At 51.4% G+C, this 62,500-nt stretch overlaps 1 protein-coding gene across 2 annotated transcripts; it reads right to left on the bottom strand.

The window, feature by feature from the left end:
- Positions 1 to 3,148: 3,148 nt before the first annotated feature.
- LMO1 (LIM domain only 1) lies at positions 3,149 to 47,319 on the bottom strand. Of its 2 annotated transcripts, XM_056116092.1 has the most exons (5): positions 47,172 to 47,307; positions 42,539 to 42,802; positions 8,757 to 8,970; positions 5,220 to 5,345; positions 3,149 to 3,507 (listed from the first exon to the last, which is right to left on the bottom strand). In XM_056116092.1, the coding sequence occupies exons 2-5, from the start codon at positions 42,561 to 42,563 to the stop codon at positions 3,402 to 3,404; spliced, it is 471 nt and encodes a 156-aa protein (XP_055972067.1). In that variant the 5' UTR covers positions 42,564 to 42,802; positions 47,172 to 47,307; the 3' UTR covers positions 3,149 to 3,401. The 2 variants fall into 2 exon arrangements, with proteins under 2 accessions (XP_055972067.1, XP_055972068.1); XM_056116093.1 differs by lacking the exon at positions 42,539 to 42,802 and having other exon boundaries at positions 47,172 to 47,319.
- Between the last annotated feature and the right edge of the window lie 15,181 nt (positions 47,320 to 62,500).

Here is a 62,500-nt window from a genome sequence, read left to right as displayed (position 1 = left end):
GTTCTCTCCTGGGTGATGCCCCAGGCTGATGCTCAGTGCAACCAGAGGCCCTTCCCCACAGGGCCGCTGGGAATTGCTCTGTGCACTTCAGCGAGGCTGACCAGGGGCTCTCCCATAACTGGAAGCCGCATAGCCATGGTCCATGCAGAGACATCAGCAGTTGTGTCCACGTGGAGAGATTGGCAATAATTTCACCAGTGAAATTTGGCCAGTCACTGGCCCTTGTATGACTCATGACGGGGGCAGGGTTTCTGGGTGGACACTCAGGACAGTGCCTCTGTGAGATCTCCTTAAGTCCCACAGCAGTGGCAAGACTGGCACCAAACTAAACACACTTTATGGCTGCTCTGCTCCGGCTCCGGGCTGGTGAGTGGTGACAAGAACAGGTGCCCTGTTCCAAGGTTCCCAGCCCCTTGTTTGGGTGTCTCTGGCACTGGGCCACCAAGAATGGCAGAAGGAACAGGGTTCCCTAGGTAGAAGGGAATTCTGCACTCCATAGCTCAATGCCTGTCGTAACCCAACCGTCTGCATAGCTCAGGCTGAAGCCTGAGCTGCTGCAACCTTGACTGGCTGGCATGCTTTGTTCCCTGGAACTCCAACTTCCTGTGGAGCTGCGACCTCAGGAGAGCGACTCTAGGACACCTCGTGCCTCTACTTACCACAGCTTTCCCTACACAGGGGCTAGAAGAGGGGCCCACCTTTTCTCTGGGTCACCCGTCGAAGTTGTGAATCCACTCCAGGGGGGTTAACTGCAGCCTCCACCAGCCAGCCAGAGCTACCCTCCATCAGGTACCGCGTTAATGAGAGAGCATGGTCTCCCCTCTGTTCCCCGAGTTCTCCTGTTGCTTGCACGTCCACCGAGCAAAGCCTGTGCAGCCGTGTCCTGTAGTAGCTGGAGGAAGGGGCTCCTACTCGATTTGGCCAGGATGGGGGGGTCCCGGGAGTGTGTATGAGCACAGCCTTCACAGTGGGGTACGTCTGAACCCCAGAAAACAGCTGATTCCCCATCTCTGGACGGCGCCGCTGAGACAGCAACAGCGGCCTGGACCAACATGAGCTGGACCCCGGTGACCCCTCCCTGCCCACTATTCTGGGCAACCATGCTGACAAGGTGAGAGGTCGGTCGAGTGGGGCTGGGGTCCTTCTAGAAGGCCAGCTCTGCTCTTGGGGGCTTTTAAAGCCCGGCTGCTGACTCCGAGTCTATCTCCTTGTGAGAGAATTAATTGTCGTGCAACCTAGAGCGGTGAGACAAGTTAATTACATAATTGCTACAAAATGACATGTTCTTTCACTGCTGCAATATGGCAGCTCTGTTGGAAACAATTGTAATTGCCCAGAAACTGCATTGGAGAGGCTCCCTTCTCTCCCCACAACCACGCAATTAACTTGGGCTACAACTTGATCCACAGAAAACTCTGGGTTTAGAATGTGGGGACGGCAGACCCACCTTGGACCCCTTGGCCAGGATGAGTCTGTCATGGGGTGAAGGGGGGCTGCTGCTGCAATCCAGGAGAAAGTATTTTCTTTTTCAAGTTGAGAAGACACTGGAGATTCTGGACTCCAGCCCTCACACTCACTCAACTCCCCTATGGCGACCCCTGCTTCAGTCCTATCCCCCCTCACGACAATGCGACAATGCAACAATGCACACTGAGGCTGGATCTCCAGCTCTTTGCCCTCTTCTGCCCACAGGAGGTGGAAATCCCAGAGTTTTATATTCTGACTTTCAAGACCCTTGACGTTAGCAGTCCCATGGACCCGATGCCTGAGCCCAGAACCCCAATGTGAAGCCTTACTCAAGTGTGCACAGAGACAGTGAAGGTGGGCCTGGGGCAAGGTGAGGGGAGGTCCCAGCACTGCCCTAAATGGGCAGCTGGTCACCTTAAAGCAGGGGACCAGCTCCATCTGACAGAGACTCTGCCGGGGTCAGGAGAAGACAGTCCCTGGGTGAGGGAGCCAGGTCACACAACCCAGAGGCAGGCTGTCAGGCGCTGACTACAGTCAAGACCAAGATCAGTGGGCTCAGGGCTGGAGTGACAGCACAGCGGGTAGGGCATTTGCCTTGCGTGCGGCCGACCTGGGTTCAATTCCCAGCATCCCATATGCTCCCCTGAGCACCGCCAGGAGTAATTCCTGAGTGTAAAGCCAGGAGTAAGCCCTGTGCATCGCCGGGATTGGCTCAAAATGAAAAAGGGGGGAAAAATAAGATCAGTGGGCTAGGGGAGCCTCCACAGGGGTTGGGGGGTGGAAAACACCCTCCAGTCGGCCTTCTGGCCTGGCACCTCCTACTTCTGCCGTCATGCCTCCTGTGTGCCTATCCCCTGCCTGATGTGTCTGTCTGTTTGTCTGACCCCCAGAGTCCTCACAAGGGGTTCTGGGCCTGTGAGTGGGAGCTAGCCCAGCCCAGGTCTCCTTGCTGTTTCTCTTTTTGGCTTTCTCCTTCCTCGCTGAGAGCTGGATCCGATTCGTGATTCCCCCATCTGCAGCCTGTGGTGCATGGGCGGGCACTGGGCGGGGGGTTGGCATGTGGAGGAATGAACAGGTGCCCACACCTGCAAAGGGTCAGGGGAACTGGACAGAGAGAAGCAGAGTGCTGGGCCCCAGGGAAGGCCCAGGCTGTGGGCAGAGAGAGCAAGGGCAGTTTGTAAGCTCAGAGGGCAGAGGAGACCGGATGGGATGGGACCCCCTGGGAACACTCTCCAGTGGGGCCTTCTGTGGAGGAGATTGAGCTGGCCTAGGGGTGGCGCGAGGGGGTGGGGGCTGCCACACAGAAGTCCAAGGAAGGGAGGTTTTATCTGGGTTCTCTTGGGGGGGGTTCTCAGGTACAATGTATAGGAGGACACCCCAGTTCCCGTGTCTCCCTGGGGGCTGGGAGCTAATCCCTTTCCTTAGTTTTCTTTCACCCTACTGGGTGGTGGGAACTGGGGCTGGGTGTGATTTCCCATCTGAGCCTCCTCTTACCGCCTCCCATGGGAATGGTGTCAGGAGTGTCCTGCAGTAGCACCCCATGGAGTTTGTTCTTGGCTTCTTCTCCCTCCCCCCACCACACTCAGAGGCCGAGGGGAGGACCAGGTTCCATTTCGAAGCAGAGAAAGGCCCCAGGTCTGTCTGTGTCACACACGTGATTAACGCAGAGCAACCTCCCCGGAAACATTCATAAGTTTAATCCACGCCAGTAATAAAATCGCATTACATTTCTCATAAAATAAATGTTCCCATTTATATACAGAAGACAGACTGTACAGGCCCGGCCCCAGGAGGGGGTCACACAGACAGCGGCGGCGAGGGAGGACGCCCCTCCCGTCCAGGACACATGAGTGCGGACACGGCAGGAGCGGCTGGCTGGCCAGGCGGACGGGCGGACAGATGGACACACGGGCCTGGAGGCCAGGCACCGGGCGTTACTGAACCTGGGATTCAAAGGTGCCATTGAGCTGCCCCTCCTCATAGTCCATCTGACACAAGATCATGTTGTTCTTCAGGAAGAATTTGTCTCCCACACAAAACCTGGAAAATCCAAGAGAGGGAGAGGTGGGGGGGGGGGGAGAGAGAGAGAGAGAGAGAGAGAGAGAGAGAGAGAGAGAGAGAGAGAGAGAGAGAGATGGGGAGGGAGGAGAAGGGATCATGGAGAGTTGCAGTGGAGAACAGGGGCTGCAGATAGGCTGAGCCCCGCCCTGAGGGTGGACTGGGGGAGGGTGGTCCTGGGGAGCTCTGTGAACCCCCCAGAGTGCATCCCCCAATGTCCCATGGCAAATGTGGTCAAGCAGCACAGTTGACCCAGCCCCTGCTCAGGCCCTGCCGCGGAGGGACAGGCAGACAGACAAGTCTGGCCATCACACCCAGGCCTCCCGAGACCGGGTGGGGCTGTTGGGGGGGGGCTGTGGGAGTGAAACACCTACTGTAGCCCGGAGAGGAGAGAAGGGAAGGCTGCCCCCCTGTTCTCTCCCGACGTTCAGAGCAGAGCCCCGCCAAGCGCCCTCTTCCTCTGAACTGAACTGGATTTCCTGGGTCTGTCTCAAGGGAGATGACCCCACTACTTTCTGTGTTATCCGAAAAGGGTCCCCCTTTGACCTCTCCCCTGCCTCCTGCTGCCTCTTTCTCCTCAAGTATTGGGGGAATCTGGGGCCGAGAGATAAGATAGCAGGTAGGGCACTTGCCTTGCACGCAGCTGACCCAGGTTCAATCCCCAACACCCCCATATGATTCTCTGAACCTTCCAGGAGCAATCCCTGAGTGCATAACAGGGATAGGCCCTGAGCACGGCCAGGTGTGCCCCCATCCCCCACAAAAAGTATTGGACGAATCAATGTGTTTAATCTCTTTAGTTAATCTCTCCTAAAGCCCTAAGCAGAACTCTGATTCTCAGCCTGGCCACTGCAGAGCCCAGCCTAAACACCAGGTGGCGCTGCAACTTCATCACGCCCTTCTAGCCCGGGGCAGGCACAGCCAAAGGCCACCGCCAGAACTGTTGGCCTGAAAGCTTCCTCTGGCTTTCTCTGCAAAAACTTGTGTTTGTTCCTTCCTGACTGGGGGCTCCTGAGGAAAGGGCTGCCTTCTGATGGTGGGCACCCAGCCGGAAGGGCTCTGCCTCATTAAGTACCTGGGGTCGGATAGGGCCAAGGCCAGAATAGGGGCGGGACTGTTCTCTAAAAGGATTTAGCCTTCCAGGTCTGGGAATCCCTTCCTGTTCCATCACAGGCATGCATGTGTACATGGCACATACATGGAGCACACAGACAAAACCGTTGTACATGAACACACATGTGGACTCCCCATGTGCACATAAATTCTCCCCTCACAGACAAGACACTGAAAATGACTCTTCTGTGTACACACACCGGCATGGGCATAGACAGGGACACATATGCACACACACACACACATGCACACACACACACATGCAAGCTCATATGAACAACACACACACGCACACACACACATGCAAGCTCACATGAACAACACACACACACACACACACATGCACACACATGGATCACATTACCCTAGCTTATCCATCCATCCATCCATGCAGAAAATGCCCACCAACAACACGTACACATGGTACCTATGCACACAAGTGGCATCAGGCTCCCAGCCAACACCCCATATGTTTGGAGATGACCCCAACACACACAGAAAGCCCCAGAACCATGACTACCCGGGCACCTCGACAGTGTTCCCGGCCCTTCTCAGCAGGCCTCGCTGGGCTTGGCACTCACCTCTGGTTGCACAGCTGACAGGCGAAACAGTCGAGGTGGTACACGTTGTCCCGGGCCCGCATCACCATCTCAAAGGCTGGGATCAGCTTGCTGCAAGCTGCGCAGTTTCCTGTGGTCCCGAAGAGTCTGGTGGGGGGGGAGGGGAGAGCGCAGAGGGCTCAGACAGGTCAGGGCACAGGACGGGGCAGGGGAGCTGCTCTGACCCTGGGCCCCTGTCTTGGCCTCTGGGCTTCAGCATCTGGGCCTGGGTAAGCAGGAAGAAGCACAGGAGCACAGGAGAAAGCATCTAGACCTTCCCAAGAGATCAAGTTTCAGAGAAATAGGGACATCTGTCCAGGAGGGGAGGGCAGGGGCCCAGGGGTGGGTTGGCACTGTCCATACCTGAGCTGGGCTGGCAGGGCCTTCTCTTAAGCTCCCTTTGGGGGTCCCTCAGTCCCCTGGGGTCATTAGGAGAGCCCTGGCAGGGACCTGGGCAAGGACTCACAAGCCAGAATGTAAAGGATTTTGGCTATGTGACCTTAGGCATATCACCGAGTCTCTCTGGGCCTTTTTTTAATAATAAAGGGGGATGGAGCATCCTTCAGAGACTTTAGAGAAACTTTTGCTCACTGTCTGTCCACAGCTCATTCAAGGGCACCTGACACACTCTAACTGTTCTAAGAACTTGACAGAGTCCTGGGGCTGGGGCATAGCACTGAGGGTGGAGCAGACACCCTCGATGCATGAGGCTGGATTTGATCCCTGCACAGAACCGCACAGTCTGGCTGAGCATGGCTGAGGGCCTGTGACCTGACCAGGTTCTTCTTCCTTTCCCTGCTCTTCACTTTATCCTCTCTCACTGAGGGGGCCGGCTAGATGGTTCCATTTGGGAGAATTAAACCACACGGCAGCCCAGTGCCCTTCTGACTCCAAAGGCCCTGCTTAGCTGCCGACACACACACACACACACACACACACACACACACACACACACACACACTACCCCTTGGCTGGATGTGGCCTGCTCTGAGCTGCCCGGCCCAGGGCTGGGTGTCAGGGGGCTGGGAGCCGTGGGGAGGCCCCTCTAATCCCCAATTTGTCCCGCTTGGGCTTGGGCACCTGTAGATGAGCTCAGCTCCATTATTCAGCGGCAGAGCTGCCTGGTGGCTCAGATTAAGGCAGACAAAGGCTTGGCCCCTTAGCCTCCTGCTAGGAGGGGCCTTTCTCCCAGGCGGGCCCACAGGGGCTGTGGGCGGGGGGGGGGGGGGGGGGGAGGGGGAGAGGTGGGACTCTAGACCCCGTTCTCTGAGAAGCTCAAGGAAACCCCTCACCATCCAGACCTGCTGGCCTCTGCCAGAGCAAGGAGACACGCCTCTAGGTTGCCAGAACCGCCCAGAAGTTTCCTGGGTGCCATGCTCTGCTTACAAACCCATTTGACCCCAACACCTCTCTCTACCCTCAACTTGGTGGCTCTGGTGACATCCTGAACCTCCACTCTGGGCCTGCCACTGAGGGGTGGGCCTAGGGGCTCCTTCCTGAACCTTCTTCCTGGCCTTCTCGGGACCAGCTGAGCTCTGGGCCACAGACCCTGAGTTCCTGCTCCATTTAGAAAAACTCCCGAGAAAGGCAGCCGTGAGGAGTCAGGGTGCAGACAGGGAAATCAGAAGCTCCTGCATGCTGGGCTGCTAACTCGGCCCCCCAACATGCCGAGACCCGTACAGAGGGAGCCCCACCAAGCCCTTGCCTGCCCAATCTATTAATTACAGTGATGGGCCTTCCTCCTTCCCTCCCCCCGCCCCCAGCAGCCCGCCCGCCTGCCAAATGCGGACGCTGGGCTTCAGCCAAGGCCCCACTCGCTGCTTGCTGGTGGCCTCCTTCCAGCCCCGCTGAGGTCATCCGTGGCCTGAGGAGGGGGAGCAGGACAGGGCCCAGGCTGTGGGGAGGGTGGAGGGTGCTGGCTGAGGAGAGTAGGGGGGGGGTTAGTGTTCCCCCCACTTCTCAGAGGGGAGGACTGAGGCTGGGGGTGGGGTGGGGTTTAAAGTCCAAGGCTGTGAGGGAACACAGCCCAGCTCCTGGGCTTGGGATGTGGCTCAGCGGTAAGTCACGGGCCCGGCATGTGTGGGAGAAGAGTTTGACTTCCGGCTCCACAATAAAGGTCTGAAACCAAAACAAAACCAAAACACCAAACCCCAAAGCCCAGGTTTGAAAATGTATAACATGGGGCGGGAACGATAGTACAGTGGGAAGGGCTTTTGCCTTGCATGTGGCCGACCCAGGTTCAATCCCCAGCGTCCCATATGGTTCCCATATGGTTTTTTTTTTTTTTTGCGTCCACGAAGAGCTTTTATTTGTACGGAACAGTTTTAAAAATACAGAATAAAATAGCTTTATCTCTACTATTATTCACAACATCTGGTCCAAATATTACATATTTTTTTTAAAATACTTAAAACGTTGAATGAAGCCATGTTAGAAAAACAATATGAAAATCCTTTTTTTGTTGTTTTTGTTTTTAAAAACTCCATAAAAGAATTACACATCTCAGGAGAAAAACAAAACAAAACAAAACAAAACCCACCCCCAGATTACCCTTGATATGCGAAATAAACAAATAAACCGCCAGGAGTAATTCCTGAGTGCAGAGCCAGGAGTAACCCCTGTGCATCGCTGGGTGTGACCCAAAAAGCCAAAAGGAGAAGAAAAGAAAATGTGTAAGAGTTGAGTCATTTCCCTGGAATGACTGCCCACTGTGCCCTGGGCCCTGATGTGTGATGGAGATGGCGGGGGAGGGCCCTCCCGGAAAGGGGAAGCCTGGTTCCCTACAGGGGAGAGGCGGGAAGGAGATGTCCCAGGCTGGAGGACCCAGGAGTGTCTTCCCCACTCTTAGAAGCCCCTCCAAGGGTCCTCTCCTGGGCACGGGGGCAACTGGGGAGAAGCACTCGGCAAGGCGGGTGGCAAGCGAGCGGGAGTTGGGAGTCAAAGCAGTCTCTAGGCTGGCGAGCAGAATCCTGGGGGTTATTCTGCCCCGGGAGAAGTGGTAGAGTCCAGACTGCCCACACACACTGCCCGCTGCAGCAGGGGTATTTACAGTGTGTGTGTATGTGTGCAAGCATGTGTGTGTGTATCTGTGTGTGTGTGTGTGTGAGATGGGGCGGGGTCCCACCTCAGGCAGTTCCAATGGTGTGTGTGTGAGTGTATGTATGTGTGAATGTGTGTGTGTGTAGTGTGTGTGTGTGGTGTGTGTGTCTGTGTTGTGAGTGTGTATGTGTGGTGTGTGTCTGTGTTGTGAGTGTGTATGTGGTATGTGTGTGTCTGTGTTGTGTCTGTGTTGTGTGTGTGTGTATGTGATGGGACGGGGTCCCACTTCAGGTAGTTCCAATGGTGTATGTGTGAGTGTATGTATGTGTGAATATGTGTGTGTAGTGTGTGTGTGTGTGGTGTGTGTCTCTGTTGTGAGTGTGTGTCTGTGGTATGTGTGTGTGTCTGTGCTGTGTGTGTTCTGTGTGTCTGTGTTGTGAGTGTGTGTCTGTGTGTGTGTGAGACAGGGTGGGGTCCCACCTCAGGTAGTCCCGGCGGCACAGGATGAGGTTGGCCTTGGTGTAGAGGGTGGAGCCCACCTCGCCCAGGCGGCAGTCGCAGCAGGCGCACTTGAGGCAGTCTTCGTGCCAGTACTTGTCGAGCGCCTTCAGCAGGTAGCGGTCCTTGATCTTGCGGTTGCAACCGGCGCAGCCCTTCTGCTTGCCCTTGGGCTGGACGGAGAGCATGGGCACGCCTGCAGTGGGCACACACAGGGCATCTCTGTGGGGGCCGACCCCACTGCCTCTCCCTGCCGCCCTCCCAGGCGTGGGCTTATGACCCCTCCCTCTTCCCCATCCCTGGCTCCTGCCCTTGGGGTCACATGGCCCTGCCTGTCCCCCAGCCCTGAGAAGGTGCCCCTGGACACCACGGGCAGCATGCAGGAGCCAGTTCCTCTGTGGGGCACACACCCAGGTCCCCACCCCCCTGAGCTGATCCACTTCACCTGACTGTTCCCCACCTAGTACCCCACTGCAGCAAGTCAACCTGGAGGTCTCACATGGTTGCCATCCCTCCGGTTCCTTCTGCAGCCCTCAGGACAAAATCTCATAATGTGCTTGAGGCCCACTAGGACTTCTGACCTCTCATCCATTCCAACTCCCCAGCCCTGTCTGCATATCACCCTTGAACGTGAAGTGGTAGGGGCTGGAATGATAGCACAGCGGGTAGAGCATTTGCCTTGCACGCAGCCGACCCGGGTTCGATTCCCAGAATCCCATCTGGTCCCCCGAGCACTGCCAGGAGTAATTCCTGAGTGCAGAGCCAGGAGTAACCCCTGAGCATTGCCAGGTGTGACCCGAAAAGAAAATAAATAAATAAATAAAACCTGAAGTGTTCAGCTCAAGTAAGTACCTCACAGAGATAGAGATGAGAGTCCAAAGTAAGGCACTCCCAGAGCAGCGGGGAGGAGCTGGCCCGGTTGAGGAGGCCTTACCTGGGGTGACCCACGACCCCGAGCACTGCCAGGGAGTCACCCCCATCCTGGAGTCGGGAGTAGTTCCTAAGCCCCACTGGGGCCCCAAAACAAACACAAGCACAAAGAATCCCTGACTCTCCAGCCTTCCCCCGGGATCCTGATGACTCCTGTCACCGAGCATAGGACAGGGAGCTCAGGACCATGTCGCCCCCACCCGTCCCTGCACCCATGTGGCCTGGGGTACAGACTGGGACCCACAAACTGGGACTTGCGGGGGTGAGGGCAGGTGCGGTGCCCCCCCACCCCCAGCAGGGCCTGAGTGAGGAGCCCTGAGGTTAGATGGTGAAGGAGTGGCATGGAGATTGTGCAAAGTGGAGGTGTCTGGGGGCTCCCGAAGCCCTCTCAGGAAAGGTTGGGGGCAGGGCTGCTCCTTGCATGACAGGCTCAGTGAGGGGGCTGGGTCCCTTTGGGGACCCAGAAGGAGCCTTCCAAGGAGCCTTCAACTCTCACAGGCCAGCTCAGCTCTAGGCCCGGCTTTTCCTGCCCTCGGCCTCCACACCATGCACCAAGGCCGTTTCCTTTTCTTACCCCCCTTCATCTAGGTGCCAGCCTTCCTCAGGCTTTAGGGAGGAACCAGCTGTGTGTGGGGGGTCTCTCTCTCAGAACACAGAGATGTCAGGTGGCAAAGGCCCTGGGTGCTTCCTGGCAGGTCATGCTGGGGATAGGGAAACTGAGGGCCCCTCCGGAGAGCAGTCCAGGGGCCAGTGGCATAGTGGAGGCCCTGAAGCCTCTCTGTCCTCCCTGCCGGTCCTCCCTCCTGGGGCCTGCAGGCCCTTCTGCAGAGCCACCACAGCCGCCTCATTTCCTCAGCACGGCTCGAAAGGTCAATTGGTCTGAGAGAGCGACGGGTGCAGCCTGACTGTGTCCTCGGGCCTGGCTGAGTCCGAGATAGCACGATCTGGTCACAAAGCTCTCAGGAGCTGGAGGAGGCAGTTGGGGGAGCAGGCATCCCTTAAAACGGGGGTGGGGAGGCTCTCAGGAAGCAGCTTCCCAGGCCTGCCTTAGGGGAGAGACCAGACGTGGGTGAACATTTGTGGGGAGGCCCAGGCCCCTTAGCTATGTTCACAAATACCAGCCGCGCAGGCCAGGCCTCTGTCCAGCCCCTCACCGGGCTTCTCCGGACCCACAAGGAGATCCTCAGGCGTGGTTCTGTTTACACGCCGCTCTCCCAGGCTGGGGTGGGAGTGGGTGGGAGCGACTGGAATCCCTCCTCAGGGATACACCCGAGCCCCCTCCAGTGTACCTCAAGAGGTGGAGGCCTTAGCACCAGGAGAGTCTGTTCTGCTCTGTCTCCGTCACGGGCCACAACGCCAGCACCAGAGGGAACCCCAGGCATGCCCTGAAGGCTCCACCACAGCAGCCTGGACACCCCCCATGCCTGTCCCTGTACCTGGGTGGGCTGACTCCCACCCGAATCCACAAGGCAGCATCCCACCTCAAGTCCTGAAAGCTGCTCTTAGGTCCCAGAACACTGCTGCCCACAGAGTCCCAGGACACCAGAGCCAGCCTGGAAGGAGTCCCAAGCACCATGGGGCCTGAGGTCTCCCTGGAAAGGCGGGGCAGAAGTCTGACCCATCCCTCTCCTCTTCTCTGGGGAGCATCCCACTGTGTCAGCTCTCAGGTGGTGAGTCCCAGAGCCTAGAAACCCTCTTGCAGGGCCCAAGTGATAGCACAGTGGGAAAAGTGGGTAAGGCAATGCCTTGCTTGTGGCGGACACTGGCTTGACCCCTGGCACCACAGGCATATGGCCACCTGCTAGGAATGATCCTCGACATCGAATCAGGAGGAAGCTAAATACAGATGGGTGTGCATCCCCCACCCCCCACCAAAAAATAATATGTAAAAGCCAAACTCTCTCTAAATGAGGTTTTGGAAGAATATGACCCCCCAGACAGAGAGAGAGAGACAGTTTAAAGAGAGTCTGGCGTTCTCCCTCACTGCCCTGCCTCCCTAGCCCCAGCCAGTCCTGCAGACACCTCTCCCCCCACCTCCACTCTCCCCCCCTGCCCCCCCCACCCCGCACCCCGCCTTCTCTCCCTGCCCGGCTGGGGGAGCTGAGCCTCGGGCCATGCACTTTCCATTAAGGAGATAGCATCCCTTGCTGAAGTCCATTTGGGACCCATTTTAACGTTATCTAAAAATCAAATCTACATGGTAATCCTTTTAATGTACTTCTGACTTTAGGAAAACACACACACACACACACACACACACACACACACACACACATACACATGCACGCACACACACAGACTTTGTGCTCCTCCAGAAAAGGTTTTAAAACATTACCCAGTAATGACTACTCACCCATGAAAACAGATATTTGACAGTGGAGGAGACACACACCTGCACACACGCGCAGGCACGCGCCCAACCGCGCACCTGGACCCGCAAAGCAGAGCAGTTCACTGAGCCGGGAGTGTGCCGTTCCCCGAAATCTCAGGGTGCTGCGAGGCAATACTGGAGGGGGGTGCAGGCCACCTCCCAGCCTGGTCTCCCCTGGGCAGGCTGGCCGTGGCAGGAGGCAGCCGCCCAGGCTGACTCATCCGGTGGCCAGACTTTCCCTCAGCTCTTTAATCTGGGGACAAGCCAGACAACAGGAACGGGGAGGGACTGCCAGAGGTCACCCAGAGAGTCCCGCACCCTCCCTTCTCATCCACAGGGGTAGGTACCCCCCCCTCCCCCACCTACCAGAGCGGGCTGCCAGACTCTACCACCCCCCAGGCTGCTTCTGTTCGGGATTTCTCCAAACTTCCCAAGTTCCTGGTGCTGCTCCTTAGTTAGCTGGTAAAGACTAACTGCAGAGTCCTCCCCACCTGCCTGTTAACTCCTCCAAGGCCCCAGTGCTCACTCCATCCAGCCCCAGCTCTCCCCAGCAAACCTGTGGCCCCGGTGACCACCACTGGCAACTCCACCTGGTGTTTGAGGCCCCTCCCACATGCCAGAATATCTTGCTTTGCACTGAACCGGTCAGGTCCCCTCTGAATTCTGGAAAAACGCCCCTTTCCATCCTGCAAGTGGATCATTACTTTGTCCCAGCACCATCCTGCCCAGTACAATGTGCCTGGTCCATCCCTGTTCCCCAACCCCAGGCACAATAGTCTGGATCCACAGTCAGTTTCAAGCTAAGAGCAGGGTCAGTCCTAAAACTCAGAACTTGCTTTCCAGTCTGGGAACTGCCCCAAGTAGCGGGAAGGGCTGCAGCAAATCCCTTCACCTTTCCGACTTGCATGTGCCAAGCAGGGGTATCAGGGGTCTGACTGTGGAGAGGAATGGCCAAGGTTATGATGCGCGTCAGGCTTGACCCAGGACAGGATCTGGTAGGAAGAATCACAATATACACCCCAGCACTCTGCACTGCTGACACGCGTGTTTTCTTTTTCTTTTGTTTTCCTTTTGACAAAATTTCCGACTTTTTGACAAGTTGCCAGAAAGGAAAGGATTTCTGTATACTCTCATTCAGAGTCTCACAACCAGCACTACGCCAGGAAATTAACATTGATAGCAATGCTATTCCCTAATCTATAGACCCCATCCAACGTCCAGGTCCCCCAACACATTTTCCAGTGACACCAAATTCTGAATTGTGCATTGCATCCAGTTGTCAAGTTGATTCTACTCAATTCTAGACTTTCTTGCATGCTGAGATATTTGTTCTTTTGGGCTCTGAAGCAAATATAAACAAGTATTTGCTTGGCATGGGGAAACTCTGGGTTTGATCTCCAGTATCACCTGGTCCCCTGAGCACTACCAGGAATGACTCCAAAAAAAAAAAAAAAAGAAAACGAGACATTGGTACTTTTGAAGACTAGCAGGTTCTTAAAAAGCACCAATTTTGAAAATCGTGTGTAGTAGCTCATTATTTTACAGAAGACATTGTTTTATGGAAGAACTTTCAGCTTGGCTTAGTTGACACCTTGAAATTGATTGTTTTATTTTATTACTCGAGCGATAGCATAGCGGGTAGGGCGTCCGCCTTACAAGCTGCCAACATGGCCGATCCGAGTTCGATTCCTCCGCCCCTCTCGGAGAGCCCGGCAAGCTACCGAGAGTATCTCGCCCGCACGGCAGAGCCTGGCAAGCTCCCCGTCACGTATTTGATATGCCAGACACAGTAACAACAAAGTCTCCAATGAAGACGTTACTGGGCCCGCTCGAGCAAATCGACGATCAACGGGAGGGCCTTTACCTTTACCATTTCATCACCATGTGATGATAAGGTTATTCATGATTGGGTTTTAGGCATACAACATTCAACCTTGGTCCCTTCCCCAGCATCCACTCCTCTCCGCCAAAACCCCCTAAATCCCTGTGGCCTACCACCCACCAGTTGGCTTCTGCAAGAAGCTTTTTAAAAATTACATGAAATATATTTTGGGCTGGAGTGGAAGCACAGTGGGAAGGGCATTTGCCTTGTATGCGGCCGACCCAGGTTCGATTCCTCTGTCCCTCTCGGTGACCCTGGCAAGCTACCAAGAGTATCCCTACCGCAAGGCAGAGCCTGGCAAGTTCCCCATGGCGTATTCCAATACGCCAAAAACAGTAGCAAGTCTCAAAATGGAGACGTTACTGGTGCCTGCTGGAGCAAATCGATGAACAATGGGAGGACAGTGCAACAGTGTTACATGAAATATATTTTAAATATATGTAAGTTTTTGCCTGTGATTTACAGTGCTGTTGCCAATAGGGTTTTATACAAAACCTTTGGCCACCTTTCAGCAGCACTCCCCCACCCCCTCCCAGTTCAATGCTTCCCTGCACCATAGATGTTGCTCTCTCCCTATCCTACCCCCCGCCAATACTCTCAAGTGGCATGTGTGATGTCTAGCTCCTTTGTGACTCAGTTTCCCTAGTTATAAAATGGGCATAAAAATAGTACTCCTGCCAGATCAGGAAGACAGTAACAGGGATTAGGCGCTCACCTTGTGTGTGTCCGACCCTCGTTCAAATGGTCTCCAGAGCACCACTAGGAGGAGTGATCCCTGAGCACAGAGCCAGGAGGAAATCTTTTTTATTTTTTTTCTTTTTGGGTCACACCCGGCGATGCTCAGGGGTTGATCCTGGCTCATACACTCAGGAGTTACTTCTGGTGGTACTTGGAGAACCATATGGGATGCCACGGATTGAACCCCGGGTCAGCTGTGTGCAAGGCAAACGCCCTACCTGCTGTGCTATCACTCTGGCCCCAACAGGAGCAAATCTTGAGTGAAGCCAAGTGTGGCTGAAATTCCTCCCCATTCCCCAACAATAGCACTGTAGTCCTGTCCTCCTGATGTTCATCAATTTGCTCGAGCAGGCACCAGTAACATCTCACAACAAATTGTAAGACTTGTCACTGTTTTTGGCATATTGAATAAGTCATGGGGAGCTTGCCAGGCTTTGTTGTGTGGGCGAGATACTCTAGGTAGCTTGCCGGGCACATGGCCGACATGGCTGACCTGGGTTCAATTCCTCCACCGCTCTCAGAGAGCCCCCGATAATAAAGAAAAGAAAATAGAGCTTGTGCCCTAGAACCATCACGTGGAGTAAAGGAGCTGGACAACGTGAAGCTGAACTCTGTACAAGTGTTTAGCACTGAGAGGACTCAGCCAAGTTAGGCCTGATGAGGGTCGACCCCATCCAGCTCATGGGAGAGGGGTTCCTACTCCATCCCAAATCTCTACCAGAGTGACGGGCATTTATTCTGAGGACAGACAGACATGAACGTGCCACTGTGGTTAGAGTCACACAGCCACTGGCCAGAGTCCATCTGCCAAAGGACAGTGCAGTGGTGGTGGCCCATGAGAGCCACTCGACTGTCACTCTGTCCCATAGGCTGCCTCCAGGACCCACCAGATCCTGGAGGGGGAACAGCCCAGCTATTCTAACAGCATCCAGATGCCCCCTTAATGTTTCCATCACTCCCACACCAGCACCCACACAGCACCACGCCCCCACACGGCTGTTCTGTGGCTTCCCTCCTGCACTGGAGCCGTCTGTCTCCTCCACTGGGTCAGGCGGGGAGCCTGGCCTGGCCTTTCCCAGGGCGAGCAGCATTGAGTGGGAGATAAAGCTGACTGAGCACTCAGCAGTGCTCACCCAGGCCTTAGGAGGTGAGGGAGGGACTGCCAGCATTGCCATGTGAAAAACGGGAAACTGAGGTGCAAGAAAGGGCCTGAGCAGCCTGGGCGTGTCTGCAGGGTGGGGTGCTGGAGTCACCTGTGGCACAGCCAGGCCACACGCCAGCATCCTTGCAGGTGAGTGGGAGAACAGCAGCGTGCAACAGAACGCAGGAGCCTGGCCTGGGCCAGCACACACTGGCACACACCAGAGTCACATGCGGGTACACCAGGTGCTGGTGAGGCAGCCGGACTGTGTCCCTGCTCCCTGCAACGGCTCAGTTGATCTCCCAACCCAAAACACACACAGTCTGACAGTGCTCAGTAAGCTGCATGTAAAGACACACCCTCACACCTGAGCACACACCTGCGTGAGTAATCACACATGTTTGCTGTTTCTTTAAAAAAAAAAAATCATGTCCTTGGCACTGGAGCTATAGTACAGAAGTTAAGGTGCTGGTCTTGCGTCTCCAGCACCACATATGGCCTCCTGATGTCAATCCTGAGCACAGAGCCAGGAAAAGCCCCTGAGCATTGCTGGGTAGAGCTCAAAAAGAAAAACAAACAATAAAATAAAATAAAAATGATGCCCTAGGTTTGGCCTCTGGCACCATATGGTCCACTGAGCACAACTAGGAAAAATCCTAGAATGCAGAGCCAGAAATAGCTCCTAGCTACCACCTCCCCACCCACCACACACAACACACATACACACACACACACACACACACACACCACACAATTTCCAAAATGGGTCCTAGCTTCAAATCAAGTTTGAATATGGACAAAATCCCTGAAGAAGCGGTTCCTGCTCTGCTCTCAATACTGTACATTTCCTTGGGGCCAGAAGGGAGCGGCAGTACAGTGAGCAGATTGTTTGCTTGCAAACAATCAACTGGGGTTCAGACCCTGGCATCCCTAAAGGCCCTTAATCCCACCAGGAGTGATCCCTGAGCTCAGAGTCAGGAGTAAGCCCTGAGCAAAACTAGATGTAGCCCCTGGCCAAATTCCTGTTCATTTTCCAGGGAATGGAGAAGTGTCCCACACAGACCCTATAGTCATTCCCACCCACTTGCACTGCTGTGGTGGCGGTGGTGGTGGTAGCGGGGGGGGGGGGGGGTGTGTGTATGTGACCTCCCGGGGTTCCTGCCCCCTGAGAGGTCCAGAACCCGGCTGAGACCCGCAGAGAAGCCCAGGCAGCTTCAGTGGCTGGCGGCCCCACCTGGGCATCAATTCCATTTAATAGGGAAATTTGAAAGTGTAATCTAATTCTGCAGAATCTCTTGCAATCTCGTTTTCTCAGAAGTAACTTCATTTCGCACGGACACATCCAGCCTTGTGAGAAGGCCTCCATTTCACACCAGTTTTATCTCCACAATTTCTCGTCTCACTGCACTCCTATCCCAGGGCCTTGCCATGCAGCCGGCGAGGTCTGAACTAATAGCATTTCCTACTCATTTGGAATCAAAAGCCAATGAGAACAACTGTTGAAACGCGTGGTTAAGGCCACCTCGAGCGCACTCATTATGGTCCCCTTGGCACCCCCATTGCAGGTGGCCAGTTTATGGGGTGAGATGAAGGGGCAGGGGGCATCCAGTGGTCTCCAGCTCTCCTGGGTGGGACAGGCAGAAAGAGGGAGGCCGAGCTGGCCCTCAGGAACTCAGGGATGGAAGCTTTGAGCCTGCAGACAGGCAGCCCCAGTTCTGCCTCCAGCTACTCACCTGCTAAATGTGGAAAGCGTGATGGATGATTCTGAGGATTGAATGACATAGGATGTGAAATACCATTAACAGTGTGGGACAGTAATTAAGCAAATCGGAACAGGACCTTCTTTTGTGATTATCAATCCCACATGGGTTGAGGACAACAGATTTTTCCTTCCAGCCCTTTGACCCTCCCTTGAAAGTCCCTAGATCAAATAGTTTGATCCTCTCGTAGATCAGCATGGGAGATGTTTGTGTATTTTATGATCCAAACATTCAATTCCTAGTTAGATGTTCAAATTAGAAATAGGAGCTTGAGTTCATGAAGGAAGGTTTGCAGGGAGATTCACAGCCATTTTCTTCAAAATAGCTCCCACATGGCCCGAGAGAGAGTACAGCAGATGGTACGTGCAAGGCACTTACTTACCTTGCATGGGTCAGGAGTACGTCCTGAGCGCCACTAGGTGTGACCCCAAAGCAACAAAATAGCTCCCACAATGCCAAGCTCATTCGCAGTAAGATGAACCAGAAATTCTAGCCTTTTCACACAATGGAATAATACAGAGCAAGGAAAATGAAGGTATTATTGCTATGTACAACACAGCAATAGCAAAGAGCATGATGCTAAATATAACTAGCCAGGCACCAAAAGGCACACAGGATACCATTCTATTTGTATGTCCCTCCAGCCAGGCATGACTGACAGGTGGCAAAACTATCAGGAGAACAGGGTGCACTGTGAATAGCAGGAAGTCAAGGCAGGACTGCATCTCTGGGTGGAGTTTGTTTAGAGACACTGACATATAAAGATTCATTGAACTTGGACTGAAGGCTAGGGTCAAAGTGTGTGCCCCAATACCACGTGGCTCCCTGAGCACTGTGGGGGTGACCTGGCATTGCAGAGTCCTCTCGTTAGCACATCCTCAAACCCTTGCACTGAACCCCTGGCTTTGATTGCCCAAGCAGCACTGGGAGGAGCCCACCTTGCAAGCTCTCCCCGCTGCACCCCAAATTCCCTGAGCTGAACATTTGAGATTCACACATCACCGCCCTACATGTATGATTTCAAAGCAAATTCAGATTGCCACCCTCTGCAACCCCCACCCGCCAAATCTGGACTTTGTCACCACTGACCCCGCACTCCATGGGTGCTTCTGGAGAATGGAAGATTCTCGGGTACTATGTGTCCCCCATTTAACAGGTGAGGCAATGGACCCTGAGAGGCTCAGCCCTCCCCCCTGCACCCAGCAGTGGTGGGCAGGGCAGGGTGAAATCTCCAGCCTGACCCCATCGGCATTTCCTGATCAAGGCTCACTGGGCATGTGGCTTCTCTGGGGTCATCAGATACTAGATGCCCACTTGCTACTGGGGTGCTGGACTGCTGGGGAACCAGATGTTTCTGCTCGCCTGTTGGTCATTCAAAGGCAGCAGCTGCTCAGGGATCTTGAAAGGGCTTGTAGGTGGGCCCCAAGATGGTGGACTCAGGGGGCATGAGGCAGGGGGTGGGGGGAGGGGAACAGAAGCCTCGCAGAGCAGAGCAGAGCAGAGCAGAGCAGAGAGGTTTGCCTTGTAACCTGGAGCACAAGGGGCAAAGAATCCTTGAACTGGCACAGGCCCTTCGAAGGGGAGTTGAGGGGGCAGGTGGACATTTCAGACATAGGCACAATAGTGTGCAGGGGAGCCTCACAAATAGCCTGGGCCCCTGTGTGTAGGAGGGGGCCATGGTAGAGGGCCAGCTCAGAGCAAGGGTTGGCAGGTGGTTCAGCCATACCTTCCTTCCCCAAAGCCCCAATTCTCCTGGTCTCCACCGTCCACCATGGCAGAGGAGGGCTAGGCCAAGGCCAGATGCGCTGCCCAGCTGTGGCCCCTCGTGATGTCACCCTTGCTGAAGGCCTCGCGTCCACTCTCATTCTCATCACAGCCCTGAGGCGGGGGCATGCAGGGGGCTGGGGGAGAGCCGACAGGCGCATGAGACATTGGAGCAGGTGCAAAGGGAACCACACACGAGTTTGAGGGGTTCTGGGGCAGACATGGGAACAGTTGAGACTGTGTGAGCCACACGCAACTGTCCTGGAAAATCCTAGTGAACTGTGGTGAGCTGAGGTGTGTCTCCACGATACAGGTCTCCTCCGAGGCTCAGAATCCCTGGGTACCACTGGTCCAGAATAGGAGCCCAGATCTTCACCCAAAGCCAGCCCCTGTATTCCAGCCGAGTTTTCCCCATGGTGTAGATACCAGCACCCATCAGGCACTCAGCGGTACCCTCACACTTTCCGTCACCCTCACCTCCTCTCCCTGGCTGATTCCTGCTTCCAGGCCTTCTGCTTCTGTTTCCGAAGCCTCCGCCACGTCTCACCACCCTATCAGCATCACATCCCACCAGCTTTCTCTGGTATCTCCAAACCCCTCTCATGCCACTGCTGGGAAAATCTTTCCAAACAAAGTAGGTGAGGTGCTTGCCCTGTTGAAAATGCACCTCTAATTCCCAGCAGACAGTGGAGAACATCTACGCTCTTTACCAAGTCTGCAACACCCTCTCAGACCCTGAGCCTTGCAGTTCCTCCCACCTTGCTGTCTCAGGGCCTTTGCACAGTCTGCCCCTGCTTCCAGAATACCCTTCCCTGCCCCTTCAAGTGTCAGGCTCTTTCTTGCCCCTCTTTCAGTTGAAATGTCATGGTCTTCCTATACTGCCATATGTTTGGACTGAAAAGACTCTGGTCATTTCCTTCTGAGTTTTTCATCATTGCTTTACTTCTTAACAATACAACTGGTCTCTCCCACAAATATTAACCCCAAGTAGACTCAATGGGGGCCTATCTAATTCACACTGGTGTCCTCAGCTTTGAACCCCATGGCAGGCACTTTTTAACCAGTTAATGAAGGAAGAGATGGGATCTACCCAGATATCACAGGGAAGAACAAGCGTGCACAGGCAACTTCCCCCAAGAGGTGCTGCCCCAGGCCAGGAGCTCCTCCACCCCCAGAGAGTGGCCCCCCGCTGCACAGCTCTGAGTTGCCCTGAAACAGTGGGGGCTTTTTGTTTGAGTGGGGGGACTGGAGTCACACCCAGGAGTGCTCAGAGCTTACTCGTGGCAGTGCTTAGGGGACCATACATGGTGCTGGGGATTGAACCTGGACCAACCGCATGCAGGTATGCTATCTAGTCCCTGCGTGATCTCTTGAGCCCCCACAATGGGATTTTATGAGAACCCTCCAGGGCTGCCAAGAAGAAAGGAGAGCTCTTGTGCAAATATGAGCCCTTTGAGCCTTAAAGAGGTAGCAATCCTATCCTTTAGCTCCTGCAGACCTGGGAGGATGAAACCTCCCTTGCATAGAAATACCCGACCCCACACCTCAGGGAGCAGAAGGAGGGCCCCAGAGTCCAGGCCTCTGCTTAATCCCAGTGGCTCCATCTTGCCCTGTGAAGCTATGGTCTGTGCAACCCTCCCCACCCCCAGCACGACACAGCCCCCCTCCCCCCCACAACTGCCCACCAGAGAATCCTCTTGGATGACAGCCATGGGCATCCTTGCCCTTGCAACCTCTGCTTGCTCTGAGCCTCTGGGGATCAATGTATGTATGAGGGATGGGGTGGGGAGGGGAATCAATGCCCTTGGAGTTTGCCATAGGAAACCCCCAGAACCTCAAGTCTCTCTCTCTCTCTCTCTCTCTCTCTCTCTCTCTCTCTCTCTCTCTCCATCAAGCTGGGCTAGTGAAGCTTGGCTGTGGAAACTACTGAAGAAGTATCTGGAAGTTGCATTCCCCAGACAGCAACTTGGCTGCTCCCTGGGTCTCCACAAAGCCATGTCACCCATTGTCACCCATTGAAGGCAACAGGGGTTCCCTAGAGGCCTACAATCTCCACAGCAGAGGAAGAGGAGGAGGAGGAGGAGGAGGAGGAGGAGGAGGAGGAGGAGGAGGAGGTCACCCACTCCCAGACGAGTCTCAATTTCACAGCATCAGGAACGTGAGCACCAACGCGCTGAACCAGAAAACGAGAGTCTGGCAGGAGCGGCAGACGCGCCGTGAGCGCCGGGGGATCGGAGATTAGGGCCCTTCAAAATCAATTTTGAATTCAAACTTTTAAATGTGTTCTCCAGACGCAAGGAGGGGACCCTCCAGGCAGGCGCAGCGGTAGCCAGCCCTGGGCTGGGCACCCTCCTTGAAGCTGCCAGAGGCAATCTGCAAGCCCCTGGGCTGCATGAGGGAAGGGAGGGCCACTCCTGCACCCTGTCCCCAGAGCAGCAGGAACAGGCGCTTTTCTGCCACCTGATGACACAGACACGTCCACAGCTGCCAGTGGTGGCTGTCCCAAGGCTTCCTGTTGAGGCCTTGGGGGCTGCCCCAGCTCCCCTTTGAACACCTGGCAGACAGATACTGAAGGAAGCACCAGGCTGTCCACTTGGGGCTCCTTCTCACCCCAAAATCTCGCCAAAGAGGCTCCTAAGATATCAGTAAAGTAAAAGTAAAGTAAAGGCCCTCCCATTGATCATCGATTTGCTCGAGCGGGCCCAGTAATGTCTCCATTGGAGACTTTGTTGTTACTGTGTCTGGCATATCGAATACTCTCAGTAGCTTGCCGGGCTCTCCAAGAGGGGCAGAGGAATCGAACTCGGGTCGGCCATGTTGGCTGCGTGCAAGGCAGACACCCTACCCGCTGTGCTATCACTCCAGCCCAGTGGGTGCAGCTAATTAGAACCGGAGCTTGAGCCCGGGTGTGGCTCAAACAGCAGGTCGGCTTGTGCAGAGTAAGATCCATCCCGGTCAGGTGCTGTGATGGGGCCAGAGATGCAGAGGACAGCGGGTTGCATCTGAGCACAGAGCCTCAGCCAAGCCTCAGAGGAAGCTGAGACTGGAGCTGTCACAGAGAGCTGGGGGCAGCTCCCCAACTGCCCCCAGCAACCCCCACCTCTGCTGCCCTGCTCAGCCATAATGATTCCTCTACCCCAGCAAACATCCAGCCCAGCCTGAATTCTTGATTTTCCTTGGGGGTTGAGTGGGTGGGGTTCATGACACCCACAGTGCATGCCAAGGCAAGTGTGTAACACCAGCAGGGCACTCTCGCTAGCCCCAGCTGTGAACCATTCTTAAGCTGAGAGGAAACAGAAGGGGTGTTTGAGGCCAGAGTCAAGAAGCCTCTTCTGGAAGGAAGGGTGGGGGTGACCCAGCCACAGAGGGGCCAGGGCTGCCCCAAGCTTCCCGGACCCTCACTGGGGAGTGGGCCGCCGGCTCAGCAAGGAAATTACAACCCGGGCCTGGGTAATGCTCCTTTTAGTTACAGCATAAACTGCAGCAATAAAGCGTACCTGGGGAATGTTTAGAGAAAGCACTAATGATTTCTTCCCCAGTGGTTAATAAATTCACTTCCAGATCAATTTGTTCGCGATAGAGCCCGGCGAGCGGAACCCGCGTGGCGGGCACAGCCGAGTGTGTCTTTTTCAGTATAAATGATTTATTACGATGATTAGCGGCACATAAACAATTTAAAATACAACGCTAATTAGTTTGGGGAAGAGAGGAGGGGAAAAGCCAGCCTGCCTCTCTCCCCGTTATGTTCTACTTCCCTAAGTGTGTACTTTTTAATTAAATCCAAATGTCACAATAAATTCAAAGTGTTTTATTACCACTCGGGCTAACTAAGGCAGTCATGCAAGCCCCCCTCTCAGGCATCTGCTGGCTGGGTTGGGGGTGAGGGTGGAAGCAGGGAGGGAGCACCAGCAGGGCCTGTCCACAAGACCGCCTGGAGATGGGGGATCCCTGGAAACAGATCCCAAATTCTGGCACCCTGGCTGGAGAACACAGAGATGGTCCAGGAGAGGGCCCTGATTCTGCCTTTCTGGCCAGCCCAAGTCCAAGCTTCTCCATCAAACTGGCCCTGACTAACCCCTTTCCTCGGGATCACCACACACCTCCCTCCTCTTATCTACCTGCCATTATCCTTGGTACTTCCTGTACATCTTAGCAAATTCTGATTCTGGGACTATGAAGAATTTACCATTTTATGGATGGGGAAATTGAGGCACGGAGAGACAGAATGACTTAATCCAGAGTCACACGGCAAAATGTGAAGTCCTTATTCTGCAGCACTATTTTGTCTCAAAGCCACCTCTGGTTATGTCCAGATCCTGATTCCAAGCATGCAGGGCGGGCATAGAGCATCACAGCTCTTCTGGATAGAAACCCCGTCTTGTCCAGAGGTATGTTTGAGGCCAGAACTTCGGTCAGGGGTCTGGACTCGGTTGAGTCTGGATTCAAGTTTAGACCCTGTCACTGGCCTGAAAGGTAAAGTCAGTTGCGCCTTTCAGCCTTCTGGATGTTAGCTTCCCCATCAGCAAAACTGGATTGCTGACACTCACCTCGTGGGACTATGTTGCTCACGCAGTTAACCTGGCAGCTTCCTTTGCTCTCCTTGGCATGTGCCCGTGCAAGTTACTAACAAAGGCTGGTGAAAAGAGCCTGGACCTCTAACTCCTCATGTCATGGAATGGAAAACCAAAGCAAAGAGCCAGAGAGACAATACAGTGGGTTGGGCGCTTGCCTTGCTTGTGGTCAACCCAGATTCAATCCCTAATGCCCCATACAATGCAAGAGTGATTTCTGAGCACTGCCAGCTTTGGGAAAGAGAGAGAGACACACACAGAGAGAGAGAGAGACAGAGAAAGAGAGAAAAAGAAAGAGAAAGGGAAAGAGAGAAGAGAGGAGTTGGAGGAAGGAAGGGAGGGAACGAAGGAAGATAGAAAGAGAAATCGAGAGAGAGGAAGGAGGGAAGAAGGAAAGAAAAAAAGGAAAGAAAGGAAAAAGCAAAGAAAGGAAATACAGAACCAAACCCAGTAAGGGCAAGGACTTACCTAAGGTGCCACCAATCCTCAGGAGCCTGACAGAGACCTCACTACAAGCAGTCTCCTTCCCCAGAGCTCAGACAATCAAGGACAGTTCTCTCCTAAATGCTCTTAAATGTTTACTTGATAATAAAAATGAACAGACCTAAGCAGAAATACTAACTAGACCACTGATTGCACTCCAAAGTATATACTCAAGAAAAACAGAAATTCCAGTCACATGAAAACTCCTAGATATGATTGTGAATGACACCATTCTTATGGGCTAAAAAGCAGAAATAATCTCAAAACCCATTAACTAACAAATGGATAAAGAAAATGAACAGGGCACAGGTATACAATGGAATATTATTTGGCCATAAAAAGGAGCAAAGTACTGATATTTTCAAAGAGGATAAACCTAGCAAACACCGTGCTAGGGAAGAAACCGCCAAAAACCACAAATCACATGACTCCACTTATGAAATATCCAGAAGAGCAAATCCATAGAGACAGCAAGTAAATTAGTGGTTGCCAGGGAGGGAGGAAAGGGGAGGGCTGCTAATGGGGAAGGAGTTCTTCGTAGCGTGATAAAAATGTTCTGCATTAGATAATGGGGATAGTGGCACCACTCTGCGAATACATGAAAACCCATCAAATCGTACATTATTAAAAGGTTAATTTTGTGGCTGAGAAATTATATCTCAATAAAGCTGTTACAGAACAGAGCAAAACAAACAAGAAGAACAAAACCACTATTCCTTGGAGAACAGGAGAAATGAGTTCCTGGAGTTAAGTCCTGGGGCTGCATGAGGGGGCGCGGTGTAGCCAGCCTGGAGGGGTCCACGCCCTGCTCACCCTGTCTCCTCCCACGGGCTCTGGGGTGGGGTTCTTGAACAGCGATTTTCAACCCACTTGCAGACCTGCACCAGTCTGCAAGCCAGAGGACCAAAACTACCAGTTCAGGGAGGTGTTTCTCACTGGGGGGCTATAAGACCTCCCAGTGCACCCCAAGATATCCCAAGGCCACAGGTAAAATTTGGATAAATTGGGGGTCCATGAATTGAGACTAGGGGTCTGAGCAGTAGGAAAGGGGGAGCCCAGGAAGAAAAACCAGGTTGGAGGAGAGACCTGTCAGAAAGGGGTGATACACACGGGTCTAGATCACCCTTCCCTGTCCCTCCCGGGAAGCCTCAGCCAGTCTGCCCAATTCCTCAGGAAACTGTTGAGTCTTCTGCCCCCTTCAAGGTCTACATTCTCCCTGCAGTGCTGCCCCTGCAAGCCGGACATGCATGTGGAGGAAGATCCTCTCAACCAGAGCCTGAGCATGTCCTACCCCAGGAACAAGACACAATCTGTGCACAGTGAGCAGGATCAGAGTGAGACTCTCCAGGATACACACACACACACACACACACACACACACACACACCACAATATATACACTCACACATGCATTCATACACACATTCAGGCACATACTCACATACACTCCCATGCACTCACATACATGCACCATACTCACACATGCACACACACTCACACTTGGTCCGTGAAGGAGGCTGCCCTTCCCCAGGCCTGTAAACACCCCAAGAATAGAAGCGTGCCAGCTCACAGCAGCCCCGAACAGCCAGGAAGGAAGGCACAGTGACTCCCTTTGGTTGAAATGAGAACTGAAAGGGGAGCCCAGAGCCCCGGGTGCGGGTAGGGACAGCTCCCCATCCTTGTGATGGCGCCTCCTGTTGATCTCAGCAGACAGCCTTGCCCCTTTTGTCCCACCTTCCACCAGTGGGGGAAGATGGTCACTTGAGGGGGTATCTGGACTTTGGGCAAGTGGACAGATGTCCTCTTTCTATGTGAGTGGCTCTGAGTCTTCATGGTCTTAGCCTGGCACACAGCCTCAGCCAGCTTCCCCTTAGGGATCCAGTCCTGCACCTCCTCCAAATTTCCCTTGCAAAGTCTTCTTGGGCCTGGGGCTGAGAGGACCCCCACAGGGGTAAGGGGTGGCAGGGCTCTGCGGACCTCACATCCTCACCAACAATTCCCCCCAGTGGCCCAGCCAACTGAACACACAAAAACACATTTCCCTCAATGGAGTTCTCTGCAGAGGATGGGCAAGAATGCAGGGTCTCATGTATGTCTAAGAAAACAGGCTCAGAGAGGCCAAGCGGTTTGCTCAGAACCACACAGCAGTGGGTGGTGGAGTCAGATTGGCCGAGGACTAGGGTGCAGGACTCAGCCCACAGTCCATCCTCCTTCCCTCCAGCTCAGAACAAAGCTGCCTCTGCAGTCAGCTGTCAGCCTCTCCTGGCATAGCTATTTCTGTGAAAGAACTTCAAAGATTTCCCATCTTCCTGTATGGTGTGATGCTTGTGGGGTTTCTCTGCTCCAGAGGGCTGGAGGCCAAAGAGCCCTCTTCGAGAAGGGAAGGTTGAGCTTGGAGAGATCAGGGCAAAGGGAGCAGAGTGTGGAACCCTGACACAGGGTGGAGCGGGCTGGGGTGGAGGTAGGGGTTCTGGCCCCTAGGGGGTTAGCAGAGGGCCTGGGGTTGGGGGGGGGGGGGCGTGACTTCAGACATAAGCCCAGCTCTTGTCTAGGCTGACTGTCTTTCTATACCATCAGAGGTGGGTGGTGTTAGATGGAGATAGACCGAGGAGACTTATTCTGGGAAAGAGCCGAGTCTCCTTCCCAGAAGTGAGAGCTTTCAAAGAAGCCAGTCTGAGGAGGAAAGCTCGCCCCGAGGTGGGAGGGCTGGGACACGTGGTTCAGGCAGACACAGCCGGAGCAGCGGAGGTGCAGGAGGCCCCATGTGGTGGGCTGGCTAAGCTGTCTGCCGGTCTGCCCGGGGGGACTCTGGCGGGTCGCAGATCCCTAGGCCCTACTCAGGGCCAGAATTTGGTCCAGTCATGAAGTGACAACAGCAGAGGAAGAGGAAGGAAGGGCAGGGGAACCTGAGGCCAATGCTGGGTTGGGCTGGCATGCAGGGCCCTTGGGACGGAAGTGAGCAAGGCAGGCTGGCAGCCAGGGACTCAGGGAGCTGGAAGGATTTCCATCTCTGAGGTGGCCACAAACGAGCCCCCACATTGCCAGGGCCACAACGCCAGTCATGCCCTTTGCTATCCTGTTCCTGGATGCCAACTGTTTCCTCTCAGATCATTCAGACCCTAAGGCAGACACCTCCTACCACCGAGCTAGAGAGTGAGCCCCAAAGGAAATGAAGAAAGAAAGAAAGAAAGAAAGAAAGAAAGAAAGAAAGAAAGAAGGAGGGAGGGAGGCAGGCAAACTGGAGGGAGGGGCAAAGTGGCCATTCTTTACGTAAAGCTCAAGAGGAAGATCCTTCCCCACGACATTCTACACCCATTCTACCTCTAGTTTTGTACCTACCATTAATTCTCCCAGAGTAACTGGGTTATAAAATAATATTTGGTTGGGGTCAGGGCGATAGTACAGTGGGGAGGGCATTTGCCTTGTACACGGCTGACCCGGGTTTGATCCCCGGCATCCCATATGGTCCCCCAAGCACCACCACGAGTAATTCCTGAGTGCAGAACCAGGAGTAACCCCTGGACATCACTGGGTCTGGCCCAAAAAGCAAAAAACAAAACAAACAAACAAAACATATTTAGTTTTTGTCTCCATTTTTCTAGCATGGGCCACTAAAACCTTGGAGTTTCCAGAGCGAGAGCAATGCCTCAGTCACTTCTCACAAGCACTTTTGAGCACAGCAGAGCTTTTATTAACAGGTGACTCCAGATAGAGTCTCAAGACTGGCTGGGGTCTGTGATGGGACCCTCTTGGACCCCACTCTGGATCCCTCTCCCTCTCTATCCGGCTCTTTATTTGATCCTTCAGGCTGTTCTGTACGGTAACCCAGTGCATGCCACTAGTCAGGAAAGCTTTCCCTAAGCTTTGTGAGACAGTCTAGCAAATGAACCAACCCACAGAGAGATGGTGGGAACGCTGATGAGACCATAAGGTAAGTACAAGGGACAGCCTCGTCTTGGGGCTGGCCTGTAAAGTCAGGGCATCTTGGCTAAGCGCTGAACCCATGGGGTCTGATGCTATCAGGTAGACAGTGGCAGAACTGAGTTAAATCGCCAGTCACGCAGGTGGAGACCTCTGAAATGTAGATAAATGGTGTGTGTGTGGGGGGGAGAGGTGGGGGGTAACATTCAAAAGAAGCCTGGATGCTCCTAATATAGTCTAAATGTGTCCTTATTCTGGGACAAAGAAATTGTGATTCTTCCCACCAATGAACTCATTCATTCATTCATTCTGCAATCAACAAACATTAAGCATCTACGACTTGTGCCTAGCTCCAAACACCTGTAATTCATTAGGAATTATACTGACATTGAGGATTTTTTCATCAGGTAAGTAACTCTTAATGAACTTGGGTAAGTCAACTTGATTCTTTGATAATTTTTTTTCACTCATTGGTGTCCAACTGTTTCTTCCTCATTTATATGTTTTTAATTTAAATTTTTTGTTTTGGGGCCATACCCAGCAGTGCTCAGAGATTAATCCTGGCTCTGCACTCAGAAATCACTTCTGATCGTGCTCAAGGGACCATATGGGATGCTGGGGATCGAACCCGAGTTGAGCATGTGCTATGCAAGCATCCAACCCTTTGTACTCTCTCTCCAAAAGGTTCTGTCTTTATTTTTTAAAAAAATAAGGAAGACAGAACCTCATTTCTCATACACGTGAGGTTTGATCTCTGACTGAGTCACATCCTGCCCTCCACCACTCACATTAAATTGTGCTGAATTCTGGAAGAAACCTGAATGCCCAAGAACAAATGACTGGTTAAAGAAACTTTGGTACATCTACACAATGGAGTACTATGTAGCTGTTAGAAAAGATGAAGTCATAAAATTTACATACAAGTGGTACAACATGAAAGTATCATGCTAAGCGAAATGAGTCAGAAAGAGAGGGATAGACATAGAAAGATTGCGTTCATCTGGGGGATATAAAGTAACAAAACATGAGATTAATACCCAAGAATAGCTGAGATCAGCACCAGGAGGATTACTCTATAGCTTAGAGGCCAGCCGGGCATTCTAGGGGAAAGGGCAGCTCAGATAGAGAAGGGAGCACCAAATAAAGGGTGTTTGGAGGATCCTCCCAGGAGGGGAGATGCATGTCGAAAGTGGACTATGGACTGAACATGTTTGCCACTCATTGCCTCTTTTGCAGACCACAACACCCAAAAGGAGAGAGAGTACACAGGGGATTGCCCTGCCACAGAGGCAGGGGGGGATGGGGGATGGGGGTGGGAGGGATATTATCCATGGTGGTGGAAAATGGGCACTGGTGGAGGGATGGGTATTTGATCATTGTATAATCGAAACCCAAGCACAAAAAATTGTAAATCTACAACTGTACCTCATGGTGTTTCACTAATAATAATTAAAAAAATGTGCTGAATTCTTTTCATCAGGAGCCATTTAAATTATTTTGTTAATGTTACTTGGTTCATGATCACATCAAGTCCTACAAATCAGAGCTTTTGCCACTGTTGGGATTCCTTGTGTGGCAATTATTTCTACCAGGAAATATTCCCTGAGCCAATTTCTGCAGATCTAAATTTTATCAGGAAAGATTTGTTTCTTCTGTCAATTTTTAGTCAATCGCATATCTTACCAGGTGCAGCTGTAACTGTTGCCAGTTTTACTTTGTGTTAATTATTTCAACCAATTAAGTGTTTTTCCTAGATCTTGTTCCCCCTACATTTTCAATAACACTAATGAGATGTTATTCTCCAGTTTAAGGCATATTTTCATACTGATCTGATAGAGCGTTCTGAGGATCAAAGAGTAACTATGAAAACAACCCAGGGGCAAAAAGGCAGGTCAAAACCTACCGCTATGCAATTGGGCTGAGCACCAGGTTGGAAGCTGGTGCCTGAGGGAGCCCAGCATTCTGCCTCCTGTTCCCCAGAACCCAAGCTCCTCCCAAGAATAGGCTGTGGGAGCCAGCTTCCGAGGCTGGGGTGGGAGCCATTGCCTGAAGAGACGGCCTCTGATCGACAGGCAGAGTCGGGTGCTACCCTACCCTGCTATCCCTGCCTGGCTCAAGGAGTCAGTGTTGGGTCCTGGGATTGTGTCTGCAAACAGTATCTCAGAAACACTCAGCTGAGAGAAGTAGTGCTCAGAAAAGAAGAAGAAAGCTTAGTATTCCAGGAGGCAACTGACAGGTTCTTGGACTGACATTACCCATTGCAGGACACACCACCTGCCACCCCAACCCCACTGTAGACCTGTTTCTGGGTCCCCTCTGACTCTTGATTAAAGCTTTAACTGGGAGCTTCAGGGCACCAAATGTCCCCTGGGAACTCCATCCCAGAGAGCAGTGGGATGGCCCAGAGTGACAGTAAAGTGGGTCAGGCGCTTGCCTTGTATGCAGTCAACCTGGATTTCATCCCAGCACCCCATAGGGTCTCCCGAGACTTCCAGGAGTGACTCCTAAGTACAGAGCCAAAGGAACCCCTGAGTGCCACCAGATGTAACCCCCCAAAACAAAACAAAACTAAAAAAGAGACCAGCAGAAGACACAGAATTCTCGAGGGAGCATCATAGGGTGATGCTATCTCCTGGCCTCATTCTCCCCACCTGCATCAATCTTGCCTCCAGCTCAGTGCCAAGTGAGCCACACAGCCAGCACCTCAGGAGACATCAATGAGAGCCAGTCTCAGGGGGCTTTTGAGGGGAATCTGCCCAGGTGCCTACTGAGCTGCTGGCGCAGCCAGGCTGCAGTGCAGTTCAAGCTCCCAGCTGTGCACTCCCGCCCATGGGGGAGCCCCGGCAGCCCCCTGCAGCTCTGCTCCCACCGGAGCACCAGTCTGTGTGCACATACAGCCCGTGAAACTAGCTTTACTCATTGATGGGGAGCAGTTGGGGTCCTCAGTGCCACAGCTGCAGGGCAGCAGGCACTGGGAGGGGTCCCCCTCACCTTTGCAGAGAGACAGTCGTTACAGAGAGAGGAGAGAGGCCCAGGGGTAACGGACAGCTGCTTAGCAGGTTCTCCTGATCTCAGCAAACTCACCATGTGTGAAAAAAAGAAATCCAACCAATCCATGCCAGCACCCGTGTGTGTGTGTGTGTGTGTGTTCGCAATTAGTGCCATCCTCCCTCACCACCTGTATGTACGTACACATGTGCACATGCATGTGCATGTGTGTTTACAGTGCCATCCTTTCTCACCACCTGTGTGCATGTGTGTGTATGTATGTACATGTGCACGGAAGGGCTTATGCATGTGTATTTACAGTCAATGCCATCTGCTCTCACAACTGAGGCCAGTGAGGGCCTGGGGAGTCTCTCCTCCATGCCCCAGGCCTTTGGCAGGCAGAGGCCTGCCTCTTACCCAAACTTGGCCAGATTCCAGGTAAGTAAGTATTTTTCTCTCCCTGGATACAACCTACTCCTCTACAAAAAAATATATGGGGCTGATATTTGAACCTTCAACCTGCAAAGACTGCTATGGTAGTGAACTAAAATATTTTGAAATAGCTGTGACCTTCCTGGGTGAGAGGGAACCCGTGGAGCAGATATTCAGGCTTTCTGGGGTAAGGACTGTGGGTGGGGGCAGTTAAGCTATTGGATGCCTGGGATCCAAGGTACTATAAAGAGGCTGGGTTCCCTCACTTGGCTGGTTGCTCAGACGGTCACCAATGTTCAATGCCCCATGGACTCTTTCCACTTTGTTGAGTGTGAGCTGGGCCCAGTGACGTTTCTCAAGAAAGGAAATAGAGCAAACGTGATGAAATGGCACATTTATGAGCAGAAGTGTCACATCTACTCTGGCTCTCTGATACCCAACAGAGGCTCCTCTCTGATGGCCTTCAGGACACTGAGGCAGTCTATGATCAACAGCATGAGGAGTGGAGACCATCGGTTCACAATTCAGGCTGAACCAAGTCCTAAAAATGCCCAAATAAGTGGCCTTGATTCCCACTTGATTCCCCAGATCTGTCTCCATTTGAGACCGTGCTTTCAGCCCACACCTTAATTGTAGTCTGTACAAACCCTGGGCAGAGGATCTGATCAAGAAGGCTGGACCAGTTCCCAGACTACCATGGAATCTTCTACGAAAGGCCAGAGAGATAGTTGAGCATATAAGACACCTTGCACATGTCTGACCTAGGTTGATGTTTGGCATCTCATATGGTCCCCTGAGCACCACCAGGAGTAATTCCTGAGTGTAGACCCATGGGCATAATCCCTGTGCATTTCCAGGTGTGGCCCCCAAACAAATGACAAAGCAAAACAAAAGAAAAAGCTGCCATATGCAGTAGGTATTGCTTCTAGCTGCTAAGTGGAAGTGGTTTGTGACAAAGTGATGGGAAATAGATAAGTACTCTGCAGGAGGGAACAAAGGGACTGTTCCTTGGGTCATGGAAAGGAGCTGACAGCTCCATTTCAGCATAGGCTGCCAGGTTTCCTTCTGAGGCCCAGTCCTTGCCGTGGCTATTCTTTTTGGGGGAGGCAGTGGACAGAGCCCTCTCTTGCCCGCCCAGGACCCAGCTCTGCATGGGGCAGGTCAGGAAAATGGGCAGATTTGTTCCATCTCTGCAGGAAGCCAGAGTCCTGGGTCTTTTATAAGAGTTATCTTCCCAGGACCCCAAACCCAGGCATGGTTGGAGCAAGAATAGATGTGCCCAGCAGCCCGACTCTGCCTTCTCCCATCCCACATGGAGACCTTATGAATGCCAGGGAAGTCACCCCAACCATCTGCAAGGATGTAGCCGACTTGGCCCATCATAGGTTCCATGACCCTAAAAGGTGGGAATGATCAGACTCATTTTACTAACTGGAATGATGAGGACAGCTCACCATTTCAGATGACTAATGGGAAGAGGCGGAATTTGAACATTGTCTCACTCCAAGCCCAAGCCAGTTTCTCTGTCTCATAAACCTGAGTCGGAGAGTTCAAGCCTTCTACTGGTATCCCCAGGCAGCCTACAAATACTCTTTCCTGGACAATCAGTCAGCGGGGATCAGGAACGGTTCTTTGTAAAGCTTCAGGGGGGAGGGCAGGCAGGATGGGTGGGTACTGGCTGTGGGCTCTGAGTCGAAGCCTGGGCCTGAGCTGTTCCCACTTATCTGGGAAGAACAGGTCTCCCTCCCACCCCCCTCCCCCTATCGAGTCATCACGCCAACTGGCAAAGTTGAATTATTAAAAGTCCCTTCTGGGGTACCACACAGGTTCTTCTCCACTGAGACTCCAAGCAGAGGGGCGGCTGGTCCCGCCACACAATATTAAAATGTCAGGAGTTTAAGGCCTGTGTTGGTTGAGTCATAAGTTATCAGTACCCAGTGAGGGCCGACAGAATGCCTCCCTTAAATTATTAAGCAGAAAGCGTCAGACTGTAATATTTTGCTAAACCAAAGTACAGACACAGACAAAGATGTCATTTCAATATTTGAAACCAGCAAGTTTAATTTAAAATAAGAGCAAACCAATAAGCTCAGAACATAGCGGCGTATGAGAGGAAAATTATACTGTGAGAGGAAAAAAAGTGGAAGGACTTAAGAAATTTATAAAAGTAATCTCCAAGTGGAAATTAGAAATCAAGGCCTAGAAACAGAATAACACAAAAGAAATATTACTGTCCACTTTCTAAATCAATATAACACTGCTCCACGCCGGAATTACCATGGTAACTCAAGTAAAAAGAATCAAGCAATTCTTATTATTTCAAAATAAAATCACAGCCTGAAGCCTGGGTTTTATTACAACCACTGATAGATCGCTGGCTTGTATTTATCTGAAATATTGCTTTTCAATCAGCTGGTTTATGAATGTACACAGGCCTCTCACCAGCCCACTTACCACCCCATTTTTGAGGCGAGGGTCTAACCAATGAATTGAGACCTGCCTGGCTGCATCTACATAGAGGCCCAAGTGGAAATCAGCTCAGAGAACCTCAGAAGCTCACCCCCTTTCAACTCTCCTACGGCCTTGCAGGACAGAGAGGAGAAGTTGCAGGAGCCGTGGATTCCTTACATCATTGTGGCCCCCTCAACTAATTCATGGAGGAATAGCCAATCCTCCTTCCACACACACACACACACACCAACTAACTATCCATCAGCAAATTATCCAACAGCCCGAAGTCTTCCTCACAGCCCTCCCAGTCCCCACCCTCCCTCCATGCCCTTCTCCCTCACCCACCACCCGCAAGTCTGCCAGCTGAAAAAGGAAAGAGGCAGAACACGGAGACACCAGCCCTCAGCCAGATGGCCTGGATTCACAGCCCAAGGCTGGCACTAGGGTGCTGTGGGACCTGCCACCAGTGGCATAGTCTCTTGGACAGCACTGACCTTTATAAAATGAGGGATTAGATAAGATCAGACACAGAAGATGCTTTGGCTCATTGAGTCCACATATGGCCCACTTCTACCTGCTTCCTGGTCCCCAACACCTCTACAATGTCCTATTTCACCTGCTCCTTTCAAGAGGAGCATGTTTGCCCAACCCTTGAAAGTGGGGTGGTTTTGTGATACTTTGGCTGATAAGTCCAGCCTAGGTTCTAGAAGGCTTTTTGGCTTCAGCTCTCTCCTTGACCTGGAACTCCTGAGTCCAGCCAGAACTAGAAACACAACTTGGCCAAATATCTATTTAGTTCTCCCATCCATGTGGAGTACTAAATAGGTTTTTTTTTCCTTTTTGGGTCACACCCAGCGATGCTCAGGGGTTACTCCTGGCTCTGCACTCAAGAATTACTCCTGGCAGTGCTTGGGGGACCATATGGGACACCAGGGATTGAACTCGGGTTGGCCGCATGTAAGACAAATGTCTTACCCACTGTACTATCGCTCCGGCCCTAAACGGTTATTTTGATGGGAGAACTAAATAGATGTTCATTGCTTTGAGCTGATACATTTTGGGGTGGTTGGTTAAGCAGCAGTAACTAATTGATACACATGCATAGCATAGTGCCTGACTTTTAAACATAGGTTCAGAAAAACAACAACTAATTGGTTTGACTGTCCTTTAAAGAACCCAAGAGCTCCTGGGTCTCTGTGCATAGAGCAACATCACTTCACACAGGCAGGAGACTTCCTGGCTTACCAAGAGCATGCATGGACATGAGATTGGACTTAAGTGTTGTTTCCATTGCAGAGAGGTGAAAATAGGGGCCGGTATGTTGCCTCAAGTCACACAGCAGTCATCTGGGATTCAAATCTATGTCTCCTGAATCATGCCAACAAGCTGTACCTTAAGACAGTGAGCCACTCAAGAGAGTCCTGCTGGGAAAAGACAGGAGGAGGAAGCCAGTGGCCACATGTGACTCAGGCCTGCACTCTGGGGCCCATATCTCTGCAGCCTCTACCTGCTTGCTCCACCATCTGCTTTTAATTTGTCCCCAGTTGTGTCACCTCTGTGGGCTTCCATCTTTGAGCAGGAGATAAAAGCACTTGAACCAACAAAGAGACAAGCTTGTCATTAAGTTGGATGGGTGTGACCCTCCGCATGGCCTGGAATGGTCTATATGAGAATCCCATTCATTAGGCCAGAGAAGAGGAACAGGGCATGCCGAGTAAGAACAACTTGAGCAAGGGATAGAGGCTGGGTCTGCATGAAACATGAAGCCCATCCATCAGACCTGCAGCAGGGCAGCAGGTGTCCAGCAACAGTCAGCATGGCAGGGGAGTGAGGTTCTTTATCTCGTGATGATGCATACTGGGAGAAAGACCATAGGTGGGATGAGAATATGGTGGTGGTAGAACAGAAAGGGGTGAGTCTGTGGGCCAGACAGATACCACAGGTATTAAGGACCTTGCCTTGCATGCAATCAACTCTGGTTCAATTCTAGCACCACATATGGTCCCCTCAACACTGCTAGGTAAGACTCCCAAACTAGCACTGGTGGAGGATGGGTATTTGATCATTGTATAATTGAAACCCAAGCACAAAAATTTGTAAGTCTACAACTGTACCTCATGATGTCTCACTAATAAAAATAAAAAATAAAAAAAGACTCCCAAACTAAAACTAAAAAAGAAAAGACGTTTAAAAGGAATGAATCAGAAGGAAGGAAGGGAGGAAAGAGAAGGGAAGGAAGGGATGAAGGAGTAGGGAGTGGGGGTGAAGAGGAAGGAGAGAAAGAAAAGGTGAATCCATTGTCCTGACCCATTTTCCCAGATGAATATGATCCTGTGGTATGCTAATAAGTATGCACTTATCAGCTCTTAGGGGAAACACACTGATTGTCAGTGTTGGCTAATTTCCATGGGGTTGATACTTCTACCAGAATTGAATTCAAGCCACCAAAGCGATGTCACTGAACTGAGGTGGGAAGAGATGTGTGCAGTCTGTGAGCAGCACAGTTGACTCCAGTGGTGTCACCCCATGCTGAGCTCTTCAGAAGAAGTCACCCTAGAGCACCATGCAGTGTTGACCTGAGGCTGGAAGTTTCCCACATGCCTCAGTGTTCATACTATAGATCAGGAAGGCAGGCAGGAAGGACTATTGGCACCTGGGGAGTCTCCAGTGCATAGAGGCCCAAGAGCAAGTGCTAGCATGACCAACACCTGAGGACAGACCCAGTCCCTTGGGCTATCAAGAGTCCAAAGAGGAACATGATGGGGAGACTCAGGGACCAGGAGCCAGTCCAGCTGATGCTTCTCATCTTTCTCTAGTGCAGCCTTATTGTTCCATGTTGGGGGCGTACTATAAGAGTCCAGAGAGATGCCGGGTCTCTGGGCTGAAACTCCCTGCCACTTCAGGCAACTTTCTTACCCTTTGAGCCTCCACCAGCTCCTGATAAATGGAGGGGTAAGCAAAGCGTCATCTGTGCACTTCTGGTCCCAGTGGCGCCCTCCACAGGAGAAGGGTGAGGCCAGTCTGCTCCCTGGGTGGCCGGGCTCAAAGGCCATGATGGGTCAACAAGAAGAAGGAGCAGGACACAGTGATGAACAGGGCACAGGGCACCCAACTCTTCAGATCATGCTGTGGCTAAGCAGAAAGCAATGTCACCTCTCATGGGCACAAGGTTTTCTGGGTTAGCAAGTGTGTGTATGAACCTGAGCTCATTTAATCATGTTCACAATCCAGCCAGTGAGGTGTGATTATTCTCACAGTACAGATTAGAGGAGATTGAAGCAAGCTTAGGTGGGCATGGATCCCGAAAACACAGTGGGCACACTGGACTTGGCACCTAAGCAGAGTGCATTAACGAGGATAGCAGAGCGGTGGTAATAAGCACCTCACTGGTACTCACGCACTTTTCTCTAGTTCCATCCTCTATTCCTTCCAAACTTCCTAACACTCCTCATCAGCAGTTCCAGCGAGACCCTCTTGGTCCTGGAGATAGATTGGAACACAACCTCTGTCTGTTAGCCACATGGGGGTGGCCCTGCCCTGTGAGGTATGTAACTCTGTGTGGGGGTGAGAGGGTCATCTGTGAGGACCCCAGTCTGGCTTAGTGACTTCTTCATTACCACCTCTAGCTTCTGTGTCTCTTCTGCTCAAGGAACACCCAGCCTGTCCAAGCAGGGCCAACGACAGCGCAGCAACCCCCGCTGCGCTAACGCTCAACCCGTCTCCTCCGCCCTGACCATGGAGGGTTGGCTGCCAGAGCGCCCTGCCAATCACCCTCTGTTCCAAGGGGGAAAGACCGAAATAGACTTCCTCTTGGTCCTGCTCACAAATGGGGACCTGCTGAGAGGCTCTTTAAATGGAAGCGGGAAGGGGTGGGGGCGCTTACCCCGGCTGAGTGTGGGACACGGGATAGGGTGAGGGATCAGTTCTCAGGAGAGATGAGAAGCAGGTCTCAGGCCCAGAAAACGCACATTTCCATGTCTAAAAGCATCTCTGTGGGACACGCGCAGAGACAGAGATGGTAAGAAAAAGGCAAGTCCCGAGGCCCTAGAGACTGAGTGTCCACGCCTGTGCCGAGCCCCCGGCACGCAAAGGGTGAAGCTTTTAGGCGAGCAGCGACCAGTGATCTCAGCTTCCCCCAGTCCTAATGCTCCTGAAAGGCTCTCTTCCACTCCCTGTAATTGGGCATCAGTAGTTAATGCAGTATTGACTGCATTACACGCTCCCGTGCCTCCCCTCACTAATGCCAATTGCATCACCTTGTACAGTCACCGGCTTGCTTAGCCAATAGCCGTTAAAAGCAATCCAAATCATGAATCATATGGGAAACTTTTAGCAAGACACCGCCATCCAAGGAGACAATTTACAGTTGAGTTAATCTGGGTACATTAGCGAGACATGGATTCCGGACGACAGACCAATTTATGTTGTTTCCCTGTCCCCACCCCCTCCCTCCCCCTCAGTGCTCCATGTGGGTAAATGAATGGAAGAGCAGGGGACTGAGAGAAGCACCTGCTTCCTTACCCTGGGCTCCGGGAGGGTGGGGGCGCGGGGAGCCCCGGCTTTACAGATGCTCTGCCTGGCTGAATTTGGGCAGGAAGGGGAAGCAGCTGTACGAGCTGCTCAAGATCTGGGAGGTTTCATTCTCAGCAGCGAGGAGGTGGCTGCCGGCCGCCATGGAGGCGCAGAGAGGCCTGGATGCAGGCCTGGCCCCCACCCTGCCCGCCTTGTGGGCTATTCACTGATCCTTGGCAGGAATGGGCTCCTGAGAGGGAGTGTCAGAGCCGATGTCCCCCCCTTCACTGGCGGGGGGGTTTCTTGTGCACACCAGCAGGTGAGGTCCGTGGGCCTTCTGCACCCGAATAGCTAGGAGAGCCCAGGAGTTTCTTCTGGGTGGAGCAGGGGCTGTAACCCAGTAGCCCAGCCCAGCCCTGAGCCTGCCCATGGGCCCGCTGAGGCAGCTGCAGAAGCCGTGCATATGGAGGTCATTAACAATTGAAGACGCGCTGTCTGGGCCTCCTCAGTCCAACTCCACTCTCCTTGGGCACTTTTATTTATTAAAAATGCTCTAGGATTCATGTCTGGTGCATTCCTCAGCCTGCCTGCCACTTCCTAGGGTCACCCCAGTTTTCCTGTTGGCTCTTAGAAGAGGTGGCTGACACAGAGACCTGGTCTTCACCAGCTTGTCCTCCAGGGGGATTTAGCACGCCTACTCGGATTTTCTCCACGTCCTCTCGAGGTCAACAATTATGACTTCCTCATGCTTGGGCACAGGGCACCTCTGGGGTCTGTCCCTACTCCAGGACCTCTTCTCCACCAACCTGAGGGCTAACTGGACTCTCTGGGCTCAGGGCCATCTCCCTGGGAAGCCCACGGCCTGGAGGCCAGCCCGGCCCCAGTCACAGGAGGTGCAGGAGAGCCGTTTCTCGTGGAAAGTTGAAGCTGGAGTTTCTTTCATTGACAGACAAGGCCTGGCGGCATTGAGCAAGCCTGAACCCTGAGTTCCAGTAACGTGCGGACGGTGAGGCCAAGAGCAAGCATCCAAATGAAAGCAATTAATCTTAAAACCCGAAGTTTAACCATTTGCAAAACAGATCTTCCCTCTGTGGTGGCCCTTCGCTGCTCGACCTAATGGATTACTTTATTAATAATGCACTGTGCTTAAAAGCAAAAAAAAAAATTTTTTTCTGACGATTCAATACTTCAGAAAGTCTCTTAAACCCGTTGCTACGGTAAAGCGATTGATATTTTATTATCTTTCAGAAGTGCAACATGAAAGCCCCGCAATCCAGCAGAGCGAGAGCTTTGGTCCTCGGCAGCTGGCGGGCCTGACTTCAACCAGAGGAGGCTCAGCCTCTCCCAACAAGATGCTGCCAGGAGGAGAAAAGACCTTGGGGTGGTTAATAGGAGCCCCATAGGCCCAGCACAGCCAGACAAAGGGTGCTACATGGCAGCACCAAGGAACACACTTGTTGGGGTCTCTGGGGACCCGTGGCTGCCACCAATCCCAAAGAGCCACTAGCCAGGAGGGGTCTAAGTGCTGGGAAGAAACTAAAGATGTCTCCTTCAGGGGATTCTGGAAGCTAGTGCGGGCCAGACTCCAAGGGACAGCAGGATGGAGGGTATTAATGAGCAAAAAGGCTGCTTTTAGTGGCCAGTTCTGGACTGGGCAAAACCAGAATGAACATGGAACAGCAGCTCAGACCAAACCATCCACCTCCCTTTGCTTACTGGAGGCTGGAGCTCTACTGTGTGAGGGGGGTGCACAGCATCTTGTTTAGCCTGGACAGGGCAGAGGATGCAGAGGGAAGGGACCTCCTCCACAGGTCTAGCCTGGGGGGATTGACGGGCACTGCAGTCTGGAGGCAGATTTTCAGATTTCCAACAATCTGTGTCCATTCACTCAGGGTTCCTCTGAGAAACAGAGTATTGCAGGACAGGGGCATATGGACAGAGTGAGGGGTCAGGGGTATAATGAGCTCAGCTCATGCCCACTAGTGCTATCTCCTATCTGATGCTTCCCATGCAGAAGACCCAGGTCTTCTGGATTTTTGTGACAGGCGCACGGAGCCAAGCATGCCAAATAACCTCTGCAAAAGGCTGGGGCTGATTTCCATGTGCCCGTAGAATGAGGGGTCCCTTTGGTGGGGACGCCAGACCTCTGCCCTGCCTTCTCCAAGCCTTTCATTTTGTCAAGATGGAAAGTCAAGTCAGAATGGGCATGGCCTGGCTAGGTAGCTGGGAATTACTGACCAGAGGGGCTAAGTCCTGGTCTGGCTGAACCCCTGATGCTGTCTTGCTTCATCTCTGCACACTGACCCAGGTGTGCCCACCCAGGCCACATCCATGGAGAGAGAAGAACATCCTGAAGCTCTGGCCACTCTGAGCCCAGTGCTGACCGGTTTGTTCCTTTGGCCAAAAGCATTTAGTTGCCCCTTTCATCTTACAACAGGCGGGCAACAATATGGTCTCCCCATTTTGTCGCACCTTCCTTGCTGGTGCTTGCTGGAGGCCTCAGAAGGTGACCTGGAGGTGAGGGCCAGCAAGTGAACATCCGGTGTGACTGCAAGCAAGTCACTTAACTTCAAATGTTCACCAAGTGACCAAGGCAATAAACCACGGACCCCGTGGGAAAAGGGCACAGGAAGGGAGAATAGAGACCCTTCTAGAAGGTCAGAAGATAGTCACCACAGTCACCCCAAAGCCAAGTTCCTCTCCACAATGCCCCCACCTTGCAGTTCCTCCATCTGAAAGGTTGCCTACCCTTACCCACACATATGTCTATATTTCCACCAAACCAGGCAACCCTCCCAAAAGGCAGAAGGACCTGGACCTGTCGGCCAGTGGTCACTTATAACTCGGCCAGCAAACCTGGGGAGGGGTCACAATTTTCAGTTTTTACATGCCCCTATGGGGCTGGTTCCCCACCCAACGTCTCCTGAGCAGCTCAGGTCACTCCCAATGGGGAGGACTTTTGGGTATGGTGGGGCCACCTTCTAGTGGTGTCCAGCACTCACCGGCCCTCTCTGTTCGGACCACCCACAGTACTGAGGTGCTTGCCCACGGGTGCTTGTCCCCGGTTCTTCTGCACAAGAACTACAGGAAGGCCCCTGGCAGGACACTTTCTCTCTGCTGACCGAACTCGCGCCTCCGCACCGGAGACAGGATGACCGTGGGCCACCCGGGCGGCGGGCGGGCGGTGATGATCCACTCTCACCGAGTCCTGTTCCGCGGGGGGCGGGGGGGACAGCGATTCTCCCGGGCCGTCCAGCCGGCCTGGCCCTCGCCTTAGCCGGGCACCCCACCACCACCACCAAACCGCCTCCCACCGGGGATCTCCAGCCCCGCGCGCGCCCTGGGGGGTGCAGACTCGGCAGCCCGATTCTCTCCGAGCTTTCCCGGGCGCCCGTCGCCTCTCGGGTTACGCGGCCCGGCGCGAGGGTGATGGAAAAGCTGGAGCAAAGCGCCGCGGCGCGGGGATCCGAGTGGAGGGAGCCTCCACGCGGCTCCGCAGAGCATCGCACGGCCGGCGCGCAGCCCGCCGGCTCCGGCGTGGGCCCCGGGGCACGCAGCCCCCCGCTCCCGCACACACACACACACAGACACGCACACGCACAGACATACACACGCACACACTCACACACACACACGCACACGCATCCCGCGTTCCGTCCCACCCGGGGCTCCCCGCGCCCGTCCGCCTCCCACCCCCACCCCACCCCCCGTCCCAGCCCCCCAGCACAGCCCGGCGTGTGCGTTCCCGCGCGCAGCGGCTGGAGGCGAGGGGGAGCCGGACCCAGGGATCCCCCCCACCCCCACCCCGCCCGCCACCTACCGTCCTCCTTGTCCAGCACCATCATCTCGGGCGCTCCGTGTCCAGCCGCAGCTGGGCTCGGCCGGGAGAAGGGCGCCGGCTCCGGGGCGCGCTTCGGCGGGGCGGCCGGTCCTCGGGCTAAGCGAGCGGGCTCTAAATGACCCGCTTGTCCGGCTCTTAACCTAGATTGCACTCAGCTAGAATTACATTCAGGAGTGAAGCACTTCGCAGATACAAAAGCAGTCTCACCTACTTTTGTGCCTCAGAATTGCAAGGAACTACGAACTGCAATTTAGAGAGGGAGAGAGAAGGGGGAAGAGAGGATCAGAGCCGTTTCTTTGATTCTCACCTTCTAAATGGCTCAATTTGCCCAGTATAATCTGTCTTAATGTAATTGCATTTGATAGCTCATAACCCTGGCTCTGGCAACGACACAGCTTTCAGCCTCATAAAGTGTTTTCCCCTTGGATTTAATCTGAATCTCAATCTAAAATTATATTCAAAGAGATGGGGGAATCTCGGCGGCCGTCTCCCGCTGCCTTTCTCCCTCAATGTATGAGGTTTGCACTCCTGCAACTGAATAAATGCACACATTTCCCGAGGCCCCCCTCCCTGCCGGGTTAATGGGGAGTGGAGACGCGCGGCTGCCCGGCTCCGCAGCGCCACCTGGAGGCTGCGAGGCCCCAGCTCGGCTCGCGGCTCCGCTCAGGACACAGTCTTCCTTTCTGGTATTTGTCCAGTGGACCACGCTCCTATGTGATACCCTTGCCCCTCCGCCACGATTTCTCCCCACTCCCACAAGGAGATCTTTCTCTGACATCCTGGTCTGCAAGGGTTTAATGGCTGCTTCCAGGATTGTTTGGCCAAGTTAACCCCAATGGAGCATAAGTGGACACTCTGAGCCTCATGGTATCACGCCTAACCCAAACAGCAGCAGCCCCCTCCAGCCCAAGCTGCCCCTCAGCATTATGCGTCCATAGACAGTGGAATCAGGTCTCATCTCCTCTACAAGCAAACACAGTAGTGCCATGGAGGCATTTCTCAGCCCACAACTATTTATTGAGCATGTATTATGTACTCAGTTTTGTGTATTGGGACTACAGTTGTGAACAAAACAAAGATTCCTACAATGACAGAGTTGACAATTCTTGCTCCCTAACTGAAGGAGGAAGGCAGACAGTGTCCACTTCCTTTTCTCCTAGTTGGGGCTGCTCTCCACAGCCCTGGAGCTGATAGCCAGGATGTCTGTTCTAGGAAGGACACTACTCAGTGTGTGTGTGCGTGTGTGTGTTTGTGTGTGTGTGTATGTACAGAGACCTAGGAGGAGTGCAAATCTGTGTGAGTGTGTGTGTGTGTATGCATGTGTGCGCATGCACAGAGACCAAGAATGGGGTGGAACTCTTGATGGTTTTTCTCTGTGCTAGGAAGGCTCCAGACAGATGGATGTCAAAGGCTCCTCCCCAACAGCCACTTCTGACAACTAGTTCCCAGCAAGCAGATGGAAACTGATGTCCCTGAAGGGGCGAGGGAGCCATTCCATCTCCACCCATTACCAACTGTGGATCTTGGCAAAGTCTCCTTCTTTCTCTGGGCCTCAGTTTCTCTGTGTGTAAAGTGGGGGACCTACTCGGTTATTTCTATGTTTGTTGTGGGGATCAGATAATGGGGGAGGGGTGGCGCCTCTGATCATGGAGGCAGGAATGTTTGGGTATGGAGGAGGCCTTGGGCCAGGCTGTGCCCTTAGGATCATGGAGGCCCAGTGCAGGGTGCACTTGGCAGGGGTGGGGAAGAGAGAGAGCCACTCTGTGGCCCCTCTTCCTCTCTCCTGGGGCGAGGGGGGAGAGCAGGCTTGGAGCTACTAGGCAAGTGGCCGTTTCTAGTGACACATCTCATCCACGCTCAGAGGGTTTCCTTTCTCCTTCATCTTCGCTACTTAATCTGAATAGACCTTGAGTATATTTGATGTGAAATCTAGCACTTCGCTCAGACTCAGGGTCCCTGGAGACCTCGGGCTTGCTCTCGCCCCTGCCTCTGTAGCGGGAGTCCTCCCTGGAAGGTGCCCGAAGGCTACACATCGTCGCTGCCTGCACATTCTATGCTGGCCCCTCTCCACAGCCTGGGCTGGGTGCTGTGGAGGCACCCGGGAGCATTCACTCTGCGATGTCATTAGCTCTCCCGCCCCACTCCAGGGGCTCTGCCCCCACTCTCAGGCTCTTGGGGTTTGGCCCTGACCCACAAACCAAAGATCCCAGTAGCAGGAGCCCTATCTCACTCTCTTGTCCCTAAGCTGTGCTGGGACTCTGCTTCCAGGTCCCACACAGTTGGCAGCCCAAGGAGTAGTTAGGGCCTATGACCCAATCGGGGATGGGAACAGATGGGGCTGGGGGGTTGTAGAGGAAGGGGCTGCAGAAGCAGGCAGGGTGCAAGCGCAGGGAGGGGGGATGGTCACAGGCAGCGCTCCCACGGAGCTCCCACACAAACTTGGAGAAGGTCCCTGTAGAGGCCTCTGGGGCTACAGTGAGCCCCAACAAGCATTGGCAGGTTGGGTGGCTCGAGCTCAGAGCCAGGAAGGGGCCTGCTGAGTCGACAGCACACCCCAGCCTCCCTCTCAGCTCAGGGATAATTGCAGGGCCCCCCAGCTCACGCCTGAGCCCCCAGCTCAGCCTCACCCCAGCAGGCCCAGGGCCGTATCCACAGCACCAGGTGGAATCCTCACACCCCGGGGCCAGGGAGGCTGTCTACACCCGGCATATTCCACAGGTGACAGCCTGCACTCTCCCGCCATTCTGGCACACACTCTCCCGAGAGTCCTGGAAATGCCTCTAGGGACAGCAGAGGGAGGTCCCTGAGCAGACCCTATTCATAGCGTAGAGAAAGGGGTGCTAGCGGCAGCCTTGCAAAGTTGGAGGCAGGTCCTAGCAGTCTGTCTCTGCACCTGGCAGGCAAGTGAGGAGAAAGGGCTCCGGCATGGGGGTGGAGTGTAGTGTGTGTGTGTGTGTGTGTGTGTGTGTGTGTGTGTGTAGGGTTGTGTGTGGGGTGTGTGTGTGGGGGGGGGGGGGCGGGTGGAACCTGGTGCCTAAAGGCCCGAGCAGACCAGATCTTCCAGAACATCTTTACTGTGGCTCTGTCAGATGTGCCTTGGCCTGAGGGTCTTGCTCCTAACACAGAGCAGCTGTCTCCAAGGCCTGGTTATGAGCTGGCCTTCCAGGGGCCGCTGGGAGAGGTACTTGGAGTGACAGGGGACACCCCCCTCCTGATGGACAGTTGCGCCTTTGACATGGTAGGGGCAACCTACTGACTCTGCAGCTCTATCAGGATGCCCACTAGTCAAGTGCCCAGCCCGCCTCCCACACACACAAAAGCAGCTGGGCTGCAAGGCATTTGTGACCAGCCTGAGTGGAGAAGCACACAGTTGGCAAACTTTTCCTCTCTGGGTTTCTAGAGGGCCCTGGAACGGCCTTCTAGGAAGCTGCAACCCGAAAGATTTAGGCCTAGAGAGGCCCCAGCCAAATCTGCATCCTAGGAAATAAGTCTCCTTTGCCCCCACCCCACCCCTCTTGTCCCCCACATAAGCCCCCACAAGGTGGTGGGTGTCAGCTGACCACTGTTCAGACTTGTCCTGGGGCTGGACAGCCTCCTAGAAAGCAGGACTTTCTGTGGGAACTCTGAAGGGTGCTGGGCAAAGCAGGGCAGTTACTCCCTGGAACAGATGACAGGGTAGTACAAGGGACCAGTAGGCAGCTAGACAGACTAACCCCTAGGAGGAGCAGAAGTTCCCCCCTCCACTGCATCGCTGGCCCTCACTGCCCAGGCACTCACCACTGCCCTAGCCCCTAGGCCCATCCAGGGGCATGGACTGTGAATTTGCCCCAGCGACTAGCAGATGGGTCTGGGAGAGTGTGTCCAACCCAGGGATGAACTCCGAGTTTGTGAGAGCCAAGTTTACTTCTGTAGTTGCCCGGCGAGGGGTAGGGGATGAGAAATGGCACACAAGGGTATTAACTTCTACAACACTACCACACCCAAGCCCTGAGACTCCAGCACCGTCAGCGTCAAGGTCAGCCTGGCCCCCAGAGACCTACTATTTGGGATGACGTGGCGCAGCCGCTTCCCAGACCTCATCTCAACCCTTTCCTCAGTGATACAAAGTTCCAGATCCGAGGGACCACAGGGCCATGCCGATTTGACTACACCCTTCTTCCCCTGTACCCCCCTCCACATCTCCCCATTCCCTGGGCGGGAGTCCCCCTGGAGGAGCCGGTCTCGGCCCATTGCAGAGAGGGGTCGTGCAGACACCCAGCGAGGCCAGGGGGCTGGGGAGCAGGGGACACGGCCCGCAGGGAAGTCATCAGCGCGGACCGGGAGGCGCTCCTGCAGCCCGCGAGGCGGCGAGAAAGTTCCGGGCCCGAGCGTGCGGCTCTGGCGGGCTCGGGGGTGGGGGTAGAGGGTCCGCGCGGCTCCCGGGACCCGCCGTGGGACGCGGGGACGGTCCCCAGCAACGCACCCCACCAGCCACCGCGCTTCCGGGAAACGGGCCGGGGCTGCAGGGCTGGGCGCCGGGAGGCGCTGCGGCCAGCAAGGGGTGGCCGGGACGGCGCCCCGCACTCCCACCCCGCGCATCTCGGAGCTCGGGCACCGCGCGCCGGGCACCTACCCTGGTCCTCCTGGTCCAGCACCATGGTCACCCCCCAGCCGGCCGATCCAGCCGGGCCGGGGCCGACGACGCGCGCCGGGGACTGGCCGCCGCTGGCCCGCGCCGCTCGCTCGGCCCCGCGCTCGGAGAGCGGCGGCCGCAGCTCCAGCCCGCGGGCGGGCAGCGTCGGGGAAGCGGGCACGGCCGCGGGGCCGGGGTCGCTGGGGCCGCCCGAGCCGCGCCGAGCGACGCTTGCCCGGGCCCGAGCCGCCGCCGGAGCCGCGCGCCGGAGCTCTGCCCGCGCCCGCCGCGCTCGCCGCCCAGCGAAGGCTGCGTTTCCCAGGGCCCTCAGATTCCCCTGTTAATTAAATCAATTCATTATGCTCAGATCTGATTAGCGGCCCTTCCCCCCTTTGAATCAATTATTCAATACACAAACATAATTGCTTGGGCCAGAGGTGCCCGCCATTAGCTTATTTAACTCCAAGGACACTAATTACCCGCAGGGCACGGGAACTTTTCTCATTAATTCTGACAAAACACAAAAGCACAGCCAGAGTGTGTGCGTGTGAGGGGCTGTGCATGCGAGTGTGTGTGCGTGCGTGCGTGTGTGTGTGTGTGTGTGTGCGTGTGTGCACGCACGCCAGTCTGAGGGCCCAGCGGAATAGGGAGCCACTGTGTGAACTTAAGGTGAGACTGGAGGTGAGGGGGTGGCAGGTGTGCGGTTGCAGCTGAGGGTGGGCGTTCAGGTGTGGTTTTGACCCCCGTGACCGTGTCTCTGTGGGACTCTGCCTGCATGAGTGTGACTGTGAGAGTCTGTGTTGAGTGCGACAGGCTGGAAGCTGCTCTGGGTCTGGGTTTCAGACCAGGCCCAGGAATGTGGAGGAAACAGGGGGTGCTTGTGTGTGACTGTGACTTTGTGGCTATGACCTAGGACTGCTGTCGTGGGTACCCCCACCTCCATTTCTTCTTCCCTAATTGCCCCAGTCTTGCTCTGCTGCATGCTCAAAACCACCTCCCCCCCTCAAAAGTACCAGAATTCCGGAGTGAGGGGAGAACAGGGTAGAATGTTACACCCCCTGTTTGTGTACTGATTACTTTGTCCCCCTCTCTCGGTATTAACTCCCAGGTTCCCAGCCTCACCCTTATTGGTTCAGCTCGATACCTGCCCTTTTATCCCGTAGACCCACGGTCCTCTGCCACAATTTCCGAAAACGCCTGAGAGCCAGGCTCACCGTGCCAATTCTTCTCAGCCTCCAGCTCCTTCCTCTCCTGCTGCAGGGCTGGGGTGCCTATGGTTGACCAACTTCTCCACATTTTACCTCCCAGGAAATCGCTATTGAGAGAGCCCACAGAGGCAGGGACACAGAGGGTAATTGATTCCCCCAAATTAGGTTTCTGCTTTCTAAAGACCCGTATTGTTCCTGTTCTCAATGTGCACAGAGGTATTGAAGATTTCCTTTTTGTTTCCTCAGGCAATGAATGAGCTTAATCCATTTGGCTTTATAAATCAGGAAACTAATATTCGCTCCTTCCTTAGCAGCTTAAAAAAATTTTTTTTAATTGGTGGGGGAAGTGCAGTTTGTCACCCTGATGCTGTAACCCCAAGTCCCCTTGTATCAAAAATGTATCCCGATTGAGAGGTGAAGAGAAAGCGGGGGACAAGGGGGGGCCCATCCAGATTCTTCCTGACCTCTTCCATCCTTGCACTTAGACCCACACTGGTGAGAGAAAGTTGGTGAAACTATTGAATGAGCTATATTTAATTGAGGGAAGGAAGGGGAGGTGTTCAGAGATGCTCTTCAGAATAGTCTTCCAAATCTGGGCTCTCCCTCTCCCACTAGCCCTGGGAGGAGCTAAGCCACAATCCTCCCACTTGTAATTGAGGGTTGGCCAACCACCCCCCACCACCTTCCTTATTCCCTCCTCCCACACATTCTGCTACAGTCATGCACCCAGTGCCTGGATCTGACCCTGCTGTTCTCCTGATCCTCCCGATCCACAAGACAAAGCCTGAACCTTGTATCCAATCATTGCAGGCTCTTCAAGAGATCCAGAGAAACCTTTGTAATCACCAGTACCCTTCGTTACAGTTGAACTGATATCTATTGATCTTCAACAGCAATATTACACTCTCGCCCCTCTGGACTGCTTTACTATAACTGAACATACCCTGTAGGCTCCTATTTCAATGGCTTCCCCCCTTCGCCCCCCGGGCATTCTCTGCTTCCCACCTCTCCAAGTCCTCTGCAGAGAGAGTGCTCACATGTTTTAAATGGCTATGTGGCTGGGAAGGCTGGGTTGTGAGGAGGGGTGTGGACTATTCCATGGAGACCTGGGCCTTAAGCTCTGTCCCCAAGGTCAGGGTTTCCTCCCTCTCCTGGAGGGAAGACTGATACGGTATCTGGAGAAAATGGGAGCTGCAGTGGTCAGGGAAAGCTCTTCTGGAATTTAGATCCAGAGACTCAGAGACACCTTTGGGCACCAGTCCTTTCCCCCCTTTCCTCCTTCAGAATCTCAGATGTCATAGAGCCAGAATCCAGACTGATGCTCCTTCGGAGGCCCAATTTTGGATCTCCCTGTTGGTTAGCTGTAGAGTTAGCGATAGCCACTGCCTAGGCCAGTACAGGCTATTCCCTGCACCAGGGCATCTGGCCACTGGAGCAAGAGGTGGTTGAAAGTTTGCCTTCTTTCTGCTTTCTAGGCCCTGGGTCTGGCATGGCATGGAGTGCTTCCACCCAAAGTGAGGCACTGTTTATTCATTTGCACTAAGGCACCACGGGGCAATCACTGCCCTGCCATCGGACACCTTTGTCAGGCTAGGGTCCACATGTGGAGAGCCCAGTTTGAGGAGGGAGCACCCAAGGCTGTGCTCCTCCCACCCTTGCTCTTGACAAGGGTTTCTCGCAGACCATCCTCCTGCAGGGATCCTGACACATATACCCAGCTCCATCTCTGGATTCCCAGGGGCCCTGGACCCTGGTAAGCATCACTAAGTAGAGATTGAGCCCTGGATAAACGTGCCACTGGATCTCCAGTAAAGGTGATAATGAAGGAGACACAGTGAGGTTCCCAGGGAGAGGTGCAGGAAGATTAGCCTGAGCACCAAGGCCTGGTGCTGATGGGACAATGGCTCCAAAGAGAAAACAAAGCTCGACCTGACCCCTCTCAGCAGCACCCCTATGATATGGCCATGGGGCACATGAGGAATTCAGTGACTCAGGGCAGAGAGCTTTGTTGTAGGAGCCCTCTCGGGAAGAATTGGTCCCTAGGAACAAAAGTTTTCTCCTTGCTGGGTCTAGAAGGACAAGATCAGTTTAACGGCTTGGTGGGATTTGCAGCAGCACATACATGGGATGGGGGCCAAAATGGTAAAAGCAGTGGGCAGCAGCTTTACCCTGAGCACATCTGTCCCCTTACAGCCCATCCACCTGCCTCATGGGATGGTCAGAGAAAAATGACTTCACTTAGAACTCCAAGTGCAGTAGGTTTGGAGAGAACTGGGTTTGCCAGGAATGTGGCAGATCTCAGCACCTTGCAGACAGGGGGATGCTAGGGAGCAGCAGCTGGACCCTTGGAACCGGGCACTGATTACTGTCAAGTGTGATGTGTGATATTTGGTGTTAGTATGGCCTTAATGCTTCAGCTCGTCTTGACTCTGGTGTGGGGAAAGAGACGGACTGGAAGAAGATTGTGGCATAGCCACCAGGACCACTCTGCCTGGTGGCAGTGGCACTCAGCAGGTGATGCAGAGAGTCATAATGTCAGGCTGACCAAAGGCACCTGTCCCCTCTGTCCCTCCGCACCCGGAGCCATGCTTGCTCTTCCATGTGCTAACCTTCTCTTTCATCTCTCCTCTCCTTTCTCCTACCATCTGCTGGACCTCGACTCTGCAGATGTCCCACCTCCTCTATTGAGATGGGAGAAGGTGTTGGACAGGAAGTCCCTACTGCGGTCTCCAGGTCTCCAGGTGTTCCTCCTTCCTTTATTTCCACAATCTGCAACAGGCCCCCGCTGGCATCTTTCCCTCCTCCTGTAGCACTGGAGCTCATGGCCTTCCCATAGAATGCCTGCCCGACCCCCTTGCCACCAGCCCTAATTCCAGGGGCTCTTCCCTTCAGCTCAGCTCTTTGTATTGGCTCAATCATCAGGATAGGTAAACAAACTCTGATGCCCCACCCATGACCTACTAATGCAAATGCCTCCGGAACTGTGCTGAGCTGCTTTGTTGCTGACTTTCTCACCTTGCTTACCTCATCTGCCTCATCTTCAGCCTCTGCCAGGGCTTGCCAAGATCACCAGTAACTTTTGTCACCAAAGGGTTTTTTGGGGGACTTGGCTCACCTGACCTCTTGCCATGTAAAACACTTAAGTCCTTCCCTTTTGAATAAGTTTCTTTCCTAGACTTCCCCACCTACCTCCAGGGGATATCTATTGTTAATAATAATAATAATAATAATAATATCATTATTATTACTATTGTCGGGCGTTTGCCTTGCACGCAGCCAGCCCGGCCAACCGGGGTTCAATTCCTCCACCCCTCTCGGAGAGCCCGGCAAGCTACTGAGAGTATCTCGTTCACACGGCAAAGCCTGGCAAGCTATCCATGACATATTTGATATGCCAAACACAGTAACAACAAGTCTCACAATGGAGACATTACTGGATCCGCTCAAGCAAATTGATGAACAATGGGAGGATAGTGCTACAGTGCATTATTCACAGAGGGTAGGGCATTTGCCTTACGCGGACAACCCAGGTTTGATTCCTTTGCCCGTCTCAGAGAGGCTGGCAAGCTACCAAGAGTATCTCGCCCATACAGCAAATCCTGGCAAGCTAGCGGTGACGTATTCGATATGCCAAAAACAGTAACAAGTCTCAGAACTTGTTGTGAGATGTTACCGGTGCCTGCTTGAGCAAATAGATGAACAATGGGAGGACAGTGCTACAGTGCTCTTATTATTATTATTATTATTATTATTATTATTATTTTGCAATGCTCAGGGACTGCCTCTGAGTTAATGCTCTGGAGTGACCCCTGGAGGTGCTGGGGACACCATATTCAGTGCCAGGGAATTCAAACAGGATGCAAGACCAATGCCTTACCAGATATGTTTTCTCTCAGGCCCCAGATACCCACATACTAAATTCTGGTTGCCAATATCTCCTTGTTTATCCCTCTATTAACTCTTGGTTTTCCATAGGACTAAGTTCTGGGCGTTAGGAACCTCCCCCTGGACACCATCCATGGTGTTTGTGTGATGCTCACCCAGGAGCCTTCCTGGGAGGGCTACTCCGAGGTTTCTAAATGTCCATTTGACCTCGCCACTTGGAAGTCTTGAGGGAATCTTAAGTTTTAAAATCTAAATGGAGCTTTTGATCCCCTTACTCCTAATCTTTTTTCATCTTCTTTTAGTAAGTCAGTTCCTCAGTTCTCTAATACCAACAATCTAGAAGTAAAGCGAAATTTCAACCAAGTCAGTGAAAGTTAAAAGAAAAAAGAAAAAGAAACCATAAATAAAAAGTCATATGTATCAGTATATTAATTACACTAAATGTAAAACGACCGAATTTCTCTACCAAAGAAAACAGATTGTCTGAATATGTTTTTTTAAAAAATACAGCCAAATGCTGTTTACAAGAAATACTCCCCAAACAAGGTAACAAAGAAGACCGAAAATAAAGCAATAGGCAAAGCTATAGCAAGGAAATGCAAGCGGAAAGGATAGGAGCCGTGATGTCAACCAAAGCTAACTTCAAAGCCGCAAGCATAAAGGGCTGTAAGATACAGTCTGGTAAGTGACCAGTGAAACAAAAATAAGATCAAAAACTGAAATTGCAGATCATTTAATAATGGAAACAAGAATATAGTGTATGTGACATAAACTTATGGGTCACAGCTGTATGCAGAGGAGAGAATAAAACCTACAGGCTTTCAATTTTTTTTTAAAGGCAAATCAAATGCACTAGTTATTTAATCTAAAAAAAAAAGAAAAAGGGACAAAGTCAAAAGGACATCAAAAGGAGATAGAAGGAAATAAATAAAATTAAAATCAGAAATAAAAAATAAAAAAGAATGGAAAAGAGAATAAAAAGAAAAAAAATCAAGCCCAAATTAGATTCTTCAAAAAGACTAACAGAATAGATGAATCATACCAGAAAAAAACAGGTTAAGAAAAAATATATAATATTAAGTGTAAGGAATATATATATGTATATCTCATACATACATGCATGCATACAAAGACAGACACATACATTGCAGGTTTGTAAAGGTTGAATAATTTATGAATAAGCTTATAAAATGAATATGAAAACAAAAGGAAATAGATATTTCTAAAAAAATGGAAAATCATCAAAGTTAAGTATATCTACTGAGGGGCTAAAGTGACAGTACAGTGGGTAGGGCATTTGCCTTGCACGCGGTTGAACGGGGTTCGATTCCCAGCATCCCATATGGTCCCCTGAGCACCGCCAGGAGTAATTCATGATTGTAAAGCCAGGAATAACCCCTGTGCATTGCTGGATGTGACCCAAAAAGAAAAAGAAAAGTATATCTACTGAAATTCTTAATAGGCCAAAAACCATAAGATGTTTAAAAAGAATAGTACAGCAGATAGTATGCTTGCTTGATCCCCTGAGAACCCTCACCCACTCCAGGAGTGATCCCTAAGGGCAGAGCCAGGAGGAAGCCCTGAGCCCTGCTGGGTGTGGTTCACAAGCTGAGAGTAAATTAATAAATAACAAAAAGGAAATAAAAAGAATTGAAGGTCTGGAGAGATAGCACAAGGGAAAAGAGTTTGTCTTGCATCCCACCAACTCTGATTCTATTCCTAGCACCAAGTATCTTCCCCTGAGCACTGCCAGTAACTCCCGACCATTTCCTGATACGATCTTGTAAATATCACTGTCACTGTCCTCCCGTTGTTCATCGCTTTACTTGAGTGGGCCCAGTAACGTCTCCATTGTGACAATTGTTACTGTATTTGGCACATTGAATACGTCACAGGTAGCTTGCCAGGCTCTGCCATGTGGGCGAGATACTCTCAGTAACTTGCTGGGCTCTCCGAGAGGGATGGAGGAATCGAACTTGGGTTGGCGAAAGTTGGCTGCGTGCAAGGCAAACACCCTACCACTGTGCTATCGCTCCAGCCCCTGTAAATATAAAAAATAAAATAAAATAAAAAGATATGAAAATTATGTTATTAAAATATAAGATAGCATGTGGTCCTGAAATTCTTCTGGGTATGTGTCCTAAAGAATTGAAACTAGGACTTGAGGAATTATTTGTACATATGGATTGATGGCAGCATTTTTCATAGTGGTCATAAGGTGGAAACAACTCAAATGTCCATCAATAGATAAGTGAATAAATAAATGTAGCATATGCCTATGATTAAATATTATTCAGCCCCCCAAAGGAGATTCTGATGTATGCAACAATATAAATGACTGTCAAGGCCATTATGCTAAGTGAAGTAAGCAAGTCACAAAAAGACAAATACTTTATGAAGCCACTTACTCTAGGTAGTCAAATTCATTGAAAGTAAGCAGAAAGTAAGAATGGAGGTGGCCAAAGATGGAGATTAAGAAAGGAGGAAATACAGAGCTTGGCCTACAGACAGTTTTAGTTTTGCAAGATGGAAAAAGTTGTTTGTAGGTAGTATGAATGTATTTACCACTGTAGAACTGTACACTTAAGAGTGGTTGAGATAGTGAGTTTTTATGTGGATTTTGACCATAATTAAGAATGAAATTTAAAAAAATTTCAAGCTACATACTATATTGAAAGTGTAAAGGTTTTGATGGGGCTGGGAATTTGGGTCACATTCCTGTGGTGCTCAGGGTTTACTCCTGTCTCTGTGCTCAGGGATCACTCCTTGGCAGTACTCAATAATACAGTGCTGAGAAGGGGATCTGGGTTGGCTGCCTGCAAGGCAAATACCCTACCCATGGTTCTATCTCTCTGGCCCCAGGATGGATTATCTTGAGGTGATTAGTTCAGTGAAATAACTGAGGAAGTGAAAAACAATTATCAAGTGGTTTGACTATTATGAGGATTATGAGTAAAAAGCTGAAATGGCAGAAAACAAACAAAAATTATCAATAACAACAATAAAATCAACTCCTAGACTCAGTGAAAACTGGTGATAACCAAAGAGAATTAAGCAGTAGGATTGGGGAATGAGGAGAGGGGTCTCTTTCGGTAGTAGGGAACACTAGAATTTTGATGGTGGAGTGGGGAGAATTATGAAAACATAGAGGTGTGAAAGAAAACTCTGGAAATGCCATAATATTATAAAACAATGATAAATAAAAAATATTTCTATATTGCAATCTTATGTGAAGTTTAATAACCTTCTATAAAATGAATAGTCTGTTGTAAAGGGAACATAATTTATTGAAAGGAAAAACATCAAGCTAAGAACCATGTGTTCTAATCCCAGTACTATCACTAAAGCTGCTTATCGTCTTCAGCATCGTTTCTCTCAGAGGAAAGTTGGTTTTCACATTTGTAAGACTGACAGAAAGACATTTACTCTGAGTACTTACCAAACAGTAAGATTTAAGATTTAAATCTTAAATCTCTCTCTCTTTCTCTCTCTCTCTCTCTCTGACCCACACAAACACACACACATACACACACATGTGATTTTTAATGTTAATTAGAACACTTCAGAGAAGAAAAAATGTTGAAAAACCTCCTAGTCTGTATTTATAAATAATCATTTTCTTAATCCTAAATCTTTAGGATTGAATTAAAAATTAAAGAAAGCAATGACAGACCAGTTTGAAAAACAGCTACTTGAAAATAAGATATTAACTTCCTGGATATAGGAAGACTATCAAAAAAACTTTCTGTACAAAGAAGGAATTGTTTTTAAGACCACAAATATGACCAAAAATATTTCACTCTAAGTCAAGAAATCTTTCACTATAAGTCAGTATACCAACAAATAAAGGAAACTAAAATATGATTATGGTAATAGATGGCAAAAAATCAGTTGATAAAATTCAGCAAATATTTCTAATAAAATATTAAACAAGGCAGAAATAGTAGAAAAGTACTTTAGCTTAATAAAGAGAGTTTATCAAAACGGAATAGTGTGAATAATGATGTTAGAAAATTGGGAATAAAATAGGATATTCGTTGAATCACTATTGTTCAACTTTTTTTGTGGATATTTTAACTAATACAATAAGAAAAATGTAGTACTGAAAAAACAGCTGTTGAGGCCAGAGTGATAGTACAGTGGGTAGTACATTTGCCTTGCACATGGTCAACCTGGGTTACATTCCCAGCATTCCATATGGTCTCTCAAACCACCAGGAGAGATCCCTGGGTACAGAGCCAGGAGTAAGCCCTGAGAAGCACTGGGTGTGCCCCCCATTCCCCAAAATATAAATATCTATTGACAAAAGAGTAAAAAATCCCCAAAATATGATTATGTCAATACAATTTAATTTAAAAACAACTAAAATTAATTAGAAAACTGAAAAGGTGGCTAAATATAAAGTAAATAAAGAGAAATCTATGTTTTTATAAAGCGTGGTATTATAATAAAAATGGCAGTGAAAAAATAGATCACTTGCAAAGGTAACACATATTCAGGAATGTTAGAAACAACTATTACAAAGGTCAGGTTCTTTGAAGAAAGTATTGGGATTGTATTAAAGGAGCACTCATGAAAGAGAAAGGTTGCAAAGAAATTATTTAGTTTCATAATAACAAAGTATTTCAGAGTTGATATGGATTTTAATGCAATTTCTGTTATAATCCCAAATAAAAAACTTTCTTTCAGAATTAAAAAAAATTAATTTGAATAGTATTTGAAAAAATAAATATATGAGAATAGTAAAGAAAACAAAAGTAAAGAGCAGTTAAAGACAGTTTACATTTTTAGGTGATAAAATATACTTCAAAACTACCATGATCTGAACATTATGGTGCAAGTTCAGGAGCAGTGCATATAAGAGGAATGGAGAGTCAATGAAAAGTTCCAAGCATAGAAAGAAATTTAATATATAACAAAAGTTGCATTATCAGAGAAAAATGGAAATGAATGGTACTATGATCAGAATAAACTTTTTTTTTCAAGGAAGATAGACAAATAAGCCAGGAAGCAAAGGAAAAGATGTTTAACATCATTAGAAATGTATTTCACCAAACTGTGGTACCACTTCACACCCAATAGGAAGCTGTAGTCAAAAAGCTCGGTAATCAATGTTGTTAAAGATATGGAGAAATAGGGGCTAGAGTGATAGCACAGCGGGTAGGGTGTTTGCCTTGCTGGAAGCCGACCGGGGTTCAATTCCCAGCATCCCATATGGTCTCCAGAGCACCGCCAGGAGTAATTCCTGAGTGCATGAGCCAAGAGTAGCGTGAAAGAAAGGAATCACAAAGGCAACATATATGATTGCACTCATATGAAACAGGAGAAATAAGCAAGTCTATAAAACAGAAAGCAAAAGAGGGGTTGCCAGGCACTGGTCAAGAGGGGAGGAAAGCTAAAAGGAACTCCTTTATGAGGTACCTAAGACAGTCTAACAATGACCGTGGTGATTTACATAACTGTAAATATACTCAAATGCATGGAATTGTAGATCTTAAATGGGTGAGTTGTGTGATGTGAATTATTTTTTTAATAAAGTTTTTTTTTCCAATGACACTGTCATTAACTGGTTACCCACCTGGAAGAAATAAATAGTATCTTGCCTCTGCTCCCAAGTATAAGAATTAGATTCAAGTGGGTTAGAGATTTCAGTATAAAAGTGGGACGATACAAATATTAGCAGAAATTTTATTTATCTTTTGTTAGGTTTTGGGCCACATATGGCTGTGCTCAGAACTTATTCCTGGCTCTGTACTCAGATATTACTGCCAGGCTCAGGGAACTATAGAGGATGTTAGGGATTGAACTCTGGTTGGCTGTATGCAAGGCAAGCACCCTACCAGTTCTATTATTGCTCTGGTTTGTATTAGTCGAAATTTTAATAGAAAAGTGAATAAATTTGGATGCTAGATGCATGAGTAAATTTGGAGGATAGCCCTGCAAAAGTAACCAAGAAAAACACAGATCAATTTATTTTGATTTTCAAAACTTTTAGAGAAAAAGATACCACGAACTAAGAAAAAAACCTCAATAATTTACTGAAAAATATCTGCAAGATACATAACATTAAAATAAAAATATGTCATCTCTACAAAGACCTTCTATAAATTGGCAAGAGAAAACCAAGTGCTTAATAGAAAAACTGGAAAAGGGTCATTTTAAAAGGGTCATTTTAAAAAGGGTCACTTAAATGTTGAATAAAATGCTTACCCTTACTATTGGACAAATGTATATTAAAATAAATTTCATCACTTCATCCGCACGATTACCAAGGAAGAGAGAAGTGTGGGCCTTGCCTGAGGCCCGACCATTGAAGCAGTTGGGTTAATGTGGACATTTAAAGTTACTTCTGTCATCAGGGTGGCCTGTTCCCTCAAGCCTAGGTTAGACCTCCCGGTGATAGTCTTCCTGCCCCTCTGTGCTTTTCTTCCCAAGCTCTTATCACAATGATCTAGTTAATTGCATAGTTATTTGTATAATTATTTGTGTGACAGGAATAGAAGAAAAACTATTAAGCTATAAAGGCTGGCATCTTCTCCTCCAGCCTCCTGCTTTGGGAGAGAAATGGGTCAGAGCAGAAGGCCCCCGGGGGTCTACCCTAACTCACATCCTGAGCTTGCCCTGACCTCCCTCTAGCTCACCCCACCCAACTGGCTCAGACAGTTCCTCTATTCTCAGCCATCTAGCTGATAGTGTGTTTTGAATTCGTTCAAACAAAGCTCTGGGATTGCCCCCACCTCAGATCACTGAATAAAGCACCGTGGTAGTAGGGGATTCTGGCAAATCCCAAATGATTGGTTTCTGCACCTCCTGCCCTTCAGAAAACTTCACCAATGGGGTTCTTAGAGCCCTGCAGACCTTTCTAGGGGAGACAAACACCCCATCATTGCAACTCAACTCAGGCTGCACCTTCAGAACCTCACCAGACTGCCCATTCCTGCACGATTAGGATCCATCTGTTCTCTCTCTCTGCACTCTCCTCATCGCTTGCATCCACCATCTCACCCCTCAGGCTGGGAGACCTAGGGCGATCCTGGGATGGGTCTCTGAGGCCAGGTGCAAGAGGCTGGGGTTGGTACAAGAGCTTCATGGACTCCGAGCCACTGGCCCGTGGGGCTCAGCACCATGACTCATGCCAGCGAATCAACTGTTTCCCCACCAGCTTCCCGGAATGAACACACCCACATGCAGGTGGGCCCCTTGGAGCTATGGCCACATGTCCCAACAGCACACACGTCTCAGAGCAACTCCTGGACGCTGCAGGCAAAAGCCCAGGTATGAGGAGCTGCTGGGGGAGCATGTCTATTCTGCCCCCCACCCAGCTCCCCCACCCTGGAGGGCCCTCCAGCCCTGCATGTGCCCCGGATCTAAGGAGAAATAGGGTTTCTCTTCGCCCATCGCCCTATTGTCTGAGATGTCCTAACAGCTCCCATAGGAAAAATTTGGAGAAAAACCTGTCCTCCTGGAAGCATGAACTCCATCGGGACTGCTGCAAACCAGGCTTCAAGCCTCATGATCAGACCACCCTGATGGTGAGTCACAAAGACATTTGGGTCCTGGAGGGCTTGGCTGGTTACCACTCAGTTCTGGTGCTTGTACTACATGAGCCCAATGGTGGCAGATGGGGCCACAGCCTGGAAGAGCGCAGCCTGCTGGTTCAAGCCCTGCAAGCTCGCCACAGCCCTGGGGATTTGCAGGTGTCTGGATGGCTGCTCAGACCAGGATCCTGATTCTGCTTCCAACTCCACTGTTTTTTGGGAGGAGGATGGCACACCCCCTGGTTCAGGGAAAGATACTAAGCCTCCTGCATGCAAAGAATGACCTTAGCCTATTGCACTCTCTCTCTGGGACCTCAACTCCACGTTTATTTTGTGTGTTTGTTTGTTTTTATTTATGGTCAACCATGACTTACTCCTGGTTACTTACAACATGGCTTACTCCTGGTTCTAATCTCAGGGATCACTCCTGGCAGCCTCCAAGGGGCTGTGTGGGATCCTCAGGATGCTTTGGCCACATGCAAGACAAATGCCCTACCTGCTGTACTATCATTCTCCCCCAACCCTCACCCACCCTCAATTCCATTTCTTACAGATATCTGGAAAGTTCCTTTGCTGACTCAAAGGAAGACTGCAGTCTCTGGTCTTCCTTCCTACTCAGCTGGAGACCAGCCTCCCTTGAAGGTGAGTACAGAAAGAGACCATTATTTTTACTCCAAGGCAAGGCAAAAATCTCCATATGCTTCCCTGAATTATAGGGAAGTTGCATGACCCCCAACACAAGCTACAAATTGAATATTCTAGCACCTGGATTTCACTATGCCAAAAAGCACAGCATCATAAGGGATTCTGCAAAAGAGGGAAGGAAGTTGATTGGAGTGACTTCATGACAATCTTTTTTTTTTTTAATCTCCTGTAATGATAGAGAAAGTCCTATTTTATTCAAGCCATTGTAGTTTGGGGTTGTTTGTTACAGCAGTTTTGCTTCCTCTAATATACTAACCAGATTCTTCATTAATACAAAAGTCTCATAGTTTCTTCACATTGCAGATTTTCAGGCCAGAGAAAGAGCTCAGCAGTAGAACACTTGTCTTTCATGTGTGAGGTTCTGGATGTAATCCACAGCATCCTCCACAAATCTCTGTAAGAGCCTACTTTGGGTCAGCAGAGAAAGGATAGGCAGAAACACTCATAGCCATTCTTTTTGGCCAACGGGAAGCAGGGACAAGCAGGGGGAATTAAGATAAGCTGGTAAAGGTAAAGGTAAAGGCCCTCCCGTTGATCGTCGATTTGCTCGAGCGGGCCCAGTAACGTCTCCATTGGAGACTTTGTTGTTACTGTGTCTGGCATATCGAATACTCTCGGTAGCTTGCCGGGCTCTCCGAGAGGGGCAGAGGAATCGAACTCGGGTTGGCCATGTTGGCCGCTTGTAAGGCGAACGCCCTACCCGCTGTGCTATCGCTCCAGCCCAAGATAAGCTGATACCTTAATAATTAGGACTCCCTGGTGTCAGCACAGTTAGGTATTAATCCTAACATATCCTTGGCCACATTAGCCGACCACTCCAATGGTAGATCCTCGGGCAGGGCTCACATCTCACTCTTCTTTGGTAGTTGTAGATTAGACTCACTGAAGTTGAAGATTTGGTTGAAAATTGAGGACAGAGAAACTTCAGGGGGTTGACTTTTCCAAACATTATTCCCTAGAACCCTGAAAATGAGTTTTAGCTAAAGTGATACCCTCCTACCTCATGCCTTGCCTTGGGGTTTTAGCCAAAATACTCAGCAACTCCTATAGCAATATAACACAGAAACCTGTGCCCTGTAGACAGCTACCCAGTTTGATTAAGCTCAACCTGACTTTGACTATTATCTTAGAAGTGATCCTAATAGAAGTTGGTAGCTATTAGCCTAGAACCAAAAATCTGGGATAAGCCCAACTCTGTTAAGACTCACAGGTAAAGGTAAAGGTAAAGGCCCTCCCGTTGATCATCGATTTGCTCGAGCGGGCCCAGTAACGTCTCCATTGGAGACTTTGTTGTTACTGTGTCTGGCATATCAAATACTCTCGGTAGCTTGCCGGGCTCTCCGAGAGGGGCGGAGGAATCGAACTCGGGTCAGCCATGTTGGCTGCATGCAAGGCAAACGCCCTACCTGCTGTGCTAAGACTCACAGAACCATGTCAAAGAGTTGATATTAGACTGAGACTTGCCTTGTGATGCTCTTGTCAGCAACCAGCACTGTTTTGTGCCTCCTCTCATCAGGCTTCCTGCTGGACATCAGAGTTCATGGTGACTAATAAACAACTATGGGACATCTTCCATGTCTGTTTGTTGTTTTGTTGATGTTGCTTTTGTGTGTGGGGAGTGGGGTGGGGAATTACACCCTGCTGTGCTCAGTGCTTCCTCCTAGCTTTACACTCAGCGATCACTCCTTTTGAGGTTCAGGGGACCATCTGGTAACAAGGGTTAAACCTGGATCAGTAGCATGCACGTCAGGTGTCTTTGTACTATTTCCCTGGCCCAGGATCCTCCACTTCTATTTCCCCACATGCATTATTCCACTCATAAGTCTGCAGAATCTCCTGCCCCTGTGCCAGGCTGTCTTCAATGGGGTTGAGTCTCCCTCCCTGCCCCAAGCAGAACCCCAGCAACCGAAAACCTCCAGAATCCAGCCACAGCCATGCTCAAGGCCACTCTCCACATACTCGGACAAGCCTCACGCAAGAAATAACCGACAAA

The sequence above is a fragment of the Sorex fumeus genome, unplaced genomic scaffold, assembly GCF_029834395.1.
Source record: "Sorex fumeus unplaced genomic scaffold, SorFum_2.1 ptg000030l, whole genome shotgun sequence".
Lineage (NCBI taxonomy): Eukaryota > Metazoa > Chordata > Mammalia > Eulipotyphla > Soricidae > Sorex > Sorex fumeus.
Note: the sequence above shows the minus strand (reverse complement) of the source record. Positions and strands in the feature narration are given on the sequence as shown.

Bases quoted from the DNA above. Each gene is read 5' to 3' on its own strand.
- LMO1 (XM_056116093.1), bottom strand. From the start codon at position 47,196: ATGGTGCTGGACCAGGAGGACCAGG. The intron at 5,346-8,756 runs GTGGGACCCCAC...CCCCCCCACCAG, and splicing joins TGCCGCCGGGACTACCTGAG to ACTCTTCGGGACCACAGGAA. The intron at 3,508-5,219 runs GTGAGTGCCAAG...TGGATTTTCCAG, and splicing joins TGTCAGCTGTGCAACCAGAG to GTTTTGTGTGGGAGACAAAT.